Source organism: Tenrec ecaudatus, chromosome 12, assembly GCF_050624435.1.
Source record: "Tenrec ecaudatus isolate mTenEca1 chromosome 12, mTenEca1.hap1, whole genome shotgun sequence".
NCBI lineage: Eukaryota > Metazoa > Chordata > Mammalia > Afrosoricida > Tenrecidae > Tenrec > Tenrec ecaudatus.
In genome coordinates, this window is record NC_134541.1 from 65,291,000 (window position 1) to 65,363,088 (window position 72,089).

Consider the following 72,089-nt stretch of genomic DNA (forward strand, 5'->3'; position numbering starts at 1 on the left):
CCAGGAAGTCCTGTTCACAATGACTTATTGCTATCCTATCAATATCCATTCCCACTTTCTTCCCAGACCCATGCAGAGAAAAATGGTTCAGTGCAAGTTAGAAACTTTGGCTACAAGAGCCACATTAAATACGTCACTGCCCTTATACACCCAGCTTGATTACATCAATTCCTCTTTCTTCATTTTCCAGATCTAGCTTGATAAAGAAAGCAGTGTCCTTCTGTGCTCAAATGCTTTCTAAATCCAACTTATAAACAAAATACAACATAAGCCCACAATTATCTGATTGTGGATAAAAAGATATTTCCACAATTCTTCACTTGATTCTCCTGGAAAAGCTAAGTCGACTAATCACATATAGATGAGATGTTCAAGTTTGAATCTGTTTATTGATTAATAATATGTTCTCTGTGTAATGACACTTCTAGACATAGTAGGGATATAAAAATGAACCATAATATTTTTCCCAAGAATATCCAGCTCAGTAATCCAGATGATATTCACATTAATACAAAACAGAGAATTACAGATTGTGTAAACATGTCATGGACAGGTTGCTGCATGAATTCATTGGAAAGAAAGATACCTAGGTAAAACATGGAACCTTTATGTAGGAATAGAAATTTAAGCTTGCTGAAAAATAAGTGAGTGTGGATATTATGTCCCATTGATCTTTGTGCACAACACAGTGTTGTGCACAATACAGAGGGGGGGCTTGATGAAGGAGTATAATACTGAATTGAATCCCCAACCCAGAGAGAGCACTAGTGGATCTACAACGTAAATTCAACATGCAGCCCTGATCAAGAAGAGAACTGTAGATAGACAAGGGCCGCAGATTTCCATCCACTGAGGTATGATTCTAGACAGATTTTTAAGTGATTTGTGGTTATATCATAGCATGAAATATTAAACGTGAGTATTATTCAGGATGAAAGTCCATAATTATAAACTGATTTCCTATAGTTTATTTCCTTTCATATGAACTGCATATAGTCAAGTAAGGATATTGTCTGCCTAAGTCCACTATTGACCTAACTACAGTGGAGAGTTTTAGAGACTCCTAAAAGTTAATCAGCCATATAAGTTAGATATAGTATAATCAATATGTCTACATAATTTAATAAAAGAAAGATTAGAGGCTCCTCGGAGGAATAGATTCCAGTCACAGCCTTTCCTTCTGTGGCACTTGGCAAATCAAGTATGGATTTTGGAGCTAAGTCTTTACATCTTCAGTAAGGCAAACTAATATTATCATGATATTCTTAATGTGATTATGTGAATAATGTAGGTAAAACTGTTTCATAGTCTGGACACATAGACATCATATAATCTATTTACAGAAAATATGTGTTTCTACTCTTTTCCAATTATATCTATTTTTTGCAGGTAGACATTTTCTGTTGAAGTGTTACAATCATATTTCACTCATTTTGAGGTCCCTAGGACAAGTGAGAAATGTTCCTACTCACTGGTCCTAGATACACATTGAGAGCCATTAAGAAACCAGGTGGGAAAGAGTATGCTCTGGTGAGCTCAACCACACAAGAGGAGAGTCTAAGAAAGCGAGAAAACCAATGGGTGTTAGTCTTTTTTAGGGGGGTGGGGGTGGTGGTTAGTCTTAATTGGAATTCAGAGTAGGGAATTTATGTAGTTAATTACTTAATATGGCCCTTATAGCCGCAGTCTTCCATTTATAATGTATTGGGAAGCCTAACCTCCACACCTGTAGTTACAGTCTATATTAAAACAAGAACTAAATTCTAGTTTTAAGTTGCTCCTTTAATAGGCAAACTATCAGCTGTCTGGTTGAGAAGAATACATGGCAGGAAACAGAACTCATTGATCCACCTAAATATGTACATAAGTGATCAATGTATCTTCTGCCTAATCTTTGAAGCCAGAAGGCAAAAAACACATCTCCGGAACCCTCTAGACATGGACAAGAGGCCAACTTGTAGCCAGCCCTTCCTGACTGTGCAGGAACAGAACACTAGTGCTGTATCACCAAGTGGCTACCTTAGACTGCTGGGCCTGCATTTAGAAAAGTTCTTTGAAGTTACCTGTTCTTACTTTTTGTAGGTGATAACATGGTGCGACAACATGTATAAAGTACCATGAATTTTCTATGAGACACCTCTGCATGAGCCCTTGGTATCAGCTCCTCATTTTCCCCCACCCTCTGTCCCTCTCGAACCCTGATAATTTACAATTATTTTTATGTCTAAAACTAACCAATGTCTTCCTTCATCCACTTTTCTGTTGTCCATCCCCCATTGAGGGGTTTATATGTAGATTATTGTGATCAGTTCCCCCTTTCAATCCCAACTTTCCCCTTACCCTCCTGGCATTACTACTCTCGTTATTGGTCCTGAGGGGTTTATCTGTTCTGGATTCCATGTGTTGCCAGCTCATAATTCTAGTGTTTTAAATAGCTCAGAAGTGGAAGCAAATGAGTGGAGATTTTGAATGTAACTGGGTTATGACACAAAATGAGGACCAGCACCTTATCCTTAGGGCATACTTGGTTGTTACTGTGGAAGATTTATGTCCTTTCTTCCCAGAAATGATTGGCATGCTCAGGTAAGAATTGGAGTGCTAGCTACAAGTTGGCAGTTTAAACCTATCAGATTCTACAGGGAAGAGAGTTGAATCTCGCTGCTTCTGTGAAGATTTAAAAAGCCTCAGAAACCCTATTTGGGTCATTGGGAATGTTTTTAGAGGCGTTCCTCCTCAGACAGGGGAACATTGAAGCAACAACTTATGTTTATTTTGTCTTTGAGGAATTGGTGGTTAGGTGGTGGCATTCTCATTTTCCATGCAGGAGATTCCTAGCCAGTACGTATGATGCGCAGCCACCACTGATCCATAAGCAGAAGCTTGATATTGCTCTGATGATAAACAGTTTTCAGAGGAACTTCCAAACTCAAATGAAATAGAAAGTCAATGGTTTGATCTGCAGCAGCATTTCATTCTTTTGTGCACAGTCCCAAAGGGTCATAGCTTACTCTAGGGGAGCTTACAGAAAAGCAAGAGATGACCTACCATTACGTGCATTCTTTTGTTCCAGGCTAAACACACATCTATAGAGTTCACCTTGGCATCTGGAAAATAAGATAATGTTTCTACTTGTAATCAGATGACATATCTTCAGGATTCGGGCTCAAAATACACGCAGATTTCTTGCCAATTTAACAATATATCCTTGGCTCTGTCTCTAAGAATATTGTCCTTTTTTTCTCACATCTTCTAAGCTTAGACACTCTTGATACAGTATGCTTGCTGTTAGGCACGGCATATCTAGGTCAGTCAGAAATTATCTGTAAACTGAGTGCTGTGAATGGTTTCATTAGCTAAATAATTATATTAGATAATATTCATTGAGAGCTAAGTATGCATCAGGCTCTATGACGGGGTTTGTTTCATTTAACATTAACAATAACTCTGAAACTTATGTACTATTAGTTCTAGTTTGTCAATAAGAAATTTGAAACAAAATTAAATGCTAAATGAAATCCCAAAAGGCTAAGTGAAAAAAGTTGGAATTTAAATTCTCACCTGACTCCAAAGCTCCAGCCCTTTCCGTTGTGGCTTTCTCGTGATAGACTGTCTCAGACCTCACCCTTGAATTTGCAATTACCTTCGAGGGGTAGTGTTCTGTCTCCATGGCACGCTCTGTTCACACTGCTCTATCTCCCACAGCACACTCTAGTTTCTTCAGGATTTAATAATTCATTGGAATGGCAACACAGAAATCTCAAGTAATGATCATGCTTACGAAGTTTATTAGGGAAGTTAACAGGTTATAAGTGAATTGAGATATGCTCAAAATATAGTTGTTCAATTAAGATAGTTTCTCTCTCTGGCCTTCAGTCTCTTGGCCTGGCTGCTATCTAGCGTCAGAAATGTCACAGAGCTCATGTGCAGCTGCCAAGAAATGCCTAAAGGGCATGATGTGCCAGAAGCCTCAACCCCAAGACACCCAGCACTAACTTTATGGGTCAACAAATCTAGCTGCCTGGATTAAGTGCCCAGAGGAACCTGCTCCACAAGCCAATCTTCTGCCCCAAAGCATTCAGCTTTACTTGCTCTGTGGGCAGGAAAACCCACCACTATGTTGTTTCATTCTGTGGGTCATGGTTCTGTTGCCACTTGCTCCTCCTCCATCTCTCCTCAAAGCTGTCTCCTGGATCAAGGAAGTTCAATGTGCAGGGATCTCAGGGCCCAAAGGATGCACTCCACTCCTAGCTCTTGCTTGTAGTGAGTCGTTCCCTCCCCTCCCCCCAAATCTGATTGTATGCCTAGAATGATGACAATCACAATTAACCCAGTTAATCACTCACAATTTAAACATAAACCAATCAGTATCTTCCCCTACCTTCTTATGCAGACCCATCGGGAAAACAAAGCTCTTTTGGTGGAAGTACCAAAGGCTATGTTAAAGGGGCCATATTAAACAATTAACTGCATTGAAGGTATTTACTTTATCAAGTGGGGGCAATGGGATAGAAATAGAAATATGCAGACTGCTTATTGAGAAAAGATATTTGAGTGTTCAGAACAAAGTAATATTGACTCAAGACATATTGAACTTAACCATGCTTATCTTTAAAGTCAGTAATAATTTACAAGGCTCTAGTTTCTGAGGTTAGAACTGGCCTACATAGCTCAGCACTGCATAGTCAACTGTTGGGTAATATTCAGGAATTAACCTATTGTGGGACTGAGGTCTTACCCTTATCAAAGCCTAGCTAGGCTGATTTGTGTCCTAAGGGCATTAATAAATTCTGCACGTTTCTAACAAGGTCAAATGCACAATTGACACTACTGGCAGACAGTAGTCCCCAATTCGAAACTACCAGGTGTTCCTCATGAAAAAGATGGGGTTTTATCCTCCCATAAAGAGTTCCAGTTCCAAAAACCCACAGGGATAGTTCTACCCTGTCCAATAGGGTTGCCATGCGTTACAATGACTTGATCACAGTGAGTATGATTATTTGTTTGTTTGTTTGTTTTTAAATGAAAGTCCAAATCCTAAAGTCAATTTTGAGGATCAAATTGTCTGGCTATTTGAGAAATTATGGGAAAGTCACAATAAAGCAATAAGCCAAGCAAATACAATATACTTAAAGAAAGCATTATAAACAAGCAACTTCAGCAAGGGCAAAAGCAAAGTTCAGATGTTAGCATATGAATTCACTAGGTATTTCAGGTAGCTCATCTTGGCTGAAAATCCACATTGTACCTATGGGATACAACCTTGCTGCCATCTATAGATAATTTCATTTTGCTAATTCTCTGGGAATAAATTAAATTTCCCCTTGTCCCCCCAGATAATAAGCTCTTTGGGATGGGGACTGATTACTTTGTAGTTATAGGTCAGTCAGAACGATGATGCACATCAAATAGTCTGCATGTGTTGTTCATTCCACTTGTCCTGCATAAGCTATCTTCATTAAATCAATATCATATACTCATGACAGGAAATGATGGAGCATGACTTTTCATCCCACTTAACACATTTTTATTCTAATTAAATTAGACTTTAAGGATCAATAATGTATTGGATAGATAGAAAACTGAGTTTTAAAATGTACAGATTTCTTATCAGTTTAATAAAATTTAGATGTGGCATTATTTAAATTATATGATCAATGTCTCAGAAATGCACTTATTTTCCAATTGAAACAATGGTAAATGCTTTGTGTGGAGAAAAAAAGGAAGAGAAGAGAATTGGAATGTTTTAATTTTAATAGAATCAGTGGCGTTCTTAAAAAAATTACCTATTCTATAAAGAAATGTATTAGACAAAGAAATTGTCTTTTGGTCTCAAGTAGCTTTATTCTTTGTCATATTCTCTGCATGCATTGAGAGTAAGGTAATGAGAGGTCACACATGGTCAAGAGGGATAACTAAAATGACCTAACATGCTTTAAATAATATTATATTTTTAAAATAGGAAGAGCAAAAGTGATATATATTATGAATATAAAATCATTATGCATTTGTATAATTTGCAATAATTAAAATTACTCATATGATAGCATATGAGATTATCACAATTAATAGTATTTTCATGTTGTTATGTACTTTTATTTTAATAAAGAGAAAAGGCCAACATTTCATAATTATTCTCTGTAATTTCTCTCCAATGTTATATTTGTTCTATGGACCATTTTCATGATAACATCTGTTTCACATTATACTTCCTTGGTCTGGAGGATTCCACACACTCATAAAGGCTTCGGTGCTTGTGCAATTGGATTGTAGGGCAGCGTGTGCTTGAGCAGTGTTAGCAGTGGACTGGATTTAAGAGTCAAAGTTGTGCTAGGTCCCTGCTTCTTCAAACTACTGGTTAGAAAAAGTTAGGCAATTATTTATTCCTAACCCTATTCTCATCTAAAAATTGGGAGTAAGAGTTTTTACTATGCAGGTAAACATTACAGAGTATCAACAAAAGGTATTGTTGTTGTTAGGTCTCAAGTCCAATTCACCTCACAGTGACCCAATGTACAATATAAGACAACACTGCCCACGCCTGCACTGTCTTCACAATTACTCCTATGTTTGAGACCATGGCTGCAGCCATTGTGTCAATCCATCTCATCAGAGATCTTCCTCTTTTTAGCTGCCTCTCCACTGCACCAAGTGTGTTAGGCCAAGTTGAATACAGAAACAAATCCAATAACACTCATGTAAGTGTGCTTTATATCAAGATGCAATTATATATCAAGAAAACATCCCAGTTCAGACCAACTAAAGTCCATAAATCTCATACTAGTCTATACCTCACTGTTTACACTCACACAGCCAGATGCAAGGATACCAAATGCAGGGAGATCAAAGGCTGGTGTGTGCAAAGTCAGTAGAAACATGACAGGGCTCCGGCAGCTCTCAGGTTATCCACCAAGCAGGAAGGTGAAAAGCAGAGAGAGGTGAAAGTTCCCAGGGCCCTCCTTTTGAGAAGGCCATGCCCACACGAAGGTACAATCAAGCTGTGACCTGACTGGCAGGTTGGATACCACCCCACACTTTTATATCTTTAAGTTGACATAGAATTACATAGCTACTACATGAAGCATGATGTCTGCCACAGGAACTGGTCTTTCCTGACAACATGTCCAACATTAATTAGATGAAGCCTAGCCATCTTCACCTCTAAGGAGAAGTCCAGCTGTACTTCTTCCAAGACAGATTGGTTTGTTTGTGACAGTCATTGGTACTTTTAATATTCTTTGCCAACATTATAGTTGGCATAAAATGCATCGATTTTTCTTCAGCCTTCCTTATTCAATGTCCAAACTTCACATATACATAAGACAATGAAAAATACCATTGCTTGGGTCAGGCATAACTTCGTGCTCAAAGGAACTTCCTTACTTTTCAATGCTTTAAAGAAGACTTGCTCGGCAGATTTACCTAATGCAATGCACCATTTACTCTTCACTATTGCTTCTGTGAGCATTGACTGAATCCAGGTAAGAAGAAATGGTAGATAACTTCAATCTTTTCTCCGTTTATCATGATGTTACTTATTGGTCCAGTTGTGAGAGTTTTGGTTGTCTTTCCATTGAATCATAATCATAGGGAAGATTGTAATCCTTGATCTTCATCAGCAAGTGCATCAAGTCATCCTCACTTTCAGCAAATAAGGTGGTGTCATCTGCATATTAGAGGTTGTGATATCTGATTTGATATCAAGTTTTAATATCGAATTTTTTCTTCATATAATCAGATTCACTGATGATTTGATCAACATACAGAGTGAATAAATATGGTGACAGGGTATAACCCTGACACACACATTTTTTTATTTAAACATCTGTAGTATTCCAGTGTCTGCTCATGTAATTGTCTCTTGATACATGCACAAGTTCCAAATGAGCACAACAAAGTGTTCTGCAAGGCTCATGGTTCTCAAACTCTCCATAGTTTGTTATGATCCACATAGTTGAATGCCTTTGCATATAACAAAACATAGACATCTTTCTAGTATTTTCTGCTTTGAAGCATGATCCATCTGACATCAGCAATGATGTCCCTTGTTCCACCTCCTCTTCTGATTCTGGCCTGCACCTCTAGCACCTCCCTGTCAATGTACTGCTGCAACCATTGTTGGGTGTTCTTCAGCAACATTTGACTGGCATGTGATATCAATGATATTGTTCTATAATTTGAGTATTCTCTAAGGTCATCTTTCTTTAGAATGGGTGCTCATTGGTTTCCTACCAATCGGTTGGCCAAGTAGCTCTTTTCCAAATTTCGTGGCATTGACGGGTAAGCGCTTCCAGTGTCTCACCAGCTTGTTGAAACATTTCATTTGGTATTTCACCAGTTTCTGGAGTCTTGTTTATCACTAATGCTTTCAGTGCAGCTTGAGTACATTCAGTACATATTTTTTGCTCATATGCTGCATCCTGAAATGGTTCGAAGTTGAGTAGTTCCTTTTGATATAGTGACCCTATGTATTCTATCTTTTTCTCTTCTTCATGTTTCCTGCATCATTCAATAGTGTGCTCATGGAATCTTTCAATATTGCAACTCGAGGCTTGACTTTTTTCCGAAGTTCTTTCAGTTTACGAGATGATGAGCTTTGGGATTTCAACCCTGGGACTTTGTATATTTCACTACATTATTTGACTTTGTCTTCCTGAGCTGTCCTTAATTTTCTACTCAGTTTTCTCACGTCATCCTTTTTCCCATTTGCCTTATCTACTCTACGCTAAGGACCAAGGTTCGGAGTTTCTTTTAAATTACACTTTGCTCTTTAATTTCTTTCCTATCTTTTTAATGTCCCTTTGATATCTTCATGAATAATATTCTTGATGTCCTTCCACAGCTCATACGGCCTTTTGTCTTAAATGTTCATGTATCAAATCTGTTCTTGAGGTGTTTTCAAAATTTAGATAGTGTAGACTTAGGGTTGTATTTTGACTTCAGTTTCAACAATGGATGGTCTGTCTACTCCTCGATTAGCTCCCAGGCTTGGTTTTACAGCTGATATTGAGCTTTTGCAGAGATATAGTTGCTTCCCACATATGTAGTCAGTTTGTTTTCTGTGATTCTGAAGTTCTCTTTTATAGCCTCCATTTGTGATGATGAAAAGAAATTTTCTATGAACAAGTCAATGGTCTTACAGAATTCTATCATGTGATCTCCAGTTTTGTTTTTATCACCAAACCCATATTTTCCAACTACTATTCTTTCCTCTTTGCTTCCAACTTTTTCTCTCCAATTGCCAATAATTATCAATGCATCTTAATTGCATATTTGGTCAATTTCAGACAGAAGACATTGGGAGAGTTCTTCAAGTTCTTCATCGCTAGCTTTTATGGTTGGTGCATAATTTGAATAATAGTTTTATTCATTTCCTTAGAGGCAAGTAAATGTAATCCTATCACATACAGCATTGTACTTCAAGATAGACCTTGAAATGTCCTTTTTGACAATGAATGCTATGCCCTTCCTGTAACTGTGCTATTCCTGGCAGTATAAATCACATAATTTTCTGTTTCAAAGTGTCCTATATCAGTTCATATTCCCTCACCAACTCCTGGGGTATCATTTGTATGAGTCCCACTTAATTCTTGATGACTTCCTGTTTTTCTAGATTCAGACACCATACATTCCAAGTTCAAATTATTAGACTTTTGCAGCTGTTTCTTCTTACCCTGAGTTGTAACCCAGGAGCAAATGAAGATCCCAACGTCTCCACTCCCACAGGCTTTACTTCATTCCTGTCACTTTGGTGGAATCCGCTTTGAGCCAGCAGCTCCCCCTCAGACACATTTCAAGCACCTTCTGATCAGAAACAACACTATCCAACAATGTTATGCTTCCATTCATTAGACATTCAGTATCTGGTAATGTCTCCATGCTTCGGAGATTTTCAGGGGCTACTTTCTCCCAAGTTGGCATCTGCTTACTTCTGTATAGTCTGTTCTTAGTCTGGAAGCTCCACTGAGCCCTCTTCACTTTGGGCGACCCTGCTGGCATGTGAAGTAGCAGGGACATAGCTTCCAGCATACAGAAACATGTCAGCCACCACAGTATGACGAACTGACAGACAAGATGGGTATCGATGATAATGTTCTGTAATTTGTGCACTCTGTTGGGTAACATAGAGAGTCTAATATAGTGCTCAACACACAGTAAGCTTTAGCTTAAATTTAGCTTCTTTCCTTCTCCTATTAGGTTGAGTAAGTTTGGAACTGCTAACTAGAAAGCTGGTAGTTTGAAACTACTAGCTGTTCTACAGAAGAAAGATGAAATTATCTGCTCTGGTAAAGATTTATTAAGCCTTGAAAACTATATGCTAGGTCACTATGAGACAGAATCAACTCAATGGCAGTAGGTCTGTTTGTTTGTTTGGTTGGTTGGTTGGAGAGAGCGAAATTGGTTTAAGTCCTTACTAATAATACACAGAGTCAACTGTACACAAATCATAGAATAATGAAGGCCAGAACTCCAAGGGACATTAGCTCAGCCTCAAGCCCACCCCTCCTTCTTTTAGCACCACATTTCCCAAACCAAAACTATCAGGGCTAAGCACTAGAATGTGGTATAGCCTGGGTTTCTGGTATTACGAGAGAGGGAAAAATCACCCTCAGAGTTCCCTCGAAGACACCTGGTGATGTTTTCACCCTCCCACAAATAAATCCGATTTCCAGGGACATATAACATTAAGAAATCGCACTTTCAATTGTTGTTCTCTGTCTCCCACCCACCAAATAGGAGGTCAAACTATTTTTTGCATTAACGGGGGCCCAGGTTAGCAAGAAAGGTAAATAAAATGGTCTCTCGTTTCCCTCCATCTGTCAACTGGTGGAAAACTTAGACTTCTTTCTTTCTAAAAGTCACATCTCAAGCAAAAACACCCTCATAACATAAGAGTAGAAAAAACTGGAAAATATGTCTTATTTGTTCCCCTTGAACTTATAGACCACCCACCCACACACACACCACCACCAACACCCTTATCTACAAACATAAAACATATGGTCAATGCACGCAGTGGGTCCCCTTTCACAAGGACGATGGTATTTAAAAGGAGCCATGACTCCGGTAGTTGAAGTAATGCAAAGATCCTTCATAACAAGGTCATTTGAAGGACAAATAATAGGAGAGTCCCTGCCACACAAACCCTCACCAGTGGAAGGCAAACGCATCTCTTCAGAGCAGTGTGACCAGCACAACCATCTTCTCCCCATCTTTGAGGGTATGATTTTGGATATACTCAAGCTAACATACCTAATCACTTTTTGCAAATATTCTTGAGAAAGAGAAAACAGACCTATCTGGATCACGCAAACCTTTCAACTTCTTTTCTCACACATAAATGGTCTACTTTATTTTAAATCACTTTCAGGAGTTTGTGAGGTTTCATTTCAGTCTCTGGAGATGCTTTCTCAGACAGCAATACTTGACAACTCCATCAGCTTTTTCCTTGCAGGGCTGTGTTAGTGTTTATTTCTTACCACCCCTGTTTCCTAAATGGTGTCATTGGAAACTGACAGACGATTCACATGATTTGCTGGACTTCCTTTCCGATTACTGCAGAGCAATACCAGCGTTATCATATAACAAAATTGTTTGTTTGTTATTTTTAGGATTGAAATATAATCTTAAGAGAAAAATCAGAGTCCATAATTATATGTAAATTATAACTGATGAAATGCCTCCTGCATAAAGATGATTCTCGGGAAGGTATAGATGCAATGAGTAATAGTAGGGAGTGGTAGAAATAAACTCAGTTGATTTTTCATGTTGTGTTTGTTATTATGTGGTTGCTTTTTTGACATCATGTATCATCGCTGCTAATTAATATTCTTTTAAAAAATTCTGAAGTGCATTCTCAGATTTTTTAATATGATCCTACACAAAGAAGGTCCCAATGAATCCAAATAAGTTTAATAGAGCAAATAAATGAATTGAGCAAAGTGGCTGGTTAGTAGGTCCATACACAAAAATCAGTTGCATTTTTATGCACCAACAATGGACAAACTGAAAAGGAAATTAAAAATATTTATAATGGAATTTAAAATTAAATAATACCAAAAAATAAATTTTAGCAGAGTGAAAGACTTGTATATAGAAAATTATAAGCCATTATTAAAATAAACTAAATATGACTTAAATAAATGAAAATACATTTATACTCATGAATCAGAAGATTCAATACTATCAAGACTTCAATATAATCTAAAGCAATTTATAAATTCTATGGACTCTTTTTAAAAATTCCTAAATCTTTCTTTCCAGAAATACAAAATCAATCCTCAAATTTATATGGAACTGCAAAGGATCTAAATAACCAGCATGATCTTGGAAAAGAAAACACTCATCTCATCTCCTTTTCTTAAAATGTATTGCAACGCAACAGTGATCAACCAGTATTAGAATAATGGTAGCTATACAGACGAATTTAAGAACTGGCAGTCCAGCATGCACCCAGCTACAATTGGGTAATCTTTGATCAGGGTGCTAAATCCATCAAAATAGAAACATGCACACATACACCAACCTCTTTGATAATTGGATATCTGTGTGCAAAGAATGAAAATATACCCATACTTTATATCATATTAGAGAAATAATTCCAATAAATCAAAGACCTAATTTTATTACCTAAAGTCATGAATATCTTATAAGAAAATGTCTGAGCACTACCTCAAGTCCTAATGCTCCACAAAACGTTCGGGGGCATGGCACTAAAGATACTGGTAGCAAAGGACAAAGTGAATTAAGTGGCTGTCATCAAGATTAAAGACTGTGTTCATGCAAGGAATTTCCAGCAAAGTTCAAAGGAAACCTATACCATTTGCAACAGGTACAATCTAGCCTATTTCTCTGAGTAATATTTGTACCTGATTCCATTTATCATATCCATCTCCAAACCTAAGTCGTCTAGGAATCAGGTCCCAGAATGAACCCCTGAATTAATGTCCACTGTTCTTCTTTGGGAAGGGACATCAGGGTGGGGACTTGATTTCATCCTGGGCTATGAGGTAAGAGAGCTACCAGGAGATCTAGCTGGCTTATCTTCTCTACCTTTTAATACACCTATATAGAATATGCTTCCAGTCAAAGTTGCACACGTGCGCACACACAGACAGATTTCCTTATATGCAATAACAGAACAGATGCAAAACACAGATCTTAATAATTCATTCAGTTTCTCATCAAACATTTACTAAACATTACTAGTACTAGAGACACATATGTTGCTTCAAAAAGTTCAAAGTAAATGATAAGTAAATAATCTACACCTTTTAGCTCCTTAACCGCTTCCCTGCCACTAAGCAAATCCAAAATAAATTCCTACAGACCAGTAAAACTGTACCTTAGGATTTCCAATGCTGTAAAATTTTCATAGACTGCCACATTGCAATCAGATATATCAGCATTAGGGTTTTTTTCTTCAAAAGAATTCCCCAGTAGCAATATGGAGAATTGATTCCATATGGAAGAGATTTTCGTCAGACAGTCTAAGTGGGAGGCTAGTGAATTAATCCTGGGGCAGATGCCAATGGTCTGAACCACCCTGATTATAGACCTGGCAGGATCTTGCTCAAATCAGTGCTTTCAGTCACAGCAAACTTTCTATCATTAGAAGTCATCAAACATGTGATGGCATCTAAGAGGAGAGGCTTGCTATTCATATGCCTTCCTTTGGATGCTAGTAGAGTCAAGGAGGAGAGTAAAAATTAAGAATACCTCCTAGCATATTATGAATATTTATCTTGATGTCAGTATTTGGTATTTTTAACTCCATACCATATAGTCCCCCGCTTCATTATTGATGGCATTTATTGTGAGAAGAGTGGGGAAGAGGGCTACTTTGGATTCACAGAATTTCCTTAGTTCAGCTTACATATATAAGAATTACGCAAACCCCAACCATCTTCCTCAGCAATAACTTGAACATCATTATCTCCAAGAGTTTTCTCCTGATTATCAGCTATCGTTAGGTATCATTATCAAATACCCTGATAAGAACCTGGACGTTTTCTGTATTACACATTTAATATTCATGTAGGTTGTACCCTCTTTGTGCAATATTTACTTTCCCTGTGTGATAGCTACATCATTTTATATCAAGTTGAAGATATGGAAGTGAAGGGGTAGAATTTATCCTGTCAATCAGGTCATAGCCTGATGTCCTCAAAGGAGGTGCCACTGTGATAAATGGCTTCCTGGGAAATGAGCCACTCTCTCTCTCTGACTTCCCACTCCTAATGTTAAGTCGCGTTGAGAGCTGCCAGAGCCCCATGACGCTTCCACCACCACTGGATCCAGAAGAAAGTTTTCCCCCATCTGTGACCTTCCTGCATTCTGCACCATTGTGTGTGGCTCGGTTAGTGTGAAGAGGCATTTATGGACTTATGGAAACAGATTTATGGAGAAGTACCGGAATTATGGACTTGATCTGAACTGGGCTGAAATGTTTTCTTGATATACAATTACTTCTGAATATAAAGCTCTTTCCTATACATATATGAGTGTCACTGAATTTGTTTTTCTAGTATACTTGGCCTAACACACCCTGAAATTTCACAAGTTCATTCAGAAGTTCATTAAGCTCTGCTTTGTTTCATGCACCACTACATCTAAGTACTTCGCTTAGTGACCAGTGTTCAGTGAAAAACCTTGGTGGCTGAATGTAACACACTAAAAATCCATGGAAATGGCTTTGAAATGACTTCTTTTTTCTCTTTGGTTTCAATTTCTTCATTGCACATTCTCATTGCACATTCAAAGGATTCTTATGATTCTGCTGTTTCCAATACCCCATTCAGTTTTATTCTCAATGGCTAATAAAACTTGACTCCACAGTTTTTAAAACAAACAAACAAAATTGCTCAGTCTCTAAGAGCTGGAAAGCCAATATTCCCCTTTCAGTGTGTCTGGAGCCTTAATTAAACAATAAGAGCAAAAAATTGTGGCCCCCTCATCTTTAGCACTCTGAGTATTGTTGATGCACCTGCCCCACAGATAGTATTTTTATATTAAAGCATGAGAAGCCAATAATGACAGTACTATGGCTACAGACGCCTCATGTTCCAGTATATTAAGTGGGTTTTGGGGACATTAGTTAACACATTTAGTGCTGTGGTAAAGTGTTGAGTTGAATCAAAAAACTTTGATAAAAGAGAACCTAGCTCTACCTTCCCCACGTTCCTTTAAGGCGATAGAGGATTTAAGTCCAGAAAATAACATAATTGGTGGGGACATTATATTTTGCTAGATCTCTCTGGAACTAGAGTTATGCCTCAGTCCTTGGCCCTTCCCAAGAAAGAATTCACGCCAAGCCTGGTTCGTGATCGAAGTGAGTTTTATGAGAGTTAGAAGTTTCAGGTTTACACAGCACCCATCGGACTCCCCCTGACCATGCAGCCTGGCAGGAAGCTGCTCAGCTTCAGGCAGACCAAGTCTCCCTCTCAACTCTGGGCTCCTGCCTTTTCAAGGATTCCACAGGGAGGTGTGGTGGATGAACCCTGATCGACCCCATTGGCTGAATTGAATTCACCTGGCCTGGGTGGGCCAATCCAGGTTTAGCGTCCACAGGCAGGAAACCTGAACCACTGAGCATGTGCAGTGCGCCACTCCTTGTTCCCGTGATTGGCTCTCCGGGCATGCATTAATGGACATTCCCCATCCCTACGCTAAAACTACCGAACATTTTTTTTCTTTTGAAAGAATAATAACAAATAGCTATGCCTTGAGCAAGCATTTCAGAAGAATCTTTTTTTTTTTTTTGAAAGAAAAAGTTACCTGCTAATCAAGACCATGCCAAAGCCAAAAGACACAGCATAACAGAACTTTTGGGACAAGGACCATGAGGTTAATAATATGAGCAGTGCTTCATGCTGAGCCAATCAGTCTTCTAAATGACATGGGATCTCCACATGATTGCAGAGATGCGGGTCCTTTTGGGAGAGCACAGATTGAAGTTCTGAATAAACATCTATTCCAACCTAGGGCATTACATTCATGTATGGGAATCCAAAATGGCTAATTTCCCAGGACCCACAAGTTAAGTGAGGATTTGCTTTCAATAAGGCAAGCTGGGTCATTTTAGTTGACATGAAACATACCCCTCTGACTCCATAATATTGACATATACATTTCCTAAGATCTGTGTTGTCGATCATAATGTATAATATATACACTTGGAATAAAAAGATCTGAGGTCAAGTGTAAACTTCTGTATTCCCTCTTAATGCTCAATACCAAAGGTATGCCATCTTAAACTTCTTTTGAGCTGGTATTGTGTGAGATCTAGAAGCCATAATGATAATAATCCAAACAGAAAACCAGAGCTCAGCTCAATTCAAGTTTCATAACCAGAGGAACATAAAGCCAGTACCAGAGGAAGTCTCTAACTGAACTCCTTAGGTCAAGTTTCACAGTCATATGGTGATTCAGACAGTGACAAATAAAGCAATTAACAGCATTTGAATATGAAATTGTTTGATGTTGCTGGAAACTGTATAATCTTGCAATTAGTGATTTTGATAGTCGCTATTCTAAACCTTGCCTAGGAGTTGTTAACGATGCTGTTTTCCCTTCAAAAGAATTTAAACTATATGAGAGCCCATATTACCATTTTATTTTTGAGCTCCTGTAGGACCACCCAGGGACTCAAATGGAGGAGACTGCATCTCCACAGCCGCCCGAGGCAAAGTGTCACAAGAATCCATCGGAGAAGCCTCCACCCTCTGTCTTTATTTTTGCCTCAACCTTTCCTCCCATGACATTCTGCATTTCTGCTGGGTCTGATAATTTGTTGCAAGGGCCACTTAAAACTCAGAGACAACACTGACAATGATAGGGGCTTCTAGGGAAGGTAGCATGCTACCAAGTCAGAATCAGAAAACATTAAGCCTATGAGGGGGTAAAAAAACACACCACAAAACAACACCAAAAATTGGAAGAAAAAAAAAACTCAGCTAGGCAGAGCTTTCACAGTACACTTCCCGCCCCCCACTAGGAGAGCATCCAGAAGCTCGCTCTGAGTTAGTGCACCCAGTGACGTTGCCTGGGATGTTCTCTCTGGTCACAGAGGATTATTTGGAAAAGCAGGTTCGCTGGAACCTCGTGTTTTGTGGTGGCGGATTGAAGATGGCAAGCAGCTGGGAAACATTGTTTCCTGCTTGTACAAAAAGTCACAGAAACTGTTGTGATGTTGACCACAGCTTACAGAGACAGCGTTATGGGAAACACACAAGTGTATGAGTGGTTTTCTTGTTTCCAAAAAGGGGAAATGTCGATTGATGACAAACCTCGGTCTGGAAGTCTGTCAGCTTCCCTAACGGATGAAAATGTCGACTTCTGATGCATTTGGCGTTCATTCCACCAGGTGAGATTGTAATTAAGCTTTAAGGCCTGATTTGTTGCAGGTCCAGCACTGGTTTTGCCACATGACAATTCCCCTGCTCATGCATTATCTCAGTGTGCCAGTTTAGGGCAAAACAAACAAACAGAAAACACCATGCCTATCTCGCCCGACACACCTTATTCACCTGACCCCGCTCTGTGCGACCTTTGTTTCTCTGAATGGAGTGGGACATGAAAGGACAGTGATTGGACCGCACAGAGGAGGTGAAGAAAAAAATGAGGGAGTTGCTGTCAGTCATCGAAACAGATGAGTTTGGAAAATGTTTCCAAAAATGAAATCACAGATTTGCCCAATGTATTAAGTGTAATAGAGATTACTTTTAACCTGATAATTAAAAATGAAATATATACCTTTTGGGGGAAATAATCCATTTGGGGGGGGTACCCCCTCATATAACCATTGGTTCAGGGAAGAGCCAAGTCTCTTTCTCTGGTCTTCAACATCTCAGCCAGGTGCTCCCTTGTCCTCTGCCTCCCTGAACCACAAAGCCTGCCCACTACGCACAGTCTCACAGTCTCACAGCTCCTCTGGTTTGTCTTTTGGTTTCCTGGCTTCTGCCTTTGATGTCGGCATGGCATGGCCTGTGCTCTCTGTACCACTCGGCAGGAATTGCAAACATGTTCCGCTAGTATGACTTCTCCTTGATGATTCCAGGAATCCTCCCTTCTGACTTCTGGCATATTGTTCCTATACTGTTAGTTCCTAAATCTAAAGTCGTACCTTTAGGCACTTGTTCAGTCTTCAGCCAGAACTACTGTTTCTTCTTTAGCCTTGGCCTTAACTCATCTTGAGTACCCATGATCACTGAAATACCAAGACCAAGTCACATGGAGACAGCCAAGGACAGTAGCCCTGAGCAGTCTCCCTAACAGTCCAAGAAGGCCAGGAGGAGCTATTTGCCAATGGGAAAGTCAGATAGATGAAGACACACTACAAGTAGAAAGAAGATTGATTTAAGAGACTCTACCTTAGAAATAATACTTGTACACAGAGAAAAACCATCATCATTTGTCCTTTTGGAGGAAAACAAAACTGAAAAACAACTCCTCCTGATGACCGATCTGACTGAGGAGCCACCTGATACCAAAAGTGGGACGGCCAGAGACCTTGGGTCTGGCTATCTAGGACTTAGACAAATAAGGACATAGCCGGGTCCTAGCCACCCAGGGACCCCGGGTTGAGTGCCAGCCAACCAGAGACAACCGCCACGTATCTGTTTGTTTGTTTTGAAAATCCCGTGCCCTGAGCTCAAAGCCCCCTGCCCTGAGACATGTAAAAAGTCTGGCTGCTCTGGCCAGCATCTCACTACTTGCATCCTGTCTGTAGCACAGACCCTCAGGCCATCCTGTCCCAGTGTAACTTAACTTTACTGCTCAATACACCTACTGTGCTTCCTCCTCCTGCCTGCTTGTTCGGTCTCTGTGTTGTCCCTACACCATCTCTCCTTTCAAGAAGCCATGGGTGCCCAGATATGCCCAGAAAGGGGATGACTAAACCCTCAAAAACCCATTAGTGACCTTGTATATAAATCATTAATCTCTTATTGCTCTTGGGACTCAGGCAGACATAGCTTTGATGTGTGTTGTTGTGTTCTACCAACTTTCTTTTCTCTGTAACATGTATGTCAAATATACTCTTTTTTTTCTATTACAATGTGATAATTTCCCACTAGTAATTTTCCTATTTGACAACTGACCTGTCCCCTCTGTTAGTGTTTCATACACCCTGTTGCTTAATTCCACCAAGTCATTTATTTGTTCAGAGTTGCAGAGACATGGATAGAAGAGTTGAATATTCTTAATAGATCCACTCCCCATCTTGTGATCCACTCTCCATCTTGTGATCCACTCTCCATCTTTATGATTTGTTACTCTAGTACCCTACTCCAAAAGTACCATAATGTGTTAGTCTGGGTTGACTAGTGAAACAAATCCAAGGAGACTTACATGTGTATAAGAAAGAGCTTTATATCAAGAGTGATTATACATTAAGAAAACATCCTAGCCCCATCCTCATTATGTCCGTAAGTCCATTACTAGTCAATATGTCTGATACCAATCTATAAGTACTCTTCAGACTCATGAAACACATGCAATGACGCTGAATGCAGGAAGATCATCGACCAGTGGGTAAGAGGTCTTGTGGATCCAGTGGCATTGTAAGCATCTCAGTGCTGGCATGTGTCTTCACATGAATCCTCCAGCTCAGGCCACTAGTGTAGCTTTATGCGTCTTGTTATCTGCAATGTCCAACAGCATCCTGCCTCCAATGTTCTATTTATCTCCTTAGCCCCTCCAAATGAGGTCATCAAACTACGACCTGATTGACAGGCTAGCCTCAACCCCTTCACTCATAAGTCTTCAATTGACAACGGGTTATGTAAGGAGCACACAAGGCAAACAGGTTCCTGGGCACCTGCTAATGTAGAGCTCCAAAGAGCCCCTTTTCACTAAAATATTTTCAATCATAAAAGTGTTAGAATTTTACTAAAGTACATATTAATAAGAATGAAGATTTATAAGGCAATGCCTTAGTTAAGGAAAGTTTTTTTTCTAGGGCAAAAAAGTCCCAATATGCAATCATGATAATAACTGTTCCTGGGTTAGGAAAAGCGTTAAGTGAGAGAACACAAAAGCTGTTACTTTTCACCTCAATTCATATTCTTCTAATAAAAATAGCAGCTCTTCCCCAGTCAGGGGATCACAGAACTAGGTAGAAGAGAAATTATTTGTAGCCATGCTTCCTTTTTCCTGAAGTTTGGTACATAGGGCTAGTCAAAATTCAGATTCAACTCAATCTTGCCAAACTATCTTTTAAAAGTGTGGGAACCTATATAAAAAGACAAAGCAATTATTCTTTAATAAGATTCTGCTTGAATTATTAATAATGTGTCCCTCTGCCCACTCATTTCAGTCAGGTGTAAAATTCACCCCTACAGAGCTCATCTAAATGGGAAGATGCTTAAGTAATTGATAGATATTTTTTCCTTTTCTAGTGGATATTCAAAACTGGAAACTATTTCTAAACAGGCCTACATTGACAATTTAAATACACAAATTTAGCAAATGTAAACGGTCTAGACAATATCCCAGGCTATAAGTAAGCCTATTGAACTTAAAGGTTTCAGAAACTTTAAGTTTGCATGTTTTGATGTAAGTACACTCTGATTTAACACATAACATTAAGGATTTGATTTTACATTCGAGATGTAAAAATGAGGTAGCTAGACTTAGGGACAAGTGGGGCTGACTCTCCTATCCCTGCAAAGGCCCATATGCAGGGGTTGGAAAGAGATCGGGCACCAATTGTACACCTATGGAAAAGATCTAAACTGAGCGTGCTCAGACAAAGCATCCTGAGCCCAGGTGGGAGGTACAGCTGCACGCACAGAGGCCCAGGTTCATGACATCACACAAGTATGCCCAAATGGGATCAACTAATACCTTCCACAACCACGCCTCCCCAGCCAGAGGTGTAAAATTCTCCTGCTGCAGGAAAGCCAGGTGTCGTTCACTCAGCTTCTGTTCAGCAGCACAGGGAGGATGGGGTGTCTCCCAGTGAAGGGGCTGCAGTGCCTGCTCCGGGTTTGCACCCTCTTGTTCTCTTGGTCTCTCGGCCTCTGGAGATTCCCCAGTTGCGCAGGTGTGGGTGTTCTTTTCCATGTGGTTGGTGCCCAGTTGTGTACCCCAGCGTAGTCTTCCGCATAACTTGGCACGTTTTCCAGAAAGAGCGTGGCCCCTTTTGAGACAGTAAAACCTAAAACTTTTCCATTCCTTCTTTAAAATTCACTGGGATTACAAAAGTGCTTCTGCGACATGCGTTCTTTCAGTGCGGTGTGGTAGGAACCGAGATTTACCCCGCTCCAGCAACCTTCCTAGTGCCGCAACCCTTTCATACAGTTCCTCACGTTGTAGTGACCCCCCAAACATAAAGTTATTTTCTTTGCTGCTTCATAACTAATTTTGCTACTGTTATGAATCAGGCGACCCCAGTGAAAGGGTCGTTTGACTCCCAAAGGTGTTGCTACCCACAGCTTGAGACCCGCTGCATAAGGAATCAAAGCGTGAATAATGTAATTACCAAAGACTTCAATGAAAAGCATATGTTTCATTTTGTTAATATGATAAATATATGTAGCTGAGTTTTGTTAAATACATGTATATGCAAAAATTTTAAAATGATATTATTTAAAACACATACCCAGTCAACCCAAGAAAATATTAATAAGAGCCCCAAAGCTTCCACTGTACCATTTTCAGTCTTAGCAAAGTATTTTTTATGTATAACCAACCTCTTTTTTAAAGTTTGGATTAATCATTTTCCATTTCAAATACAAAATTACCTCAAGCTGTTTGGTTGGAGAAATGTAATTGCTATTATTCTGAATATTATTGATAAATAAGACTAATCAGTAACCTTCACCCCGGGGAGTTAGGATTCATGGAGTCTAGAAATAGCTCTCTCACCAAATAAACTTGTTACCTTAGGGAAGTAATTTAACCTATGTGCATTTCCTAATTTGCAAAAGAAAGAGTCAGCAGTAAGAATCTCCGAATCTTTATCAGACTGAATATTCTGAATACTTTTGATCTATTACTCTCCTTAGTCTAATTTAAATGCACAATGCCAATTTTTGATGTTTTCTTTTCTACTATTATAATTATTATCGATCTTTTAGAAATACTCTGCTCAAAGACCTTGGGAATTTTTGAAAAGTTGACACACAAGTGCTATGAGGAAACAGAATGCACATAAGTTTTATAATAATGTGTATTTCATTCTTTTTTCTGGTGTAAGCTCTTTGGACTGAGCTGATGCAGGTCAGGGCCCTGCACATGCTTCCCTGCACTTCCCCAGCGGTGGGCAACAGACAGCACCAGATAAGATAATGGTGAAACCAGATGCTCTGGGTTTGAAAGGAAGCAGCAAGGAGATGACAAGCAATGCTGAGAGTTTTCAGACCCCATATGCTAATTGCCATAATTACCATGCATTCCTCACCACTCCTTTAAAACACCCCCACCCCCCACCCCCACCCCTGGCTGCTGAGCTCCACTTCCGGACCTGTTGGCCTTGGTCACAGAACCTAGTCTGGAGCTCCCCCTCACAAAGCTATTTGTTTCTGCTCTCCTTTGTCCTGTCAGTTATGTCTGTCCGTCTCCCTGTCCCTCAGATCCACCTGTACAAAAGCCTTGCAATGCATGCCCTTCGGTCTCACCTGGACCAAGGATCCCCTCCAGTCCTCTAGCTCCACAGGATTCAGGAGACTCTTTCTCCCTGGCATTCTAAATTCCCATTTGCCAAGGCTGCGTCCCCTCCTCCCACTCCCTCAGTGAGAAAGCTCACAGGCCTTGTCTGGCACACACAGGTTCCCCTTGAGTTGATGGGGTCTCTTGGGCTATGTCAACCGCTCTGGATCCATTTTCCCTGGCATCAAAGGGAAGATGCAGGATTGGGCTTCCAGGGATTTTGGCTCCCAGCGCTTTATAGCTCTTCTCAGCTTGATTAGCAGAGTTCTGGATAGCAACACCACCCACTTCTTTCTCTTTTTGTCTCTTGTTTTTTATCAGCTGTCTTTGAGCTTCCTGTGCTGAGATACTGAAAGTAGCTCAGAAGTAAAATCGGACTCCATGGCCAGTAATTTTGTGCACAGTTGCAACCTCAGGTACCAGGAGTTTTTGCCTTCTTTTACACAAACCCAGCTGCTGTCTTCGCCATTGACCAAGGCCTCTTTGAAATAAAGAAGCAGCCTACCCCTCCACCTCCACTCATCATGAAACCTCACAGTGAGGGCCTCTGATTGCTCTAAATGTTTATGCACAAGGTCCACTGGGAGATAGAGCTGACTGTTTAACTGATAATTACAGAGTGATTCAGCTTGACATTTCCAGAGTATTAGTTGACAAACCTACTAGACTTTTGGTAGGGTCAAAAGACTAAGCACCTTTGGAATTGTAATGCTTCAACACTAGCTAGTGGATGAGTATATTAGAAAATATCCTCAAATTAAAAAAAAGAATTTATGCTAATGGCTATTAAACATTTAATGCTCTGTTAGCAAATGGTTGTTCTCCATTAAGCACCATCATGACCTATGCATAGTTTACGAATGTTCCTGCTGTCCTTGAGAGAAAATCACACACTGTAAGAGCTGAACATAGCAGCCATGCGAAGGACAGAGTGCCATGTGATTGAGAGTTCAGCTGCCATCATGAAGCTCCAAAGCATCTTTCTAAGGTGTAGACTCCGGGAAAGATTCCAATAACCTTTCACCCAAACCCAACATTCTGTAAGTGATAAGTCCTATTCCTTGGTGGGAGCTATTTGCGGATGGTTAAACGTTAATTTATTTAGAAAAATACTAGAATGCCTTTCTATTAATCATATGAACTCTGCCCCTCCTCTTTTCTACGTCTGTTTACCTTCCTCGATTAGCACTTTCTCCATCCAGCAACAGCCCTATTCCGTGCACTGCCCTTACCTTAGAGACCGCGGATCTCACGGTGGAACCATATCAACAATTACCTCACTTGACTTTCTACTTGAGCAATGTCAACACTGCGAAGGAAATCATCTGAAATAGAGCCTCGCATCACACACATAACACATGCTGGGTTATGAATCTGATTCATCCATCACTAACTTTCTTCCACCGCGTGTCTGTCAGTTTGTCGTGCTGTGGTCACTTGTGTGCTGCTGTGATACTAGCAGCTGTGTCACTGGTGTTTCACATGTGAACAGGGTCACCCCACGTGAACAGGTTTCAGTGGAGCTTCTCTTAGGTCTCTCTCTCCGGGACTAGATTTCTGCCTCGGTCCTTGGCTCCACGCGAGAAAGATTTCACGCCGAAGCCAGGCTCGTGATCCAAGTGAATTTAATGAGAGTTTAAAGAAGGTTCAGGTTTTACACGGCACCCATAGGATTCCTTTGACCATGCGGCCTGGCAGAGACTGCTCCAGGTCACACGAGGATCTCTCTCTTCCCACGAAGATGACCAGACCACCCAAGCAAGACCAGCCCTCTCGGTTCCTGCCTTCTTAAGGGTTCCCGGGGGAGGCATGGTGAATGACCCCAGGTCGATCCCATTGGCTGAACTGCAGTCACCTGGCCCAGGTGGGCTGCTCCAGGTGTAACGCCCCTCCGAGCCCACCGGCGGGAAAATCCAGCTTTGTCCTTTGCTGGCTCTCCTGGGCATGCGTAAATAGACTTCCCAATTCCCTAGGCTAAGCTGCCTAACATTTCCAGACTCAGAACAGACAATGAAGAAGGACCAGAGAATGTGGCTCCCCACTTCAGAGGAAGAAGCTGCCATGAACTTCATGCATGACTTTGAAGCGCTGTCAAAGACGGATAGCCTAAACAAAAGCAGCAGACAAATAAATGGGCCCCACAAGCTGAGGACACGCAAATGTGACTGAAGAGGGGATGATTTCTTGGAAGGTAGCCGATCCTGTGACCTGAGTCAGGTGAAGTCTGAGTGGACCTTTTGAGATCTTCATTTGCTAACAGGGCACACTCAAGGTAAAAGGAACAGCTGCAAAATTTTTCTAATAATTGGAACTTAGAATGAGTGAAGTATGCATTTAGGGACATTGGATGTGGTAAAACATGAAATGGAATGCATGAAGATCAATATTCTAACCATTAGTTAGCCGAAATGGGCTGATAGTGGCCATTTTGAATCAGAAAAGCATATGATTATGCTGGGAATAACACAATTCTGAAGAATGATGTGGCATTTGTTGTCAGAAAGGAATTTGCTAAATTCATCAGGAAGTACAGTGCTGTCTGGGACTAATAGGTAACATCATGATAAATGGGAAAAAATGATATTGTCAAGGATTTTGTCTTGGTTGGATCCACAATCAAAGCTCATGGAAGCAACAGTCAAGAGATCAAATGACATATTGCATTAGAAAAATCGTCTGCACAAGAACTTTTTCAGGGTATTTACCAGCAAGGAAGTTACTTTGAAGACTAAGGTGCTCTTGACCGACCCAATCCATAGTGTCTTCCACTGCGTCATGTGAAAGTTGAACATTGAATAAAGAAGACCAAAGAAGAATCAATACATTTGAATTGTGGTGCTGGAGAAGAACATTGAAAGTATCACGGACTGCTAAAATGAGAAACCTATCTGTTTTAGAGGAAGTAAGGCCAGAGTGCTTTGTGGAGGTAATGATGGCAAGACGGCATCTGTATTGGACAGGGTTCTCTAGGGAGACAAACCAAATTGCTAGTAATTATATATAAATATATTTATAAAGATAGATATATAATACAAGAAATGAACCGTTAAATTATATACAGACAGATAATATAAGAAATTAACAGTTAAATTATAAAGCAGCGAGACACTAGCAGTCCTTTAAGGCTTGAGAGCCACCAGTTGCCAGTCCCCTTCTGTAGAGAGAGCTGGGCTATATATATATCTAGGCAGCAAACAGCAAGGCAGGTCCCCAACTGTCATCAATTGTCGGTCCCCAGCTCCAGAAATGAACATTGCAATCGTGTGGGCTTGAAGGGACCTCACCTTACAGCAACACAGTCCACAGGCTAGGCATCCCACAGGTAGTGTACCCCTTTAAACCGAGGCACAGAACAAGCAAGGCGAGGCTCACCGAGCCATTTATCCCTCTGCCTTTCAGTTAATCCTACTTGTGTTTATCGGCCAGGCTGGCACAATAAACTATCGCAGCATCTTACAGACTTTGGACATATTGTCAGGAGAGGCTAGTCCCTGGAGAAGACCATCATGTTTGGTAAAGTGGGGCAGAGAGTGGGGGGAGGGGGAAAGCCCCTCAAGATGGACGGACCCAGTGACTGCATGGATGGACTTCTCTGTAGCAGTCATCGTGGGGACCGAGCGGGACCGGGAAGCGTTTTGTTGTGTTGTACATGGGGTAGCTAATTCAGAACTGGCGCGACAGCACCTGACAACACCACCGTCCTTAAATACCCCAACGTTTCCTTATAGTCCCTGTGGAGATGTTTTTAAGGTTGTATATGTATTCTTTAGCTGTTAGGAACTTAGCATATCTTTTAATAATAATTTAAAAATGAAGTTGGTGCTGTAACATTGTACTGATCTTAAATAGTGCGTACCTAACCCCATACTTACTCTACTATGTAATTTTTAAGGAAGTATTTTCCATAATGTCAGTAATAGACATAGGGTATGAAGTGAGGGAAGTAAACAGTATTGCTACTAAGTGCCTGGGTTTATTCGAAACAAAACACACTTAAACCACCTTTACAATATCAGTGAAAGGCTACAGACCAGTTTGCTCTGTAAGACACTCATTGGGAACCCTCCTAAACAGGTCTAATGAGAACAGTAGTTTTCCAGGGGGAACTAATTCAAGGCAAAGAGGCTAGCTCAGAAAGTTATGGAAAGTGGTTTTTTTTTTGGTTATTCCAAAGGGTTAATCTTGATAGATTTCCTTGAAAGACACCGGATGATGATGGGGCCTTACTATGAAGTCATTTTAAGAGAATTCAAAAGTGCATTGGTAAGTAAAAGGCCAGGAAGATTTTGCATCTCCACAATGCAGTGCTCATTCTTTAGGGAGAGCAAAGAGTGTCGTAGGAGAGTTGCATTGGAAATGTTACTCCACTCACCCGGCATCCCTGATCTTTCTTGTTCAAACTTCTCTTTGTTCCTAGGACTCAAGAACATTTAAAAGGACGAGGATTTGAGTGCCTGCAGGAGGCCCAACCTGCCCTTTCACGTGGTAGGGATCAGAGTGCGCGAGTCTTTGTGGAAAGGTGAGAGAGATACAAATACCATGTTCAAAAATGGAAGATAAATTGAGAATCGTACTTTAACTTAATAAGTGTCTATAACGTTTGTAGAAATATTTTCTGACTCATCCTAATGGAAGGAATCCCTAGACCTACCACATATTAGACACAAAACCCAAAAAAACCCCCAAAAAACCAAAAAACTCTCACATTGGGTTGATGCTGATTCCTAGTGTCATATTTAAAGGCAGGTATTATTTCAAAATTCTAAGACCATCTAGATCAGGGGAGGGGAACACCCACCCCTTAGGCTGCTCAGGTCCACAAAATCTTCAATACCAGCTAACGTCACACACCTCAAGGGAAGAAAAGCAGCTCCAGTCGTCACATTCCAAACTCAATGTCAACAAATTGAAGCTGACTCACAACAACCCGCAGGGACAAGGCAGAACTGCTCTGAAGGTTTCCAAAAGGTAACTCTTTGTAGGAGCAGAGAGACGTCTCTTTCTCCTGTGAAGCGCCTGCTGGTTATGAACTACTGGTTTTTTCGTCAGCCTCCCGATGCATAAGCTCTATGTCACCAGGACTCTAGCCAGCACATTAAGGATGAGTTCATTAAATGTTTGACCAGTATGGCTCCTGAAAGGTGTTAGAAATATCCAAATGGCCTTTGGTAGAAACAAGGTTCCTCATCCCTGATCTAGGGTCCCGAGGATAAGAACAGGCCATTCACCTTACTATTAAGTGGCACAGGTTGAATGTGAATCCATCTGTTCATCCCTAAACACTTACTCTTCCCATTACCCTCAAAAACATCAGACACTACGGTTTTGTTCTTATCCAACCCCCCTCCTCATCTCCAAAGCTATTCACAGTGTATGGGTAGGAATATGTAAAGTGTATGTTTGTATGAATGAGTATACATACTTGTTCACAAGCACATGTTAATTCCAATTATTTAAATCCTACCTCCAAACACCAGATAGCAGAATTTAGGTGAATGCCTGGATTCTGGTGAACGTACGCCTTCTAGGAGAGTAAGTACCGCCTGGAATTACAGTGTTTGACTTGAATTCCCAAAGAGCCTTGTGAGCACTTCCAGCAATGACCATGGCTCCTCCCAAGGGCTCCAGCCCCATCAGTTTCAATGGACTAAGTGGAGGGAGGAATTCAGGCAGTAGTAAAATATGTCCATCATACACTGAAAGGTTTTGCTGTTTGAACTCTTGCCAGTTTTTATAACAATTTCCATCTTAAACTTGCTAATACATATTTAACGGATTCTTTATAAAACCCTCAACAGCCCTCAATTCTTTTAAAGTGGCGAATGACTCAGCAGTTTAGGATGGTGAAGTTGATGCTGTCTCTGTCTGCATGATCTAGAAGAGAAAGGGTTTTTTTTTTTTTTTAAATGTTAAATACTGGGTATCTTAAACTAGGTTTCCTCCTTTGGGACCCACATTTACATCACATGAAAGTAGTGAAAGTGGCCTAATAAAGCCCTTAGTCCAGCTGTTTTGTGTTATAAAAAAAAGACAATTGATGGGATATGTATGTCAGGTAGATCACAGTCAAGGTCTCCTGGACGTGAAGCATCTTTTTAAGGGATACAGGAATTATTTCTGCAGCTCTTTTTCCAAACCCATGGTACCAGCCCTTTTTTTGAGAGGCAGCTCAGAGATGCTATTTATTGGCCTAACAAGGACCATGGTTTCCTCCACACACCTTACTGATACCATGTGCTCTGGGTCATATGTATTTCTAAGATTTACATGCTGAGAAACCAAGGTATCACTTCTTAGCTGAAGGCAGGATTAAAAGAGAAAATGAATTCTAGTCTATTCCCCCGTTTCTGCCATATGTTGTGCTTTCTGTTTAACAGGTGAGGAAAAGACCCTTGCCAGGAATGGCAAGATGTGTACAATACTCTTCAATAATATCTTTTCTATGCCTTATTGAAATAAGCCCCTACAAAGGGAGAGTCATTCCATGATTATTTTTTCAGCAACCTGGAATCACACTGCTGGATAATGGCTTACCCAGCAGAGGGACTCCCTACCCAGTAAATTACATTGCTCACACACTATGCCTTGAAAGTTAATGGGAAGACAGGCATTGTATGCCTTAAGGAATAGTTCCTAATGGGTCCCTGCTACAGTGAGGCAATATTATCATAATATTTCTTTAAAAAATAGTTCACCTCATGTGAGGGAGAAGGGTACCTAGTACCCTTAGATGCCTGCTGGATTACCATCTTCATTCAGCAAAAGCCAAGCTTATTGTATAATGAACCGCTATTCCACCGATTGGAATCATAACTTCTAAATCAATTTATGATGTGCTCCTTTATAAAATTTACAAGATTTATAAAGATGTTCATCTTCATAGCTCACAGAAATGCCTGGACACATGCCAAAGATGAAGCAGCTTCTAAGCACAGTTGGTTTGGTGAAGGAGTGAATGCACAACATTCAAACCAGGACCCACTGCAGTGGGTATTTATCTGAGACTTTATCCAGAATTACACCTACAGTTCTCATCTGCCTAATCAAATTATATAAATATGCCACTGAGCACTGCCTTTGATTGTGATTAAAATCAGGTAAAGTAAAAGAAAGTTAAGAAGGCTTGGTTTCTATAAAACGGTTTCAGCTGACCTTCTAGCATATTCTAAAGATATTCAAACAAGTGAGTGAGCAATGGCTGGTCTGCTCTTCTCACTTTCTTCCCTTTCATTTTGGGGTTGTACTTGATGTCAGCCCTCTGGGACACAAAAGGGAGGAAATGGCCTCTAGTGATTTACTAATACCTTCTTTTTTATGTTTTAATGCTTTTATTGGGGGGTTCTCACATCTCTTATCACAATCCATACATTCAGCCAGTGTGTCAAGCACATTTGCACAGATGCTACATCATCATTTTCAGCACATTCTCTTCCCACCTGAGTCCCTGATATCAGCTCCCCACTTCCTCCCACTACCTCCCCTCTCCATCCTCCCTCACAAACCCTTGATAAGTTATAGATTATTCAATATCTTACATCATTCTCTGTCACCCTTCACCCACTTTTCTGTTATTCATCCCCCTGGGTGGGGGTTATAGTTTGATCTTTGTGTCAATTCCCCATTTCTCACCCCACCCTCCCCTAATCTACTAGTATCTCTACTCTCATTGCTGGCCCTGAGGGGTTTATCTATCACGGATTTCCTGTGTTGCAGGCTCTTACCTGTAGCAGTGTGCATGCTCTGGTCTAATCTGATTTGTAAGGTAGAATTGAGGTCATGATAGGGGGGGGATGAGGAAACACCAAAGAACTAGAGGAAAGTTGTGTGTTTCATCGGTGCTGTACAGCACCCTGACTGGCTCATCTCTTCCCTGTGACCCCTTTGTAAGGGGATGTCCAATTGTCTGCAGATGGGCATTGGGTCTCCAGAAGGATTCTCCGCACTATCATTCTGCCTGTGATGCCCTCTCATTCCATGGATTAGGGCAGTCTTTATCTCTCAGGGTCCAGTGCAAACTCTCTTCCTCAATTAAACTTTCCTGAATTCCTTCCATTATATTTTGGTGAATCTTTTTTCCATGGCCCACCCGCATAATTCATATACGTACCTAAGATGAAGGTGAAATTCTTTTGTTTTCCTTTTTGCACCTATCTCATTTTCTAAATGATAAGATTCTTAAGGAGATACTGATGCTCTTTTCACTCTGGGTTTCTAGTACTTACAGAGTGACAGAATAAGCAGATTCTGTCATTGAAGAATGGGTCACTGAATGATTCTTTTAATTGTCTAAGACTTAGGGATTATAATTATTTTGTTAATCTCCATTATCCTTTACCCTTCTTTTCAATCCCTCTGAGGTCCAAAAGTGATTGACAATTACTGAGTTCTGGCATTAAAATTTAAGATCACAGTGCCAGGACTCCAACACAGAAGAGTAGGGACCCATTCTGTGGAAGCAGATTTCCTGATTTGTTTTGAATGTTCAAGTCTATAAGGCATATCCCTTGGCCCCAGAGGTGAGTAAAATGGAAGCTGCCATGCTCTATATGGGCTTTCAACCCTAATTACACTCACTTCTCTTTATACCACTGAGAAAATGGTTCAGAGGCCATGCCTGGCCTCCTCCAACTTCACCAGGAGGGGAGGAAAATCCAATCCCACATTTATGTAAGGATAATTAATCGGAGGCACACATCACACCTAACTCTACTGTGCATCCGCCTTTGCCTGTTCTGACAACAGTCATCCTCTCACATCACTCTAATTCCCTGTTGAGTTTGGTAATCTGTCGCAATGGCTATGAAGAACCCACAATGTTCATGACTATTGGGTTTAGTAGGGAAGCTAATGGCTTACAAGTCTGGATCAGAAATATTAGGATACAATTGTTTTGTCTGTAGGCCTTTTTCTCAACCATGCCTCAGGCAACTTCCTCCTTGGCCCTCAGCCGCAGCCACATTGCAACTTGGCCTCTGCCCTGCTTGGATAAATGTTACATAATTCCTATAATGCATGATAAATACCCAAAGGGCACCACGCTACGGGCAGATAGGGGTCATTCAGGGTGGTATGACTGTAGACGTGCCACTCACGTGTTTGTCTCTGCTGCTGGCAAATCGTGCACTCCACAGAGGCTGTAACTAAGTTGGCTTTCATGAGTGGAAGTCCATGTGACTGAGGCCAGGAACAGCATCCATCATTTGTACTATGGCCTACTTTGTTTATGGTCCCAATGAGCCAATGGCATGAGTCGCTGAGGAAAGAGGATGACAGAATGTATCCTCCGATCCACTTGATTCTAAAAATAGCCTTCTGGAGAAGTCACCTGCTATTGACTATTCACATGAGAAATGTCTTCATTTCCTTGGTTCATTCATGGAAGTCTATCCATATAATTAATTCTTCCTCATACATCATGTCACCAACTTTCAAATGATGATCCACACAAGTCCTTGACCATTCACTTAAACCACTGGCCACAACCCAGGAAGGTTTGCAACCATACACCTAGCCATTTATCCTTTCAATCAGAGTCAACAAACAAAAGTAATTCTCAAGTTCTCCAAATTGAAAGGATTTCCCTTCACCAGGGAGGTTACAGAAACGGGCTGCAGTGCTGCTTTTGAGTGGTGTTGGCTTGTGGTGAGAAAGCATCTGTAAAACAGGCATAGGCTTTTCTTCCTCGGTCCATAGATACAGACAAGGAGAAGGAAGAGGATATGACAGCACTCAAGATCACGGTCTTTGATCCACTTCCTCATGAAACTTCGTTGTGCATTAAGGTCGTGTTTCAGTCAAATGTTGGCTGTGCCAGCCCATTTGGCAGCGGAGTGCTGCTTTGCATGCCCAGGTCATGACTCTTTGGGTTGGATAACGCCCAGGTCATGATGGGAAGCTCACGCTACATAGTGACCTGGTGGCCAATGGTAATGCAGTGAGTTTCTATACGTCTTAGGAATAAGCGCAAAATGTTTTCAAAGGGAACGTAGTTATCTGCAGAGAATTGCATAGCTTTGCTCCAAATTCCTAAGGCTCTATGCTATGATTCATCAATAGAGACCTGACAAAAATTCTAAACACATCTCTACATGCCACTAACACTTTAAGTGCTATTGGATCACTTAGATCATCTGGCCTCAGTAACAGAGCAACCTTTATGGCAGCCTGGACCGGTTTCAAAGCTTTCTCATATTCTGTGTTCCACTCAGACCATGACACTTCTCAAATCACTTGGTAAATAGACCAAAGTCTAAAGAGACCCTCCAGGCTTGCACTTTGCTAGGTGTGGTCAGAGTCAGAAGAAATAGCTTATCCTTCACTTTAGAAGGGATATCTGGACATAGCCTCGTACCACGTTGTCTAGTGTAAGTAGAACTAACCAACTAGCTTCTCTCTACTTCTGATCCTGACAGAACTGTAGGAAAAGAACAAATACACTATTATCCAGAACCTTGCTTCTCACCAATATTTGTGATGATTTTATATATTAATATCGATACATCATGCCATGGATTAACAGTATCTTCATAACAAGAGATACAGAGTTACCTGCATCTTTGACACTAGTCAGACATAAGGATCAATTTAGAAAAATCGACCCCATGACTTTGTTTTCCTAGAATAACTCTTGGTAGCAAGTGTTTTACGCTGGGTGCTTTATATAAGGGAAAACCAACAAAAAGCCCATCACAAATATTCATATATTTTCAAAGATATTTATCTCAAGGAAATGACTCACATGGTTGAAGTGTCTTGAACATTCCAAGTCTGTGGATCTGGTTGGAGGCTTTTCCTGATTCTGTGGCAATAGGGGCTAGCAAAGCCAGGATAGATAGATCAGATGACAGGCGGCGGGCTGCAGAGTGGAAAGAAAAACAGGTTGGCAGGTAAAATGAAAGGCTGCTGACTCACAGGCTGCAAAGGCTAATGAGTCCCCAGATCAGCAGGCATTACAGCAGAACATTACCTTATGGCCAAAGAACTCAGGGCCAGATGATGACAAGCCAAATATAAGATCTAGATCAAACAAAAAGCAGGATTCTTTGTCAGGAAATCCATATATATACTGGAAGCAAGCCACTCTATCCAATCTCACCATGGGGATAAATACATCATAGCTATTGAGCCAGAGAATCATAGCTCACCTAAGCTAACAGACAACCTGAGACACAACCATCATATGCTAATACAAAGACTCACCGCACAATGTACCCACCAAGTTATCACTATTATTCAGGAATGGAAGCAGTCTTTCTAAAAAAAATCTTTTTAATGACTGTTAATGAAAATATTTTATTTTCAGGTGTAAATATTTTACTTAGTCAAACATGAGCTATTTCTTTATGCACAGATACAAGCATGTCATTTCAAAAAAAATGGTTCTAAAGTCATTTCAGTTTAGAGGCTTCACATTTTTTTCTCCCTGGGTGGCAGACCCGATAATATCAGAGGAGAGGGATAACACTATATTTTTATGTATTATCTTTAAAGAAATACAAAGTAAAGAATAAAATTCTATTCTAAAGTTTTCTTTAAAAATTCCTTCTGGTCTCTGGAAACCGAAGTGAATTTTGAAGAGCTATTATGGTAATTGGCTTTGCAATTTTTTATAATCACAACTCATAAAAATAAGCTGGTCTGCTATAAATTCTTAATTTCTCACCAAACAAATCCAGTTGAAGTCAGTTGACTCACAAAACTTTGAATTCATTTTTTCATATTGAATGGGACAAGTGTCTGAAAAATCCACTTTATCAAATCAGGTCATATCACGTTCAACAATCTCTGGGTGGGCCACATGTGACTCAGCTAAACAAGTACGGTCATAGGCTGCTCTACTGTACCTGCTCCTCTCAGATTCCATGGCACTCACGGGACAATGTGTGACTGGGAGTGACGTCAAAGAAAAGTTCATTACAGCCCATTAAAAATGAATGCAATTCAAAATCAATCTCCATTAGTTAAAGTGTAGATGCAGTTCATGTATTTGAGAATTTTATTATAAACTCCTGCTAATTCTGTGAGTGACAGTGGTTAGTCCATGTCTCCTTTGTTAATGAAGAGAAACTAGAGCCTGCATCTAGGAATATCTTATGTAATGAAATAGTTAAAGTACTTCATGTTCCTTCTTAGGACCCTATCTTGATTATGTCAAATTAGTTAGATGTATAAATTGGAGTAAACAAGTCTCTCAGGGTAATGAATCCCGTAGGGACAGTCCCATGCATGCCATGTATAGACTATGTGCTAAGTGGACACTTCACATACCACCACTGGACACTCCAAAAAGAAAAAGACAACCTTTAAATAGTGTTATATATGTGCCAACTTCCCGCTTTTCTCTCCTTTTTCCTGACATGTTTTTTTCCCCCATCTACAGGTCAATACCATGCTCTAAAGAGCTAAATGGAAGAGTAGCAGAGTATTGAAATCTTCTGTCATTGTTTTAGTATTGATTGATTTATTTTAGTCTCACTCTCTCTTTAAATAAAGCTGCTTCCTTGAATATATAGAATATCATCTAATATTTGGTCAAAACTATACTCACATTTTGGTTGGGAATTTCCTTTTTCGTAACTTAAAAACACCTAACAAAATGCAGATCATTGTCAACCGTATACAAGCCACTTAAAGAGTTTCTTGGAGCTTAAACAAACAAAAATTGAAGCTGAGATGATTTTTGAATCATGGCAACCTGATGTATATATGTTATAATAGAACTGTGCTTTATAGTTTCAATAACTGGTTATCCCCCCCCCCAGAAGCAGTTCCCCAATTAATTCTTCAGTGGCATCTCTGGGTGAACTCCAATCTTGCTGTTAGCAGCAATAGTCTTTTGTATGCCTTAACCCTTCCCAGGGTCTCCTGTGTTAAACACTGGACTAAGAATCAGAAGCAAACTTGAGAGCAATTAATACTAGGTAACTGAATTCAAACAACTTAAAAATATTATGAAAGATAATGGCAACTGTACATATTGCAGTTAGGGCATGTGGGATTTGAAGATAAGGAAATTAAAGATGTTATCGGGTTTCGTGGGTCACAAGAAACTATGATCGCTTTGAGAAGAATGGAAATTCCAGAACATTTCATTGTGTTCATGTGGAACCTGTACATGAATAAAGAGACAGTTGGGCGAACAGAACAAGAAAATACTGCATGTTTTAAAATAAACAAAGGTTTGTGCTATAGTTATGTCCTTTTAACACACATATTCAATCTGTCTGTTGAACAAATATTTTGAGATACTGGACAATCTGAGGACTTCAGCATCAGTACTGCTGGGATGCTCATTAACAGCCTGTGATAGGGACAGGACACAAACTTGTTTCTTGAAAATGAGGACGAAAAGCATTTGCTGGTGAAAAGCAAGGATTGCAGCCTTCACTATGGATTGCAACTCAAAGTAAGAACCACAAGTTACCACACCTGCAACAATAGATAACATGATAAATGGAGAAACATTTTAAATAGTCAAGGATTTTGCCTGGTTTGAATCCATGATCAACGCTCAAGAAAGCAGTAGGTAAGAGATCCAATGATGGTATTGGGCAAATTTGATCAGCAAGACCTCTTTAAAGTGCTGAAAGGCAGGATGTTACTCAGAGAACTAAGGTGTACCTGACCCAGGCCGTGGTATTTTCCATTGCTTTGTGCTATGAAAGCTGGATGTTGAATGAGGAAGACCAAATCAGAATTATAGTGCTGACAAAAAACTATAAAAAATACTGCAGACTTCCAGAAGAGCAAACAAACCTGTCTTGGAAGGACAGCCAGAAGGACTCCTACAAGTAAGGATGTCCAGACTGCATCTCCCAGACTTGGCACAGGTTATCGGAAGAGACCAGTCCCTGGAGAGGGACACCATGTTTGACCCATCATGTAGAGGGCAGGCATCAAAGAGTAAGACCCTCAAGAGGATGGATTTACACAGTGGCTGCAGTGATGAGACCAAACCTAACATCTGTGAAGACGGCACTGGGCTGGGCAGTGTTTTGTTCTGGTGTCTATGAGGTCCCTGTGGGGTGTGATGACTAGACAACTCCTAACACGAACAAGAGGGAAATATAGAAGGTAGTAATAAATCCGCTTCATGGACACCAGTAAAATTTCCTGGCGAATTAATATTTGAGATAGAATTTAATGATAACAAATCTTTTCCTAATTTAAGGAATGAGTTATTGCTTGATCCAATCAGGACTATGTAAGTCAAAGGAGAGAGGCAGGAGCCCATCCAATCCTAAAGGAAAAAATTAATTAAAGTGTGATAAAAATTGACACTCTTGAATATTCGAGGAGGCTGAGACCAGGTGAAGATACACCTTGCCTGCAGGTAGGATGGGGCAGAGACAAGACAGCACCCAGGTGATACATACTGCCATTCCTTCTACAACAAAGGTCAGAAAAAACAAGTCGAACATACAGATAATAAGATGTTAATCCTGGAACCCTGGGCATCAAATAAGGGTTCCAAATTTGGATTAAATTTCCATTGGAAAAGAAGCAGAATCAAACAGTGACAGAGGGGAGAGAGAGAGAGTGAGTCCCCACTTTTCATCTGGACACTTTGGGAAGCAGAAACAAACACAAAGGTTACAATAAAATTTCCAGTGGTGCAACAAATTAAATGTAAAGCAGATCCAAGAAAAGAAACCGAGGCATAGTAACATTCTGATTTCTGCAACCCAATGCAAGTCTTTTAAAAAGAGCGGGAAAAATTTGATTTCATTATGTACTTAATTCTGACAGCCACTCAGAACACAGAATGCTACCTTTCCTAACCAATGCTACCTTTCCTATCCCACAGTCTAGGTTTGGGGATTGACAGTACAAGAGAAGTAGCCAAAATACAAACAAGTTCAACAATCATTTGTCCTGACTTGAATGCACCTGGGCATACAAATGTCAAATCTGAGAGGAAAGCAAACCAAACGAAAAATAAAGCCATTCATTGCTACATGCAAATAAATAATACAGATTTTGACATAACTTCTATAATTAAACCCAACTAACATCACACGAAAAATACACGTGCGGGATGCGTGCTCTTATAGCCCCGTGGCAGGGAGCATTGCAGCAGCCCCTTAGGTGTCTATTTGGTTTGCTTGTATTTGAGTTTCATTTTCATTGGTTTCTTTTTCTCTTCTTTTAATTTTTTTCTCTTTCTCTTCTTCATCCTTTATTTTTCACTCATTTTTTCTCATTCCCCACATCTACGGGGAAAAAAAATTGCTCTGTCTGCTGAGAAGACAGGGCTTTCCAATTATCCAGCGACATTTATTATATCTAAGATCTTGCACCATTGGCTCGATGGCGGGTGATGGCCAACACCTGCACGCCCTGCCTACACATGCTCCTCATGAGCAATAGCATGGAGGCGTGCACTTCTTAGAATAACCCATCATCGGAGCTCAAGGGTTCAGCCTTTGTCAGAGCCAGGCCTTGGCGGAAGACTGTGATGTTCACTTGGTCTATAGCAGCCTCTACAGCTTTTCTCGCTGAGAGCCAGCCCCCAAACCACAAAGCCCTTGCTATGTATCCTGTTGTCTTGATCTAGTTCGTCATCAGTTGGATGATTCTCACCTTTACTTCTCAGTAAATCAAGAAATGGAAATTAAAGACCAGCAAATTAAATGCTCATTGGAATGATACAGGTCACTATGGAATTTGCCTCTGGCCCTCATTTGTCTAATTTTGGAGATATTGGTACCTTGGTAGGTGAGGAGATTAAAAGGGAACTGCCATATAGCACCATTGTCACTTACGTAAGGAAATGATTTTTAAAAGGCTATCATTTTCCTCTTAAATGTTATTTCTTTAGAATACATGTGCAAAATATAGACACAATATAATGCCTCCTTGATGGAATAACTGGTCCATTTGAGTGACATCCAGCAACTCAAAAAGCACAGAGACACACCCTGGAAGTTGAATAGAGGTAGAAACTGTACTTCCATGAGAATAATGATTCAGGTGCAATTCTTAATCATCTTGCCTATGACTATTTATATATGCCTCTTTGTAAATAAAAATGTATAGTCTGTAATCATGGTTATTTATTTCTGTCACTTAAAAGTAAACAAGGCAAGAGCAGAAATTGCAAGGAAATTTCTTAGATATATGGGGAGGGAAAAATATGTATTAACCTAGATTCAGGATTTGATCAAAGAAAATTCAGTACTTTCGGCTTTAAGAAAAGTGAAGGCTATCTAAATAAATAATCAACTTGTTTGGTTTCTTTGTATAGTCACTTTCTGCCATACTTAGTAGCACATAGGTGGCACTCTAGTTTTTTACCTTCCTTCCTGTTGCTGAATATGCAAGCTGAGGTACATGCCGTAAACATGCAACTTTCCTGTGACTGAGATATAGCAAAACCTACAGGGTTTTCTTTGTTATTCTGTGTTGTCTGTTCTCTAACTAGAAAATAAAGCAAAGTAAGCCTGCATTTAACCATTGGACGTGGATGCATTATGGCTGGTTAACACCACAGCTTGATGCTTAGAGTAGGTTGAGTCGGGTGTATATCTGCTGCCTTTTCTTTGTGGGTCTGTTTGTTAAGCTTGTTACCTTTCCTTTATATAAATATAAATACTCTGCACAAGTGTGCATACTGCTACTCAGCTACTTCTGTGCATAAGCATGCAGGCTTTTAAGGGAACAGAGGGTCTAGGACGAGCTGCTGCCATCTGTGAATTTCACAACGAAGGACTCTGAAGGGTCCCTGCTGAAAACACACACTGTAAATGGAGTTACTTATAAATACAGAGGTTTCTTAGTTCACATTTTTCTTTACATAAAATTAGAATATTTATTGTGCATTTAAAGACTACCTACACATTGATCATTTTTTAAAAACAATTTATTAGGGGCTCATACAACTCTTATCACAGTCCATACATATACATACATCAATTGTATGAAGCATATCCAGACATTCCCTACCCCAATCATTCTCAAAGCATTTGCTCTCGCACAGCGATCATTTTTAAGAACATGTGTTCTCTATCCAAATGAACCAAGTGGACACTACTAGGACAGCTGGGTCATTGGAATATGTTCCATAATGGCACTGCAAAGTAGGTCCCACCTTCCTTAAGCCTTGTCCAGAATTCTTGGTTATACATTTATATTTATTTTCTTTTATCCCGTAAATTTTAAAATGAACCCTTGTAAGGATAAAGTCGGTGTCTCCATCTTGAATTAATAAAGAAAACATTTTCTAACTTGTCTTAATTTTTAAATTAATCCTAAATTATTATCCATTTCCATTCGCTAACTTCTCCCTAAAAGTTTCTCCTTTTCAACATCTTTTTTGATCTATTTCAATGATTATAATTCAAGATAATAATAATTTATTAATCATTGCTTAAGGAACCTACTTTTGCTAACTGCAAGGTTGGCAATTCAATTCAATACACCTCTGTGAGAAGAAGATGAGGTTTTCTGCTCTCATAAAGATTTACAGTCCCCGAAAGCCTACATAGGGTTGATATGAGTCGGAATTGATTTGATGGCAGTGGGTTTTCAGAATCATTGCTTTCTCACAGGGAATTAAATCTGAACTGAATTTTACTCAGGTTGTATATTGGGTCAGATAATACTAAAGCTATGACTTTTGGGGCGGATTTGTGATGGTGTCCCTAGGTGTGTGTGCCTGTGTGTGTTTTACACTTAATGAATGTTAAGGCAACTTTTGTTATGTGTAGTAATTGGTTCTTCTTGGGTGGCTTAGAAAATTGGTTTTATCTGATTTAAATGAAGGTCAAAAAAATAAAATTTTATTTTTTGCCACTCTTGCCTCAACGGGCCATTCTTTTTGCATTTATCCTAAGGCTGATGTGCTGATTCTGCTATCTAGTAAAGTACAAGCCTAGTTTTAAAAAAATCAAATGTATAATCCAGACAATTTCAACCCACAGCCTATATCCTTACTACCTACCAATGCGTAATACTATCAATGTGCAATACTATCTACCAATGCGTAATACTACCTACCAATACATAATATACCTACCAATGCGTAATACGACGACCAAGGCAAGGGGGATGGGAATGAAGGCAAGTCCTAGTGACACAGAACAAACCAGATACATATCAGAGCCATGTTTGTGATGACAGAGTATGAACAAAGCATTTATAATCAAGTAAGCAGGTCAGGTAAGTGGGTTTGAAGGTCAAGTTAAAGGTGCAGCTCAATGGGATCAGAGTGAGACCAAGTACGACAGAGAACCTCAGAACACAGGATTAAAGTAAATTTTAGAAAAGCTGAGCGAAATAAGCACTCAGTATTATAAGGCAGATATTTAAGGGTGAAATTTTATTATGAACGAAGGGAATAAATCCAAGTGCGCTAGCAAACAAAACAAACAAACTAAATGTGAGTTAACAAATCTAGGTGAAGTTAGCTACTAGTTTTGTTAGGTAGCTTAGCCTAGAGACGGGGAAGTCCATTGACGCATGCCCAGGAGAGCCAGCATAGGACAAAGCTGGATTTTCCTGTCGGTGGGCATGGATGGGCATTAAACCTGGAGCTGCCCAACTGGGCCAGGTGATTGAAATTCAGCCAATGGGATCAACCTGGGGTCGTTCACCATGCCTCCCCTGGAATCCTTGAAAAGGCAGGAACCGAGAGGGAGAAGGTCTTGTCTTGGCTGGTCTGGTCTTGTTTCAGAGGAAACTTGGGAGAGAGATTTTTGCGTGACCCTGAGCAGTCTCTGACAGGCCGCAAGGTCAAAAGGAATCCTATGGGTGCCGTGTAAAACCTGGAGCTTATTTTAACTCTCATTAAATTCACTTGGATCACGAGCCAGGCTTCGGAGTGAATTCTTTCTCTTGTGGAGCCAAGGACCAAGGTTGGAATCTAGCCCGGAGAGAGAGACCTTATAGTTTTTGCCTCTGGCAGGATGATTTTTTTTATAGTTAAATTAAATTCATTGCCAATATGAGTCTTGTGACATCTGTCTCTGTTCTGATGGAAGGGGAAGGAAGTAGATAATTGGGATCATGTGGTTAAATGAATAATCTGCCAGTAGACGGACAGTGCAGTCCACAGCAATTCATTGTGAGAACATGGATGACATACCATAAGTACCTGTTTGATACTACATTGCTTTATGAAAAAAATAAATGAGTGGTAAGTGAAGTATCCATTTTTTGTTTCTACATTTTATTAGGGGCTCATACAACTCTTATCACAATCCATACATATACATACATCAACTGTATAAAGCACATCCATACATTCTTTGCCCTAATCATTTTCAAAACATTTACTCTCCATTTAAGTCCTTTGCATCAGGTCCTCTTTTTTTTCCCCCTCCCTCTCCACTCACCCCTCCCTCATGAGCCCTTGATAATTTATAGATTGTTATTTTGTCATATCTTGCCCTATCTGGAGTCTCCCTTCACCCCCTTCTCTGCCAACCATCTCCCAGGGAGGAGGTCACATGTGGATCCTTGTAATCAGTTCCCCCTTTCCAAACCACTCACCCTCTACTCGCCCCTCACACCCCTGGTTCTGAAGGTATCATCCACCCTGGATTCCTTGTGCCTCCAGCTCCCATATGCACCAGTGTACAACTTCTGCCATATCCAGGCCTGCAAGATAGAATTCGGATCATGGTAGTTGGGGGGAGGAAGCATCCAGGATCTGGGGGAAAGCTGTGTTCTTTATCGGTACTACATCACACCCTGACTGACCCATCTCCTCTCCTAAACTCCTCTATGAGGGGATCTCCAGTGGCCGACAAATGGGCATTGGGTCTCCACTCTGCACTTCCCCCTTCATTCACTATGGTATATATATATATATATATATATATATATATATATATATATATATATATATATATATATATATATATATCTTTTTTTTTGCATGATGCCTTATACCTGGTCCCTTGGCACCTCGTGATTGCACAGACTGGTGTGTTTCTTCTATGTGGGCTTTATTGCTTCTGAGCTAGATGGCCGCTTGTTCACCTTCAAGCCATTAAGACCCCAGATACTATCTCTTTTGATAGCTGGGCACCATCAGTTTTCTTCGCCACATTTGCTTATGCACCCATTTGTCTTCAGCGATCGTATCATGGAGGTGTGCAGCCAATAATATGATTTTTTATTCTTTGATGCCTGATAACTGATCCCTTCGGGACCACGTGATCACACAGGCTGGTGTGTTCTTCCATGTGGGCTTTGTTGCTTCTGAGCTAGATGGCCACTTGTTTATCTTCAAGCCTTTAAGACCCCACACACTATCTCTTTTGATAGCTGGGCACCATCAGCTTTCTTCACCACATTTACTTGTTCACCTTCTTTGGTTTAAGCAGTTGTGTCAGGAGGGTGAGCATCATAGAGTGCCAATTTAATAAAAGCAAGTATTCATGCATTGAGGGAGTGCTTGAGTAGAGGCCTAAGGTCCTTCCGCCACCTTAATACTAAACCTATAAATATACACACATAGATCTATTTCTCCATCCTCATATGTATATATTTGCATGTACATGTCTTTGTCTAGACCTCTATAAATGCCCTTTGACTCCTAGCTCTTTCCTCCATCTCCCTTGACTTTCCTCCTGCCCTACTATCATGCTCTGTCCCCACCTGGGTTACAGCTATACCTCTTCTTTACGTAACCTTACCCTTGATCATTCCCTACCATGTCTGCCACTCCCCCCTCCATTTTTCATACAAAGCTATTGCTGGCTAAAATGAAGGACTCACTGCCACCAAGTCAATGCTGACTTGTAGTGACCCCTGTGGGTGTCTGAGACTGTAATTATTTGCCAAAGTAGAAAGCCTAGTCTTTCTCCAGAGGAGCTACTGGAAGTTTTGAACTCCTGACCATGTAGATCAAAGCCCAATGCATAACCACTACACTACTAGGGCTCCAAAGTTAAAATGGATGTCTATATATCTAAAATCCCCAAGTATTAAAATTCACAAGCTTTTCTCAATAATATCACCATTACTAAAAATAACTCAGATTCCTGAACCCTCTTTCACATTACATTTAAAATATAATTTTTCTATACAGATTATATAAAGAAATAGCAAATTATTCATGTTAGCCTTAAATAGCTTTAAAATTCACATAGGATGTTTATAATTTTTCACAATCTAGAAGAAGTATTGTGATTGCTTTTGATCAGTTTTCTAGACCTATGTTGCCCAATATAATAGCCAGTAGTCACATGGGGTTATTAAACATTTGATCTGTATCTACTTCAAATTGAGTTATAGTCAATGTTACATATTTAGTCCAAAAAGAATGGATAAAATAACTCTTTATATTGATTGTATTTTGAAATGGTGATAGGTTACCTCTATTATGTTAAATAATGTTATTTCTAAAACTTTAAAAGTAAAGAAGAGGATAGATAGTAGATTAGAGACCTACCTTCTTAGAAAGTTTAAGCTAAGACTGACCAGGTCCAGTTCTCACCTGAAAAGCTGAGATAATAATTCTTACCTCACAAACTAATTATAAACTCCAAAGCTAAAACAATCAACTTTGGATAAAAGCATTGGAGAAAATCTAAATCTTGGAGAACTGGTATTAGACAAACATTCCCTACATAGCACACCAGAAATAAAAGAAAGCTGATTAGTTGATCCTCAACAAAATATGAAGAAAATAAAATATATGTAAATGTGCAGGAGAAAATATTTTCAAAACACACATTTGAGAAATATCTTGTATCAAGATTTTATATGTAATATTTTGAATTTAATACGAAGACAACCAACTCAAGAAAAAAGTAGGCAAGGAATGAGGACATACAAACCCCAAGAAACATATACCAATAATTAACATGAAAAGGTGCTTCAATCATTCTTTACTCCTTAGGAAAATATGAATCAAAATACAATGAAATATCATGTGGTACCCACTTAAAAATATGACAAATAAGATCAATAATAAGAAATGTCATTGAAGATGTGGAGAAACAGGAAATCTTATGCAATACAGGTAGACAAATAAACTGGTATAGCCCCTTTGGAAAACATTTTGTAGTTGCTCAAAAAGCATAAACAAAACTTTCATAAAATTCAGCAAATGCATTGTTATACATATGCTCAGAATAATTGAGTAGGTTTTTTTACACAATTACTTGCTCACAAATATTTATAGCAGCATTGTGCACAATATTAAAAAGCAAGGAAGATAAATGTTAAAAAAATCTGTGAATGAATAATGAAATAGTAATATAAGTATGCAAACAAAATTATTCATCAATAAAAAGGAAGAAATATCATGAGTTAAAATAACTAATCTTGAATGAACCTGAAGCATAATGCTAAGTGAAATAAGGTAGACACCACAAATAAATAGTTTTAATTATGCATGATGTCCTGAAGAGGTAAATTAAGATAGATAGTAAGTAGATTTGTTGCTGCTTTGGGGATAGGGGAAATGGGGACAGGAATTTATGTTAAATAATCAGTTGCTATCCAGTGTATATAATCCAATGTACTCATCAATGTAGGGTTTTCAAAGCTGGTCTTTTAGAAGTCGATTAAGAGAAAGTACCAAAAGTGAAATGAAAGTTGAACATGATAGTGGGACAGGAGAAAAGTAAAATTAAATAAAGGAAAGAAAAGATATTTATAGAGGCATAAATTTAGGCATACATGTATGTAAATACATTAATATAAAAGGATAGGGATATAAGTCTATATACATATATTTAAATGTTAAGCAGTAAGGTAGCAGATGAGCACTGGGTCTCTACTCACGTATTCCCTCAATGCAAGAACACTTTGTTCTAATAACCTGGCATTCAATGATGCTCACCTTCCCAACATGATCACTGAAGACAAAATGGGTGCATAAGCAAACATGGCAAAGAAAACCGATGGTGCCTGGCTATTAAAAGATACCACATCTGGGGTCTTAAAGGCTTGAAGCTACACAAGTGTCCCCCTAGCAGGGAAGCAACAAAGCCTACATAGAAGAAGTACATCAGCCTTGTAATCATGAGGTATCGACAGGAGAAGGCATCAAGCATCAGAAGACCCCAAACAAATCAATATATTGATACAAATAATGGAGGTAGGAGACCCAAAGCCCATTGTAGATAATTGGACATTCCCTCACAGAAGGGTCACTGTGGGAAACAGAAGGATTTCTCCCAAGATGTCTCCCCCAAATATATGGCAAACTTAGCTGCTTGCGAATGACTATATACTTGGAGGTCACCAGGAGTAGATCATGAGTCATTCTCCCTAAGAGCTATCAGCCATTTAGATCAAGCAGGCACCACTGTTTATCCACAACAAGTAGGGCCCACTCCCTTCTGATAAGGATAGTAGTTGTCTGTTTCCTTGTAGGAGACCCCAGAGAGGTAAAGCCCACCCAAGGATGACCAAGGTTAGACTGCCATCCTAAATCTAGGATCTGCCCATCTTGTCACATGTATAGCCCAATCCCTCCTCTTCCTATTGCATGTATTTCCCTAGACCATCCTCTCTCATTACTGTATTACCTATAGCACAACCCCTTCCTGTGACGTATGTCCTCACCTGTAATTAGGGGGCTTGCATGTCCCCAGAGAAGATAAAAGCCTGGGCTAGCATTAAAGATCTCTCTCCCCATCCACGTGGACTACCAAGTGGGCAGAGGTGAGCATGCTACCATGAATTGTGTATGACTCTATTTATTTCAATATTTCTCTTCTATCTCTCATGCTCTCTATAATTTTACTATGATTTTTACTTATTATCGCTGTACAATTGCGCCTACTGGACCCGTAATGATGTGTTAGGGGCTGGCTTCTCCTGACAGGGTCACAAGTAAAGAATGAGACAGCCAAGGTGTAGCACACACCGATGGAACACACAACATCCCTCTAGTGCCTTAATGCTTCTCCCCCCTCCCTACCACTATCATGATCCCAGTTTTACCTTACAAATCCAGCTAGACTAGAGTATATGCACTGGTACAGATATGAGCTCTTGACACAAGGAATCTGGGACAGATAAACCCTTCAGAAACAGCAGTGGGACTGAGTGGTAATACCGTGAAGGTAGGGGACAGGCATGGGGAGAAGTTGAGGAAAAGGGGAATCAACTACAATATGTATAACTCCCCCCACTCCTAGGGGGGAGGGCAACAGTAATGCAGATGGAAAGAGACAGTGGGAGGTATAAGATATGAAAATAATAACAAATTATATATTATCAGGGGTCTATGAGGGTGAGAGGGTAGGGGAGGGAGGGGAAAAATGAGGATCTGATACCAAGGGCTGAAGCAGAAAGAAAATATTTTGAAATTGATGATGGCAACATATGTATAAATGTTCTTCATAATTTATTTACAGATTGTGATAGGAGTTATAAGAGCCCCCAATAAAGTGATTTATTTAAAAAAAGAAGAAGTAGAATACCATTTCTATCTTACAATGTAGCTCTGGGTAAACTTGAACCTCTGACTTTTAAATGAGGTGCGAACTGTGCTAGCCATTTGCATCACTCAGGGACCCCTATCTGTAATTAGGAGAGATGAGAGGTTAGAGCTTTGACAGATATTAACTTGGGTGAAGAGGAAGGTATTATTGCATGAAAGAGAAAATAGAAATCAAAGGAACAAGGGTAGGTTAAGATATTGTGTATGGAAGAGGGTTGACAGTTAAAACTGTTGAATATACAATTGATCTAAATTACAATGTTCCCTGTTTAAAATGTCACTTTGCACTTGCTATGTTGAATTCATTTAGCACCTATTCTTTCACAGTGCCTATTAGAAGTCTTCAGGAGCCCTGGTGGCATTGTGGTTATGCATTGGGCTGCAATCTGAAAAGCCAGTAGTTCAAAGCTATGATTTGATCCTTGGAAGAAAAATGAGGCTTTTTGCTCCCATCGAGAGTTACAGTCTTGGAAACCCACAGGAGCAATCCTATCATGCCCCATAGAGTCACCATAAGTCGGAATCAACTCAGTGGCTATAAGTCTGGCTTGTGTGGAAGGCTTATTACTTAGAAGGTCACAATTATTTGTTAAAAGTTTCTTAAAAGTATTTGTAGTGTTTGCACCATTTGATAAAGTTATTGAAAATCATTACATTTTATACTTGAAATGAGTGGATTCGATGACATCAAAAATATATCTCAATAAAGCTTTTTAACATTCGCTTTTTGTTTTCTTCAACTTACTATATTTTACAGGGAACATGACAAGGGAGAGGACCATAAGTATTCCTCCTTTTTGATCTCCTCTCATAGGAATCATTTTTTTGTATTAAAAAAGAAAAGTAGGCAAGACAAGATGGAGAGCAAGGGATTGTTCCCCGTTACTGTCCTGTAAACAAGCCACTGAACCATGGGGGGTAGATGAAATGTAATGTTATAGTGTGTCCAGAAACAGAGGAAAACAGGAGTACCTTTGACAAAAGCTGGGAGATCCCAACTGCTTACACTTGTAGAATTTGGTTCATCATGGTCTTTTGGGGATGGAGATGGACAATACTCCAAATAAATACCATATCATAGGGGCGAAACTGAGGATGAGGCAGCCTGACTTTCCAGGCATTGGAAATTAACTGTGGGGTTTCATTGACTGCACACTTGGGAGGGACTAAAGAGAAACAAGGACCTGTGAGTAAGCGTTATTGATTCTCACTAAGACCTGAGGTGAACAGAATCCAGGATTCAGACATACTGAAAAGCATTGGGATATCAATCCAGGTAAGAAAAAAAAACCAGAATAAAACAAAAGAGCAGGCATTAACACAAAGAAAAAAACTAACTCCCTGATCACATAAAGACACCATGGGAGAGCTTGTTCAGATACCGAGAAGAGACAGGCCTAAACTGCTTCTCATATTCTATACAGTTCAGCAAAGCCAAGACTCAAATCCACTTCCAACAAAGCCTCAGGCATGCACAGTGAACCGCATAGACAAAGCAATCCAAAACTCTATGTTAAGGGGTGAATGAAGCCAAACCCAGGAGTATACTCAAAACTATAGCCAAAGCATCATGAGACAGAAGGTGTCTATTATCCCCAGCAAAATGTGCCACCTCAAGGAGAACCAGATAGAATAAGCACCCTGAAACTTAAGAACCTTGATAAAACTTCAGAGAACTCATCATTCTTGCTGAAAATTGTAAAGACAAGTGTGCCCACTAGTGGTGCTTAGGGCTATAAAATAAAACTAACAAATATCCTAAACTCCAAACTACTGCCTGTGAGTGAATTGATTTCAACTGATAGCAAGCCTACAGGACAGAACTGCCTCTCAGGGTTTCCAAGACTATAAATATTTATGGCAGTGGAAGCCTTATCATTCTCACATTGAGTGACTGGTAATTTCAAATGACTGGTCTTGCAATTAGCAACCCACTATCCCACCAGGGATTCTCACTAATAAACACAATTTCCTTAAAATTAATCATTAGAATATTGAGGTATTAGTAAATAATATCCAAATGTTCTACATTCAGGAAATTTTTATAAACATACAGCATCACAAGAGAAGGAGAACCAAAAGAGGAAAATATGAATGAAGGAAAATTACTCCTGTGGAGACCAGGCTAGTGGGGAAATGGAAATATTTCAGACAGTGGTGCTAAGTACTTTAAAGAATGAAAATTACTCACAGAAAACAAACTACTGGAAGTCAAAGAATAAATTGAAGCATAAAATTAGACTAAATAAGGAAAATGAACATGAGAGAGAGAAAGAGAAAGGGTTTGGGGAACTGAAGAATAAAGCAGCTAAATTTGAAATAGAAAGCAAAGCATTCACTAAAAGACTTAAACAAACGGAAGATAGAACAATTGAACTAGAAGATAGAGTTAATAAAATGTTCAAGTCTCAAGAGAAAAGAACAAAGAAAAGTGAACAAAACCAAATGGCAACATCTAACCAGAGAATTATTGGAATTCCAAAGTTCCAGGACAAGAATAAGGGCATAGAGGGACTTTTAAAAAAATTGTAGATAATTTCCCCAATTTTCACAGAGAAATAATTGCAAATACAGGAAGCTACATAAATTCCAATGAGAAGAAATATAAAATGATTTACCTAATATCACATTGTGATAAAACTCAGGAAAACCAAAGATAGGAGAAAAATCTGAATGTAGAAAAAAAACACAATATAAAATATAAAGTGACTTTCATAAGAATAGGTTTGTATTTCTCCCCAGTATTTCTAGAGTCCAGAAGACAATGGAGTAGTACATATAAGATATTGAACAAAAGCAATCACTGACCCATTATCCACTCAGAAGAGTTGGTATTCAAAAATAAGAGGTTATCAAGACATTTCTAAATAAACCAAAACTGAGAATTTAACATAATCATACATTTTCTGCAAGATTGTTTTCAAAATGTATGAGAAGTAAAATATAAAAATATTGGACTCTATAACTGGGGGAAATAAATGAGAGGGAATGTCTTTACAAAATGCAACAACATAAAACATGGAAAATCATAAGGACCAAGCACACACGCTATATACACACACACATGCGTGCACATGTGAGGTGTTACGCTCCAAAAACCAAAATTTTTTTCAAAGATATGTACTTAAATTTTTTTTACAAAACAACCGTATCACTTTCAAACTACTTTTCATTACACTTAATACATTTATCAAATCTGCGATTCCATTCTGAGAAACATTTTTCAAACTCGTCTGTTTCGATGGCTGACAGCGCCTCCTTCGTTTTTTCCTCCACCTCTTCTATGTCATTAAATTGCTGTCCTCTCATGTCCTTCTTCATTTGTGGAAATAAAAAGAAGTTGCACGGAGCAATTCAGGTGAGTAAGATGTGTGGGGCAAGAGAGACTTGCTGGTTTTTGCCCAAAGCTGGTGCACAGAGATGGCTGCATGAGTAGGTTCATTGTCATGGTGGCAAAATCAGTCTCCATTTGCCACAAATTTGGCTTTTTGTTGTACACTGTTACACTATTTTTCAGAACCTTTAAATAGAAAACTTGATTAACAGATTGACCTGGTGGAATGAACACCAAATATACTACAAGTTTACATTTTCATCCACTTGGGAAGTTGATGGACGTTTGGAATGAAGTTTGTCATCAATAAATATATTATCTTTTGAAATGAGAAAACAACTTGTACACTTGAATTTTTCCCATAGTACTGTCATTGCAAGCTGCCTTCAACATCACAACTGTTTCTGTGGCATTTTTTCAGGGCAAGAAATAAAATTTCAAAGCCACATACTGTTCTCTTAAACCAGCCATCACAAAAAAAAAACAAAAAAAAAACAAGGTTTGAGAAAAACTGCTTTTTACGAAAAAAAATCCCTCTGATTAGAAAGAACCTTCCCAGGTGACACAACTGGGTGCACTAACTCAGTTTTGCTGGATTCTCACCTAGCAGGGAAAATGCATACTACAAAAGGTCCAGAATAATAATAGAGGATTTCCAACACAACACTTGCAACTCTAGTAGAACATCTAATAAAATAAGTAAGACTATTGAAAACCACAGCTAATTTGACTTAAACATATATAAAACACTCCACCAATGACCAGAACAATAAATACTTTTTTCTAGTGTACACATGGGTCATCTTCCTAAAATAAACCGTGCTAGCATGAAAAACAAGTCTCAATAACTTACGAAAGATTGAAAACATATGAATCATTTTCTCTAAGCATAATGGTATAAAGCTAGAAATTTTAAAAAACACACACATGAAAACAAAATGCACTATAAAAAGAACTATGAAGATATGAAAGAAAGCAATATAAAAGCTAAAGAAATAGTTAGAACCAAACAAAAATGAAAACACAATGTACTAAGACTTAGGAAACATCAAAAGCAGTACTCTGAGGGAAATTCATAGCAAAAAAAATCTATACTTAAAAAGAGAAAATTCCACCCTTGAAAAAAACTTTAAGTAACACCTGGAACTAGTAGAAAAGGAAAAGCAAATGAAACCTTACACTCTCAGACAATATAAACAAACAAAAAATAGAAGTGACTTTTCAAAGGGTCAATAAAATAGACAAGCCAATAGCCAAATTGACAGAGAATAAACAATTAAATTCAGAAATTAAACTGGAGACACTATAACCGATAGAGTTGAAATAAAGAGAATCATAACAGATTACTATGAAAAATTGTATTACAACAATTTTGATAACTTATATCAAGTGGACAAATTCCTAGAAACAGACTATCTACCTAAATTAATACAGTTAGAAACTCTAAACAGATTTATTACAAAAGAAAAGATTTAAGATGCCATTTTTTAAAATCTCAAAAAAAATACCAGCAATAACAGCAAACCCAACAGCTGCATGACTACACAATTCTACCATACATTCATAAAAGAATTGACACCAACTGTAGTGAAGTGAAATTACTTAATATGCATCTTCTAGCCTTAGTCTTTATAAATTCCACCTGGTTATTGGATAGGGTCATGCAAATATGGTATGCAAATCTCCAATGGTGCAGATGAGTGACTTTTGCCATTCTACTGGGTATAAATGACCCATTTCAGAAACAGGGACAGAGAATCGTGCGATTGGCAAGAGAAAAGAAGCAGGAGTGAAGCATGCCCCAGATCCCTGCATGCAGAAGCCGTAAGGAGCAGTCAGCACTACGACACAAAGCAGAGTAGCAGCCTGGGACCATGAAGCACAGAGGTCGGCTTCCTGGCCCAATGATTTGGCTTTTGGTTAGGATACTGACTTGCAAATCAGGGTACACTTTGGACATTTTTATGTCCTAAGGGAGTTTTCTACACTTAAGCAGGACAGAGACCAAGTGACCATGTGACTGAGAGGCCAAGGATCAGAGAGACATGCCTGCTAGCGTGACTAAGAAGAGGCACTGCAGACAAAAGAGCTGCCTTCTAAACACCTGGCAACATGTTAGCTTTATAGTCATGAATATTGTATGTGGATTCCGTCTACCCATTCCAACCGAATCAAAGCTAGCAGAGAAGCAGAATGCCATGTCAGAGATAGTTGGTGACAGAATAAGGTAAAGAAGTATGAGGAATGCAGGCATGACGGACAGCCACTCCTGGGAGTCATCTCTGGGAGGATATGGAGCGAGATTCTCCTCTTTCATTCTGTAGCCTGAGGAGGTCAAGTGTGGCTTTCACACCATTTCTTCAACAATTTTATTCAAGCGTTTTCAAAAAAAAAAAAAGAAAGATAAAATTCAGCATCACTTTAATACCTGAACAAGACAAAGACATTACACACAAAAAAGAAAATGAAAGACTAGTACTACTCATGGGTAGCCTTTAAGGCACAGTGGATTACACACTGGGATAGTAACCAGGAGGCCAGCTACTTGAATCCTCTAGCTACTCCCCAGGAGAAAGATGAGGATTCTGCATTCTTGGAAATATTACCAAGAAGAATGATGTTCTACTAAAAACAAACATACACGTGCGAACCAAGTTTACCATTTGTTCTAAAGATGACAAGATCTGAAGGCAGAAAACAAAACTATCGAAAACAAACAACCAGCATCCAATTAGAGAGAATGGTGATGCACTGTGAAAAGATGTACCTGCTGTCACAGAACAATATGGGTAGAAATTATCAAATGGCTGTCCAATCTACAGCAAACTCCCAGTAAAAGTACAATAAAACATCAGATAAAAGTAGAAAAAATTAAGTGATCAGTCACTTTGACTGATAAAAACTGTTTCTCTGTGTAGTCAAGATAGGGGCTCTGAATAAGCAAATCTGCACAACAACATCATGTGTGGAACAGCCTGTCTTCGCACCTTCACTATTTGATGCATGACAGCACAGATGCTCAGCACAGGGCCCAGCTGCCAGAGTCAAATGTCGTTGGCTTTGCTGAGCGCCTGGGTGAGGATGCTGTCCTCAGCATGTTAGCAATCGTTATTTGCTGGCTCTAATAGATATATTTTGCTTCCAGCAAAAAGTCTGAAAATAGTTAATAATAATGAGCAGTAGCAAAGAATTAATGTCCTCTTTATTATGAGCCATATAGTCCAGTGCTTCATGTTCTTGAATAGAAAAATTGTATTATAGGAAAAATGAACTGTTTTGGCTCCTAGCTCCATTAGCACAGATTCCAGGGAAGAGTTTAGCCACTGTCATGGATTTTCCTGAATTATTAAAAGGAGAGGCAGGTTTATCTTCTGTACACTCATCAAGCCATTCAAGTTGATCATTGCCAATCCCCCTAAGTAAACGCATTTGTCCTTTCCTACCTCTGGCTCCGCATAAATTGCCATAATGTGGATATGGAAGCTGGGTCAGACTTTGGCTGCTCAAGCCCTAAATGAGTTAAATCGGGAACTTCCTACTGGTGGGAGCTGTAGAGACCTGGATTTTAAGAACATCCTCAATAGTAATGTTGGTTCATTGAGTGGCATCATGGATTAGACAATAGTCAAGCAACTGTTTCATTCATTAAAGCTGTTCCAGAACATTGAAAGCAAAACAAACAAATCAACAACAGCAAACATTGCTGAGAGGCTGGTAAGCATTGGCCTCTGGACCACAGGATTGGGGGTTCAAACTCATCAGCTTTTCTGTGGGATAAGATGGAGTGTCAGCTCCCACAGGGATTCATGGGCACAGAAAGCTGTCAGTCACAATTGACGTGATGGTAGTGAGTAGAGTCAGATTGCTAAAATTGACCCACCCAAAACTGAATTAATATATATGGGAAGGCAGACGATCAAAAGGAAGGACCTGTGTTAAACTACGTTCACTCTATTCCCCCCAAATATCATTGTTTTGGTAAAGCTCTTATTCATTTGTGGGACAATTCTTATTGAAGAGCTAAAGCAAGTTTCAACAACCTATAGTTACTAGATATTTTTTATGTTTGTTTGCATCATAGTTTATTTTCTTACTTGTTCAAAATTAATGTGGCAATGAGCCAGACACAATGCTGAGTTTGACAGGAAAAAGAAGAAAAAAAACCCAATAAACAGAAAAACAAATTTAAAACCACTCCCATCCAGTGGATTCTGACTGAGCAACCAAAAAGGGCAGAGTAGCAGTGCTCCCCTGGATTTCTGAGACTGCACATCTTCACAGGAGCAAAGGGCCCAATCTTTTGGCAGAGCAAGAGTTGGATTCAAATAGATGACTTTGCATTTAACAGTCCATTGGCTAATCAATGCCATTGCCGCCAAGGCACACAGGATAAAGAGGACAGTAACAAACTTAGGAGGTCTCCCAGACTGGATAGCTTAACAAGGGCTACCCAGCAAGCTTTAAGGAAAAGATGCTCACTGCCTACAGCATGGTTTAAATGAGTAAAGAGTTTCCATAACACGTCTGGTATAAATGGGTGTAAACAGGTTGTACAGGGGAGATGATATCTGTAACATACTTTAAAAAAGAAGAATTATTAAAGAAAGGACTTTTCAAGGCAATTAGAGAGGAAGAAAATTACACAGAGAAGGCTCAAAGACAGGAAACTCAGAGGTTTCTATGGGTCGTCGGAAGTCTGGTTTCACTGCGTGTGGGATGCTTTTAATTGGTATGGAGCAGCGAGTTTCAATGTGTTATATAGAGTCCGACATGATAGTGGCATCATGAACTACCTTGGTTGAAAGACTGTAAATGTGGAAAGCATGAAGTGAGTTGTGTACTAGTATGTTTAATATGAAGGTCATGTATGGAATGAATTTGAATGGGAAGTGTTGAAAGGAAGTGGTTAGTTGGGAAGCTATAGGTTCCACCAAGATGAATTTGCCTAAATACAAGTTGTTTGGGAATGGCCCTGGAATCATAGAGATCAGCTAAGAACACTTGAGGTTATCTATATAAAAGACAGTAATTTGGATCGGAGTTATGTGGGTTACATGAAAAATGAAATGACAGCAAAGAGGAATAAGAATGAATAATTTTGGGCCCCAGTCACTGAGCCGCCGCCGAGGACTCAGCAGCCTCCCCCTCGAGCCCCCTCGCTTCCCGACCCTCCGTCCCCCCTGCCCGCCTTCTCCAGCCGCCGCCTTCCGCAGGCCGTTTCCACCGAGGAAAAGGAATCGTATCGTATGTCCGCTATCCAGAACCTCCACTCTTTCGACCCCTTTGCTGATGCAAGTAAGGGTGATGACCTGCTGCCTGCGGGGACAGAGGATTATATCCATATAAGAATTCAACAGCGCAACGGCAGGAAGACCCTGCCCACTGTCCAAGGGATCGCTGATAACTACGACAAAAAGAAGCTAGTGAAGGCCTTTAAGAAGAAATTTGCCTGCAATGGTACTGTGATTGAGCATCCAGAATATGGAGAAGTGATTCAGCTCCAGAGTGACCAGCGCAAGAACATATGCCAGTCCCTTGTAGAGATTGGACTGGCTAAGGACGACCAGCTGAAGGTTCATGGGTTTTAAGTGCTTGGGGCTCACGGAAGCTTAAGTGAGGATTTCCTTGCAATGAGTAGATAATTCCCTCTGTCCCTCATCACAAGTTTAAAACCTCACAGCTTGTATGATGTAACCATTTGGGGTCCACTTTTAACTTGGACTAGTGTAACTCCTTCATGCAATAAACTGAAAAGAACCATAAAAAAAAGAATGAATAATTTTGAAGGTAATTTGAAGCTCAAATTAATAATTAGGAGAATGTTGACATTATTAATAAAAATTTATCTGTGGATCAGAACAGATGTCTTTCTTCATTTCACCATGTCAATATATTTTTATTTCCCAAAATGTCTTTTATTTTCTAGTTTATTCTCTAATGATTGATTAAAAAATGATACCAAGTTTCTGGCTTCTACTCTTTTCATCCCTATTCTTTTTAAAAACTACAAAGAAAATGCTGTATAAAGGAAAGTCCTTTGGAAAAAGCATTAAACAAACCACCTGTGGTTTATATATAATTTCACGTAAACTTGAAAAATATGTTAGGGATCAATTGACAGGATGACCTGTCAATTAGATTACAGCCCTATGGTGCCTCCTTATGGGCGTGGTCTTCTTATAAGGAGAGTCCTGGGAACTTCCCTCTGTCTCTCTTTCTTCGCCTTCTGTCTGGCTGACCCTGATGACGGCCAGAGCCACTGCCATGGGATCCACAGGACTTTGTACCCACCAACCTGTGATCTTCCTGCATTCTGCATCATTGGATGTGGCTGCAGAGAGTCTGAAGAGAGACTTATGGACGAGTATTAAACTTATGGACTTGAGTTGGACTTGGCTGGGATGTTTTCTCAATGTATAATTACTTATTGATATAAAGCTCTTTCTTACACTTACATGAGTGTAGGGGATTTGTTTCCCTAGGCAATGCAGCCTGACACACTGCCTATGCCCAGAGGGTAACCATGGTTGTCATTCTCTGGGCTTAGCACATGGCCCGGTACACAACAAATCTTAATACATCTTTGATGAAATTTTGCTCTTTTTGTATCCCAATGCAAATCAACATGATTTAATAGAAAAATTCAATCTTCCTTATAAATTCCTATCTGAATTAAAATAAATCTTCATCTTCCCAACAACAACTTCATCACCAAAAATGAACATTTACGGGACCACGTCTACAATCCAGTCAATGTGCTCAGTGTACAGATTCATCCTCCTGAGCTCTATTTGCTTGTACATCTATGGCAGCCTCTCAAAAAGCATAGTGGAAACCTGCTGGAGTACTTAATCTGGACACAACCTGTCCCCGGAAATTCTGAGAAAGAAGGCAAGTAATGGCCTTGAGCTCCGTCTAACAAAGTGTTATTTTTTTCCCTCATACAGAGAGTTCCCTGACAAAACTCAACAGCTATCCAGATGACCTCAGCATCTAGACAGCTCTCACTGAATCTGTTGCACTGCTTTTAATTTGGGGGATGAGGAGCGGGAGTCAAGGTACCAAGAAATTCTGGCACAAAAAAGCATGTTGGCAACAGATCCCAGAGCTGTACAGAACGAGGAGGAAGGTGCCACAGAGGGTCCTGGCTTCGAAGGAAACTCATAGACATAATTAATTTCCCCACACAGGCAAGCACGGAAGTGCTTGTCAAAGTGTCAGGGGTATGGAGAGTGCCAATATTTTTATCTTGCAGTACATTAATTTCTTTAAAAGACTGCATCTATTGTGACAGTGGACACATGCTTTTACTTGTTGCCCTCGCATTCTTTAGCTGGTAAATAATATAATAATATATGCTAGAATTCTTTGGGGGTCAATTTTACACATAGAGACTCTTCTACACAAAGAGTTGTTTGTTTTCTTGCTCATTTTAGGAGAATTCAAGAAAAAAATATATATATACTCTTACTGATCAACTATCTAGCTCATTATCTTACAGTACATATTTACAATAAGAAAAAAAATCAGTGAACAGACTATTTTGTGCATTATCAACATATGCCTGGCAATAGCAAGCACCAAGGAAAGAGTAACACTGGCTACAATAGTTAATGCTATTTGCCAGCTTGGCTAGGCCATGATTCTCTATGGCTTGGCAGTTATGCTGTTGCGAGGTTCCTTCAGTCAGTTTCAAACCACAGTGATTCTATATAAAACAGAACTGATTATCACCTAGTCCCACGCCATCAACACAATTGTTATGCCTGAGCTCATTGTTAGAGCCACTCGGTCAATCCACCCCCTCAAAGATCTTCCTCTTTTTCGCTGCCCTTCCACTTTACCAAGTATGATGTCCTTTTCAAGGGACTGTTCTTTCTGACATGTTCCAAACATCTCCTACGTGAGATGACGTCTCACTAGCTTCTAAGGAGCATTCGGGTTGTACCTCTCCCAAGAGTCTTTGTTGGCAGTCCATGCTACTTTTTTTTTTCAGTTTTGTTCTTTTTTTTTTACATTTTATTAGGGGCTCATACAACTCTTATCACAATCCATACATATACATACATCAATTGTATAAAGCACATCTGTACATTCTTTGCCCTAATCATTTTCTTTTTTTTTTTCATTTTCTTTTTTTACATTTTATTAGGGGCTCATACAACTCTTATCACAATCCATACATATACATACATCAATTTTATAAAGCACATCCGCACATTCCCTGCCCCAATCATTCTCAAAGCATTTGCTCTCCACTTAAGCCCTTTGCATCAGGTCCTCTTTCCCCCCCCCCTCCCTCCCCGCGCCCTCTCTTCCCTCATGTCCCCTTGGTAATTTATACATTGTTATTTTGTCATATCTTGCCCTATCCGGAGTCTCCCTTACCCCCTTCTCTGCCGTCCATCTCCCAGGGAGGAGGTCACAGTTCCCCATTTCCAACCCACTCACCCTCTACCCTCCCAGCATCGCCCCTCACACCCTTGGTCCTGAAGGTATCCTCCACCCTGGATTCCCTGTGCCTCCAGCCCCAATATGCACCAGTGTACAACCTCTGCCCTATCCAGCCCTGCAAGGTAGAATTTGGATCATGGTAGTTGGGGGAGGAAGCATCCAGGATCTGGGGGAAAGCTGTGTTCTTCATTGGTACTACCTCGCACCCTGACTGACCCATCTCCTCTCCTAAACACCTCTATTAGGGGATCTCCAGTGGCCGACAAATGGGCCTTGGGTCTCCACTCTGCTCTTCCCCCTTCATTCAATATGGTATATATATACATATACATACACACACATATATACATATATATATATATCTTTTTTTTTGCATGATGCCTTATACCTGGTCCCTTTGGCACCTCATGATCGCACTGGCTGGTGTGCTTCTTCCATGTGGGCTTTTTTGCTTCTGAGGTAGATGGCTTGAAGGTGAACAAGTGGCCATCTAGTCCATGCTACTTTTAATATATTTTCTCCATATCATAATTCAAAGGTATCAATTCTCCTTTGTTTTTCTTTACTGAATGTCCAACTTTCATATGCATATGAGGCGATTGAAAATGCCATGGCTTGGGACAGGGGCACCTTGCTCCTCAAATTGATACCCTCATTCTTCAACACTTCAAAGAAGTTTTCTGCAGATATCCCCAGTGCACTGTATCATTTGTTTTCTTGATTGTTACTTCCATGATCATTGATTGTGGATTCAAGCAAGACAAAATACTTGACAACTTTAGTCTTTTATCACAATGTACCCGATTGGCCCAGTTTTAAGGGTTTGGGGTCTTCTTTACATTGAATTGCAATCCATACCGAAGGGTGCAGTATTTGACCTTCATCAGCAAGTGCTTTAAGTCCTCCTCATTTTGAGCAAGCAAGGTTGTATTATCTGTACATCACAGGTTGTTAATAAACTTTCCTACCATCCTGATATTGTGTTCATCCCTACAGTTGTTTCTCAGACTATTTGATCTGCATACAGATTGAAGAAGTATAGTGAAAGAATACAACCCCGTTGCATGCCTTTCTTGATTTTAAACCACGCAGCATTCTCTTGTTCGGTTCAGATGCTTGCCTCTTCAGTACAAGTTTCACAGGACCACAACGAAGTGTTCCAGAATTCCCATTATTCTCAATATTTTCCATTGTTGGTTATGATCCACACTATTACATGACTTTGCATAACCAATAAAATACAACTAAATATCTTTCTGGTATTCTCTGCTTTCAGCCAAGGCCCATCTTACATTAGCTATGATAACGCCAGTTCTATGTCCTCTTCTTAATTTGGCTTGGATTTCTGGTAGCTCCCTATCAGTGTACTACTGCAACCATTGTTGAAGAATTTTTGGCCAAATTTCATTATCAAATGACACTTTTATTAAGTGCTCAAATTTGATAATTTCAGCATTCTTTTGGGTCACCTTTCTTGGAAATGTGTACAAGTAAGAATCTCTTCCAGTCAGTTACCCAGATATCTGTCTTCCAAATTTCTTGGCATACATTAATATGAGTTTCGATTGCTCCAACAGCAGGTTGAAACATTTCAATTGCTATTTCATCAATTCCTGGATCCTTGTTTGTAGTAACAACATTTAGAATTATGGAATGATAACATTTAGAAGTTATAAAAAGATGTCATTTTGGCACTTATTTAATGATATAAATTGGCAGTATGTAATGATGTAGAAACGCTCAGCTTTATGTTGTGATATGGTCATCTTACATTTTTACATAATGCCAATTTTCACATAACAACTTGATCTTTGAAAACTAATGTCAGTACATATGATGTGTAGAAAGGAACTACTATTTCTGTTCTGTGCTAAACCTGAAATCAGTTTAGAGAGGAATTGGAGACAGAATAGAAGACAGCAGTTGGCAGGATCTTGGTCCCAACTCCATAGCCAAGGCTATAAAACATATACTCTTGTGTTGAGGTTCAACGTGGTAGTCTACTTGCCTGACTCCTGAATCTTACAGAATGTTCTTGAAGTTCAGTTTATCCCAGTGTTCTGGGCAATTTCCTGATTTTGCACAAGGAGCCTGACCTTGTGCTGTCGTGAGTGATTTATTTTATTCCAACATGCCAGCATGCTTGATCATTTTTTTGGCTTCATTATTTTAACTCAGAGATTGTTTGCCTTTAAAAATATAAAACGAACATGACATAATATGAATAGACCTACAGTTTAACATTAAAAATATAATTTTCACATAAACAAGAAGCATAGAAGAAGAACATTCTGTTGCTCCTTAAACACATACTAGGAGAACTAGAAAAATTATTTTGAAGTGCTATGTTAATGACTTTCACATAGACTAGACCACCATTATTTTGGCTTCTGCAGCCTCCAAGAAAGGCTGCTTATTTTCTCCCACCCCCCCCCCCGCCCCACTATTGCTTAATGTCATGCTTTCTACTGGCGCCCAGCTCATCCCCAAATTGTATTTTTTTAATCTGGATGATGGAAAAGGGTTTTTCCTGAGCCAGTGTCTCCTCTATTCACATGTACCTGAAGATGCCTGTTCTACCTTGGGAATTAGGATCTGTAATATGTTATGGTTATTTTCAGCTAATAGCCACTTTTTCCCCCAGAGATTTTACCTTGGTTCTCCCAAAGCTTTCTAAAACGTAGACAAGGAATTTGTGTTATAGTACCTTATCAACATATAAGTTTTGTCAAGTATTTAAAACTCGCTTTGAATACAAAATAGTAGTTGTTATATAGTTTCATGTCAACTTGAAGATATGAAAGTGTAGGGGTGGAGTCTAGCTTGTCAATCAGATCTCAGCCCAATGGTGACCTTCCTATTGGTATGATATATGGTTCATAGACCCCAGGCAGACTCACTACATCCTTGTTTGGGAGACAGGACTAGAAGATTACATGACCTGAGAACAGAAGCTTGCCTTTGTCTTGGTGTTTATCCTTCTTGTAGTGGACTCATAAAATATTTGTCCTTTGCCATTGACTAACTTCACTCAGAATAGTAGTTTCCAGGTCCAGCCAGGTCATGAAGCATTTCATGGTTTGATCAATGTTTTATAGGACTGCATAGTATTCCATTGTGTATATGCCACAGATTTTTTTAAATCTGTTTTTCTATTCTTGGGCATTTGGGGGTATTTCCAGCTTTTTACTATTGTAAACTCTGCTGTAATGGGAGATCACATGGCTGCTTGTGTTTTTTCTCTTGCTCTTTTGGGGGATATGCCCAGCAGAGGTATTGCTGGGTTGTATGATATTTTTAATTCTCATTATTTTAGGAATCACCCAATTGCATCCCACAATAGTTTCACATGTTTATAAGCCCACCAGCAATGTAAAAGAATCCCATCTCTCCTCACCCTCTCGAGCATTTATTGTGCTCTGTTTCCTTTGGGCTATCATTGTGGGTATAAGGTGAAATGTTTAGATTTTCATCTCAAAGATGGCTAGGGATCATGAGGATTTTTCATGTTTTTGTTTGCCATTTAGTGCCATTTTGGGGTGAAATACTTGTTCATGTCCCTTGCCATTTTTTTAACCAGACAGGAGCAAACAGGATGTTGCAAGTCCTGCTCACACGGAGATGCTAATCACGTGTTTCCCTTGTCATTTAAAAATGGATTATTATTTTTATTTTTCCTATTGCAGTGTTGCAGAATTCTATAGATTTTAGTAATTATTCCCCTTTCTGTGTGTCATTGCTAAATTCATTGCAAAGTTGACTATGGCAGATATAGGCAAGGCAAAATGTGATACTTTATCATTGAATCTCCATTTTGATCCACTTTTAAGTTGTTTCCATTTTAACTTTTTATTTTGCTTTCTTTTTGATTGAGATTTTTTTAAATGAAAAGATCATTTTATTGGGGCAGTTACAACTCTTATAACAATCCAAACATCAATTGTATAAAGCATATTTGTACATATGTTGCTATCATTATTTTCTAAACATTTGCTTTCTTTTTAAAAAATAACTAATTTTATTGGGGGTTCTTACAGCGCTTATAACAATCCATACATATATCCATTGTGTCAAAAACATTTATACCTATGTTGTCATCATTTTCAAAACATTTCTTTCTCCTTGAGCCCTTGGTAGACAGATCTTATGGTCCATTTGCAGACCAACCAGATGTGAAATATATCTTATGTCAGTTATTTTTTAAATTGATAAGTTGTTTAAAATAAAATGATATATTAATTCAATAGACTAACACAATATTTGATTTCTACATGATATTTTCAAAATATTGCAAATTGGAGAACTAACGTCTCATAAGAGAGGAAACTGAGACTAGAGAATGAAAGATTTTTAGAGATTATAATTTTTGCCTCACGAATACAAGTTTTGTTTTGTTTTTAATCATTTTATTGGGGGCTCATACAATTCTTATCACAATCCATATATATAGCCATTGTGTCAAGCACATTTGTACATTTGTTGCCCACATCATTCTCAAAACATTTGCTTTTACTTGAGCCCTTAGTATGAGCTCCTCATTCTCCCCCTTCCTCCCTTCCCTCATGAATCCTTGATAATTTATAAATTTTTGATTGAGATTTTTCTGTTTGTCTAGTCACTTCTATTATTGTTGATTTGTTTTTTGCTTCCTGTTTATGTTTTGTATTATTTTCTATTTGTGAAATCCAGGATAGGTAGAGCTATAAAGACAGTAGCCATATTGATATTTGCCTGGGAGGGAGAATAAGGGAAAAATGGGGCGCTATCAACAATGAGTATAATTACCTAGACCAGAGGATGTGCACTGGTGCAGATGGGAACGGGAAACACAGGGAATCCAGGACAGTTGATCCCTTCAGGACCAGTGGTGTGAGTGGTGATACCAGAGGGTGGAGGGAATGTGGGGTAGAAAGGGAACAGATTACAAGGACCTACTTCTAACCTCCACCCTGGGGGACGGACAACAGAAAAGTGGGTGAAGGGAGACATGAGACAGTATAATATATGACAAAATAATAATAATTTATAAATTATCAAGTGTTCTTGAGGGAGGGGGAAGGAGGGGAGGAAATGAGAAGCTGATACCAAGGGCTCAAGTAGAAAGCAAATGTTTTGTAGAATGATGAGGGCAACAAATGTACAAATATGCTTGAAGTAATGGATGCATGTATGGATTGTGATAAGAATTGTATGACTCCCCAATAAAATGATTTTTAAAAAACAATGAGTATGAGAAGAATAGGTTCTGAAATTGATGGTGGTGATGTTGAATCATTAACTTGCATGATATGTGGAATCTATGGCAATAAAACTTTTTTTTAAGTCCATCTCGATTTTCTCATTGATGATCCTGATATCTCTTGGGTTTACATTTAGTTGTTGAAATGAGTTTGCGTGCAAGGGGAAAACTACATATCCTATAGGTGGCTGCGTTTGTTTCGAGGTGTTCTATTCTGCTCCACTGGTCTGTGTAACTACCATCATACCAGTCCCAGCTGTTTGACGACTCAGGCTGGAAAAAAGGGTTTGAGGTCGACACATACTAAGTCTCCCACTCTCTTCTTCTTTTTAGGAATTCTCTGCTTATCTTGGGTCTCTTTCCTCTCCACATGAAATTAGTAATAGGTTTTCCATATTTTTAAATAATTAAGTTGAAATTTGGATCAGAATTGTGTTGTATGGGGAGCTAAAACATTTAGCTAGCATTGGCATTCTCCCACTATTGTCTTCTTGTCCTTGAACACAGTATAGTCTTCCATTTGTGTAGGTCTCTCTTGGTTTCATGTACTGATCATCTGTAGCGTTCTTTGTAGTGTTTTGTTCTTTTTGTTAGGCTCATTCCTAAGTATTTCATATTTTATGTGGTTACTAAAATGGTATTGCTTCCTTAATGTCTTTTTCAGAGTTCTCTTTGCTGGTATACAGGAATCCAATTGATTTTGCTTGTTGATCTTGTATTCTACTAACTTATCAAATCCCACAACTGTTTCTAACAATCTTTTTGTGGAGTCTGTTATATATATATATATATATACATATATATAAATATCTTCAAATAAGGAGAGTTACATGTCTTTGTCTAATTGTATTCCTTTGATTTCATTTGGTTTCTCATGGCTTTGCCTAAAACTTCCTGCGCAATGTTTATTAAGATTGGTGATAGGCGCTATTCTTGTCTGGTTCCATCCTCAGTGAAAATGTTTTCAGGTATTTCCCTGTAGAGTTGGCCATTGGACTTTTGTATAAAGTTTTTATTATGTTAAGGAATTTCCCCTTATTTAAAAATATGACAATGTGAAGGTCTTTACTCTGTAAATTCATTTTATGATAGGCTGGTGAGAGGGTTTTATTTTGGTTTTTTTAATCATTTTATTGGGGGCTCATATAACTCAGCACAGTCCATACATCCATCCATTGTGTCAAGCACATTTGTACATTTGTTGCCATCATCATTCTCAAAACATTTCCTTTCTACGTGAGCCCTTGCTATCAGCTCCTCATTTTCCCCTCCCTACCCTGCACCCTCCCTAACGAACCCTTGATAATTTATAAATTATTATTTTTTCATGTCTTATACTGTCTGACATCTCCATTCACCCACTTTTATGTTATCTGTCCTCCAGGGAGGGGTTATATTTAGATCCTTGTAATAGGTCCCCCTTTCTACCCCACCTGCTCTCCACCCTCCTGGTATCAACCTAAAAGGAATTTCCCTTTTATTGTTATTTTATTGAGGGTTTTTTTCATCAGAAATGGTTGTTGGATATTGTTATATGCCTTTACACCATCTATTGATATGATTGTGATGTTCTTCTTCTTGGTCATGTTTATATAGTGGATTATGTTGATTGTTTTCTAATATTGAACCATACTTGCAACCCTGATAAGGATCTCACTTGGTCATGGTGAATTATATTCTAACATCTTGCTGTATTCTATTGTTGAGAATATTTTCTCAACAATATTTTGAAAAATTTTGTTGAGATTTTTATATGTATGTCATGGGGAATATTTTGAGAGATTTTGTTGAGAATTTTTATGTGTATGGTCATGGGGGATATTGATCTGTAGTTTTATATCTCTGTGGAGTCTTTGCCTGGATAACCACAAATCTTGAAGAGCAATTTTGGAGAAAGATAATTAGCAATGTAGTGACAACTATACTGCAATCAGTATTAACCATGGGATCACTCTGGGGCTTCAGATTAAGAGAGCCAGAATGGCTAGTCACTTCCTTACACGATTCAGCTTAGGAAGAGGACCAGGAAATGTGCTTTCACTCTCAAATTCTCATGGTAGAAACTGAGAAGACACCAGTGAGTCTACCAGAAAAGTAATTGAAGAAATACACTCTCTAACAAAGAGTATACTGAATATTGGCTATTTTTCCTTCTTGTTTAATCTCTGAGTCTCTTCTTGTCTGCTTTCTCTTTTTCTTCCCCATCTTTCTTATTTCGACAGTGAGCCAATTACTTTGGTAGTTCTTAAACAATGAAATTCAGGAACAAGAACTCATGGAAAGTCCTCAAATTGTAGGTATGACAAAATATCACTTCCTTTAGATGAGATGAACCCAGACTCAGTGAGAGTACCATGTTGGGGTTTGTTTGCTTTGCTACTGCTTTACAGCAGATTGGCAGTGGAATTCCATCAGTGTGCCCGTACCCTTTGGCCAGTTCTCTCTGAGTAGTCTGAGTACTAATTTGGACGGTAGCTCAAGGGATTCCCTGTGGAATAGGGGCAATGATCAGAGCACAGCTCCAAATTATCTTCTCACCAGGAGACTTTATTAACAACTCCCTTCATAGGAACTATTTATAATATACAACCCTTCTCCTATTCCTGAATAGCCTTATGGTAGCTGGGTGGGGGAGGAAACAAGCATTGTGGCTGTTAGTAGCAAATGTTAGGGCAATCTATATAGATTATTTAGCACTCAGGCTGATACTGTCAATGTCACAAAAGAAGCATTTTCAAAATGTCCAGTGTTTCTTCTGTCTCCACTACTTCTCTGTCTCTCTAATGTTATTTCCATGCTGCTCAGATTTACACTCATTCCTGCCTCCTACCTACTCCTTCACCTGTTTTCCTTGTCTATGACTATCCACGGATAACGCTGGAGAGTAGGCCATCTGATTTGATGTAGCTTTTCATGTGTCCTGGTCTAAATTCAGCCCCCGCGTCTCACATTCAGACCCATTCATGATCATTTAATCAGACTAAATTGTATGACGGGGTAAAAATAAAGTCACAAGTAACAAAAATATTGTGTATCTATTACATGCAAAGTCATCTTCTGGTATGAGTCTTCTCAAACTAGTAAGAGGCTATTGGCATACAAATATCAAATAAGTCTGGCAAGAAAATATCATAAAAAATTGTTTCAATCAAATTCTGCCTTATAATCCATACAACATATGCTCCTTTCCCTCAATTTACCATCTAGATTATGAAACAAAGTATTTAAACCACCTATAAACAACACACTGATATTAAGAGTAGACATGGAAATATGTAATTCATTGCTAACTGAGAAACCCAGGAAGCCTGTGATTTCAGAAGTTGAGAGATCACTGGATACTAGACAGCGTTCCAGCATGGGCAGGGGTCTGTATAGAAAACAGCATTAGGAGGTAGGGTGGTTATATGTCATCAAGCAAATGAGAACCGCGAGAGAGCAACTGGGACAGCAGATCGGCAGAAAGTTGTCACTCAAGGCACCTGTGTTAATTTAAGACAGCAAATCCTAACAACCTGTGTTAGTCTGGGTGCATTATAGAAACAAATCCACAAAAACTCATATGTATAAGAGAGTTTTATATAAAGGGTAAATGTACATTCAGAAAGCATCCCAACCCAGCCGCCCAAGCCCATAAATCCCACATTCGCCCATATGTCTAACATCAATCTACAAAATCCTCCTCAATCTCACGCCTACTGCAGGAGGAAAGCCAAAGCAATGAATGTGTAAGCATCTCAGTGCTGGCAGAGGTCTCCACAAGGCTGCTCCAGCACCCAGGACTGCATCGAGGTAAGTCCATGTAACTTCTCCTCAGGGATGTCTTGCAGGAAGTGAGCCTTGCCAGCTAAAACAGGGAACTGGCTAAGGCAGATGCACCCTGGTTCCGACCATCAGAAAGCAAGAGACCCAAGAACTAGAAAGATGAGGTTCACTGAGCCATTTATCTCTCTGTCCTTCAATTAACACTACATGTGTTTATTGGCCAGGTTGGCACAATGAACCTTAACTGTATTTCACAAATGGCGTTTGGGATTATTTAATTTTTGGTCTCATTTTCCAAGTAAAATTTCACAATGAACAATAAAGAGAGCAGCAAAATGTCATCTCTGGAAATACGAAAACAGCTCCAGAACCATGTCCACTCAAATCCACCCTTTCTCTTTCTCTGGGGCCCTACTAGCCTGATCTAACAGATTTGACTCTCAAATTTCATCACTATTTTTGACTCGTTATTTTATCACTCACAGATCACAGACACTCTGATAACGACCTTTTCAAAGTAGCCACTTACAAACTAATACAAACTTGAAGTAACCTTTCCTGTTGGACCTTCTGCATCTACTACTATATGGCCCATTACCTTCTTGATTTCTTGCATGACATCAGGCGAAGAGGATGCTGGGCTTCCCTCTCCTGGTGTGTGATAAAATGGCTGTGGACAGCAGGCCACAGGTTGGGCTGCCTTGTGTCTGTTAGATTCTACTGTGCTCTTTTAAAGACAATATTTGGCTTCTCCATAGATCTGGCAGACATTTTATCTATGAGCTCACAGCCCCAAATCTGTTGGTTTCAACAAGATAGTAACAATGTGATGCAAATGAAACCTAGCACAACTGTGATAAATGTGCCTCAGGGAAGTGCCAGCCATATTATCTGAACACACAAATCTTCTGTTGGGTAGCCACGTAAATCCAGATGGGGTGCTCTCAGGAAAGGGGAGCGGGATGAGTGAAGTAGATTTCTTCTAAATCACGACAGAGTTAAAGAAACGTCTTTAGAATCTATATGGTCATCTGTTTCAAAGGTGGCCTGTGTCGACAGAATTATTCAACCTGTTTCAAAAGCACCAGCATGAGAAGAAACTCAAATCTGCAGCCATTTTTCACAAATTTTGGGAAATGATAGAATAAATATATGCCTTGGATTTCTGAGATAAAACTATTTTACTTTTTCACCACAAATTAAAGCACTACAATTAAATCATAAATGAATATACTTAGACTAGAGCTTCATAAAAAAATAAAATCATAAATCAGGGAACAAAGGGCCACAATGGTTGGCTGAGGCACTCATAGTAACCCTGAGGGAGGAAGCTCCTGCTGTGACCACATCTGCCTGGGTCCAAGAGAAGAGCTCCTGTTTATCACCTTTCTGCTGTCTGGCGGGAAACAAAAACCAAAAAGACCAGACCATGGACTCTCTACGCTCACTCGCTTCAGCTGTTCTTTGCATTACTTAACCATGGCAAACATAACTATAAAATTCCAATTTATCTTTTATATTTCATCTCACCATTTATCACCCATTTTCATGTATATTCATTTCACGTGCATAATAAAAGGCGGGTAATTATTATCCCCATTTCTCAGATAAAGATTGTGGTTAGTGAAAAGAAAATCATGCAAGGTTATAAGGTGAGAAAAACTTGATCTGACTTAGCTGCTAGATCACATGTTTTTCCACGAGATTCCTGTGTTCCCTGCCATCTCCCACATTCTTATAGGAGCTCAGGAGTTTCGGTGGCCCCAGTGTCTGCTGGGTAAATAATGAGAAAATAGGAAAGGAAGCTCCTGTGTGAACTTCCAAAGGCTCAATACAATTTATTTTAAATAGTAGGGATAGATAGAAGACTACTTATTTAGAAATAAATAAAGAGATCTCAAATCTAGCAAAAAGGCAAGTCACACTTAACTAGGTCAGGACACTGTGTACTTTCCTTTGAAGCACTTCTCAGAGTTTAAATTTTAGATTTAATTATGCGGTCACTTAATTAAGTCTCTCTCTCTGCCCTGGAAGTTCCACGAGGACAGGGATTTTATGTGCTTCCCTGATCACCATTTTCATCCTGTGTCTAGCACAGTGTCTGACACTCAATAAACATTAATTGAATAGTTCAATCAAAACCTAAAGAGAAGACTAAGATCGAATGGACTAGATGTGGCTGTCCAACACCTCCCACATTGTTTTAGTCTGTATACTTCAGAATGGAATCATATCAGCGTGTCTTTTATCTTTATCTGCTGGCATCTCATTGTGGGAAATTAAAATACTCTTCAAGCTTACTGAGAATTAAAAGTAAAGGGAGGAGTGGGGAAGAAAGTAGCCTGATGGAAAACACAATGGAATTCTGGTGATAGCCACAAGGATAGATGAGCGTGCACCCTACAACGTGTGTTTGGAAATACCCGTTTATCACGGCTTTTCATTTTTCCCTCATTATAATCTTAGCCTCCAAAGCACACTGTGTTCCTTAGATGAAAGTTCTTGCGTTTATTGACTGCATCCTTTTTAAAGGTGAATATCCACATTTGTTGCAAAATTGTATAGCCAGGGAAGTAGGTGGAGTTCTGTAATTGGAGTATCGCTTAACCCTCAGTGTTGCCCTCCACTAAGTCGAGAAAAAGTGCTTTGGTTCCCAGTCCAGCTTCTGTATTTGCTTCTTCTTTCTTAATTATAGTCTTAGCAAGGTCATTAGGAGGTCTAGTTGACATATGCAACATCTCAAACCGGCAAATGCCCTTTGAGGAGGGTAACGACTGGCATGCTCCCAGCACAACTGATTTCTTTTAAAAGAATATTAATTGCTAATAGAATAGTCCTGTGAACCTTCACGTTTATTACTTTTGAATGCCAAACTTATAATTTGCTCTTTGGGTGTCAGAAAACGTTTTTGTTTTACTAACAGTTGATTTAGATATAAGCTTATAACTGTCAAAATACCTTTTAGCCTTTCCCTTTGAAATGCAAATTGGGGTGGAGAATTTGATTTTCCAAATGTGAGTCGATATTATAAGAAGTGTATTGTTGACACTTGGCTCCAGCTTTCTGGGGAGTTAATTAGCATCTACTGCATAAAACTGCACTTCTTAAATCTTTGGGACACTATTAAGTCTCCTATGTACACCTTATAACTTACATAATCAATTACATATAGGGCATTTCATTGGTCTTATTAAAAATAATTATAATTTTACATTGTAATTTTCATGTTTGAGCTAACAATGGGTTCAAACATACCAAAACTATGAGTAGGTGAAAGGACTAAGGATTGATTTTTTGCTTTATGGTACGTAGTTTGCCATCAGCCAGAACTGACTCTACAGTAACCAAAATAAAACAAAACACAGAATTTATTAATCTTGTAGATATAAATATTCTTTATTTGATTCTCATAGCATCTTATGGGAATGGTGTGGGAATTATTTCTGAATTCCACTGAATAAAGTAAAGTGTAGCCAGTTACTGAAACTTAAAAGTGGGTCTTAAAACCAGATACTTTTATCATAACTGCTCATTTTAATATTGCAGTAGTGATTACTCATTGGGATATGATCCTTATGGTCGGCAGTTTGAAACCACCAGCAGCTTTTCAGTATAAAGCTAGGTTTTCTATTCTCATCAGTAATTACCGTCTAGGAAGCCCACACCAGGTCAATGAGTCTGAAATAACTCGATGGCTGGGAGCTTTTTTTTTTTTTTTGGTTTATCTAGTTTGGCTCAATGTTCAGCTACCTCTCTTTGTGTCATCTGACAACTTTTTTTAATCACATGACCCATTATCTCAGGTTCATATTTCAAGGACTCAATGCTTAATAGAGGGCTGAATACATAGTCCTTTCTCCAGAGAAGTAAGTTGAATAATTCCATTAACAGTGAAGAGAAACCTTCAAAGCCATTCAGAGCTTTACTCCTCCAGGGAGAATTTAGCTGACAGGAAAATCATGCCATAATGTTGACACCAGATGTGTGTTTCCCTCAGGAATGGAGCAAGCTCCATTACATGCATCATATGAGACTGTTCCTACCAGGTGCCCCCCATCTCTGGAATGCCAATCATGTTCGCTCCAAATGTCTTCTAAGATGGGTTCCAAGGCTACAGTAGGGTTTCTAAACATTTGAAGATTTCTTTGAAAGCCAGTGGGGAATGAATGTAAGTAGTACTTCCATCCCAGCTGGAAGTCAAGTTCAGAAAACATTAGAGGGAAAAATTCAACTGCTAA